Source organism: Spermophilus citellus (assembly GCF_964194105.1).
Source record: "Spermophilus citellus genome assembly, chromosome: 5".
Lineage (NCBI taxonomy): Eukaryota > Metazoa > Chordata > Mammalia > Rodentia > Sciuridae > Spermophilus > Spermophilus citellus.
In genome coordinates, this window is record NC_138186.1 from 49,079,970 (window position 1) to 49,152,058 (window position 72,089).

Sequence of the window (72,089 nt, forward strand, 5' to 3'; positions counted from 1 at the left end):
CACATCTGTAATTGGGAGGTTGAGGCAGGAGGATAACAAGTTCAAAGCCAGCCTCAGCATCTTAGCAAGGCCCTAAGCAATTTAGTGAGAATCTGTCTTTAAATAAAAAATTAATAAAAAGGGCTGGGGATGTTGCTCAGTGATTAAGTCCCCCAGGATTTAATCCCTGCTAGCAAAGAAAAAAAAAGCAGGTTTCCTCCCTCTGCGGCCACAGTTGCCCTACCCATGCTGCTCCTTGAACTCCAGAACCTCATCAATTGTCCCAAAGATTTGGAAATGTGTGGACATATACAAGTACCTCTTCATTTTCTCTGTGGCCAACATGAGGAACAGTAAGCTTAAGGACATCAGGAATACCTGGAAACATAGCCGATGTTTTTTGGAGAAAACAAAGTGATGAGGTGGGTCTTGGGTAGAAACTTGTCTGATAAGGATAGAGACAGCCTGCACCAGATGAGCAAGAAGTTGAGGGGGGAAGTTAGTCTTTTTTTACTGACCATACAAAGGAGGAGATGAATGAGTGGTTCACAAAGTACACAGAAATGGACTTGCCTCTGCTGGCAATAAAGCAACTTTCACCCTGAGTCTGGATCCAGGGCCCCAGGAGCAGTTCCCCCACTCCATGGAGCCACAGCTGAGGTAGCGGGGCCTGCCCATTTCACTCAAGAGAGGTGTGGTGACCCTGCTCTCTGACTACCAGGTGTGCACAAAGGGTGATGTGCTGACCCTGGAGCAGGCTTGTGTCCTAAAGCTTTTTGGATATGAGATGGCTGAATTCAAGGTGACCGCCAAATACCCATGGGATGTACAGTCAGGAAGTTTCCAGCAGATGGGAGATGACTTATCAGAATGCGCATCTGAGTCCTCAGAAGAATCAGAGGACAATGAGGATGACTTACTCAGGGACTCGGGACTGGAGGCCTTCTAGCACATTCTTTGTCTCCTTCAGACCATGCAGAATTGCTACTGCCCCTCGAGGGGGAATAGTTATTTATTTTTGCTGTTGATGAAGATAAGTATGGGTGATGGAAACTGACTGTTCTATAAAGAAGAAAACTGGGTCTGTAGGGTGTCACTCTGGAGATAGCAGGAGAACTTTTCATAGAAAAGAGGCCTTGGGGTGTATGCCTCTGGATCCCCAGGGTTCCTCTGTTGACCTAGTCAGCCAGACAACAATGGGGACAGCTGAGAACAGTCCCCAGAGCTGGGACTTCTCCTCCTTTCCAGACCTTGATAACCTATGCTTGGAATTGAGAGTTGCTAAAGAAAATTAGGTACTCTGCTGGTCCTTCCCAGCCCTGAATATACACCCCCAAACCAGGGCCTACTGGTGACTGCCAAGAAGCCAGGGACTTTGAGAGGAAAGCCTTTGCTGGGAGGTGGGAGTGAGTCTTTAGTGTCTCTCAGCATCCTGGAGGTTTAATTCTTGGAAGCTACTGTGGTAGGTTTTTGTCCATATTATTTCATATACAGGTGTTTAGTGAAAGCACCAAAGGAAAGAACATCTGTTTCATGAGCATCCATGAGACATATATATCTTCCTACCACCTTTGGTTTATGTCTACTCTTCATGGCTTCTAACTCCCTTCAGTCTTCCTCTGCCTTTAGCAAGTATTCTCTGGGGCCTGAGTGTGTAGGTCAGTGGTAAAGCGTTTGTCTAGCACTAGCATGCTTGAGGTTTTGGGATCAATTCCCAGCATCACAAAGAAAAAGAAATTCTCTGACCTACCTGTTGGAAGAGTAGGTCTTAAACCCTCATTCTAGAGGGATCCTTACTCATATCCTCAAGGGAGAAAAGCTGCTGAACAGACCAGCCTGGCTGGGTTTCCCCACCCAGTCTGTTAGTAATCATGTCTACGCAAAGAAGTCTCCATAAAAATCCACAGGGAACTTGATGTGGTACACCCCTCAATTCTTGCTTCTCAGAGGCTAAGGCAGGAGAAGAGGTAGATTTGAAACTATCGTGGGCCACTTAGTGAGAACCTGTGTCAAAAATTATTTATAAAGGGCTGGGAATGTAGTTCAGTGTGGAGTACTTGCCTGACATAGGTTCAGTCACCAGTAACGTCAAAACTAGCCAAGTGCAGTGTTATACACCTTAATCCCAGCTCATGAAGGCTGAGGCAGGAGGATTGCAAGATTGAGGCCAGCCTGGGCAATTTAGCAAGACTCTGTTTCAAGATAAAAAAAATTAAAAGGGAGGTAGCTTAGTGGTAGAGTACCCCAGGGTTCAATCCATAGAATTAAAAAAAAGAGACTATGTTCAGAGAGCTTCCAGGGTATGTGAATATGGCAGTTCCCTACAGAGCAGAGGCCAGCACACCCAGAGAGGGCTGGAAACTACAACTCCCTCCCCACCAAAGTCTCTCACCCTATCACTTTTCCTTTGTAATATACTTCATAATAAAACTGTAAACAATGAAAAAAAGATTTATATTAAATCAAGTTGGAACTTCTGATTCTTACATAGTACTAACAATCTAATTGCTGAATTGAGGTTTATTTGTGCAACTTAAGGAAGTAATAGGATAGTATGTTATTTAAAATTGAACAAATTGTTCATATAGTATGCTATAATTCCTATCTAGTGGCAAGGGAAATAGTTCTTTTAAACAAGAATTTGTAAAGGGACAATAACAGGCAAAATACCAATTTAATTAAGAATATTATGTAGTGTTTATCCAATATAGCAGTTATATCAGTTTGCTTCAGATATCCTCAGAACACAAATATTAAACATAAACTATGACCAACCAATATTAAAGGATTAGTGAGTAAATTTAAAATTATATAAATCAGATTGATTAGGACAGGAGATGTTTAAGCTCTTTTTCCTACACATACACACAGAGGCATATGCACTCGAACACATCTGAACTCCATTCAGGCCTCGATGAGGTTACGACATTTAGAATTTGTGCAGTAGGACATAATACTTCAGGTCTCTGTCTCATTTGAATGGTTGCATAAAATCTTTCCCTATTTCTGGGAGAGAGGCCATAAGATGAGTCAAGGTGAAAGCACTTTTTTGGAAAATGAAAACAGTTTTGCATTGGAAATTTCTGCATCTTAACTGTCTACGCTGGCTTTGGAATGGAAAGATAACAGACACAGTGGAAGCAACTCTGAAAACAAGTTGCAGAACATCTGCAGAATAGGAGGAGGTGCTGGGTGAGAGGATCGAGAGGTTGAAGGGACGCACGGGGGCAGCTGTTGGAGGCAATTACTCTAAGGCTTCTAGGGGATAGGAAAGGTAGCAGAATACAACAATTACTAATAGGGCATTATGTAAAATTGTGGATGTGTAACCGATGTGATTCTGCAATCTGCATTTGGGGTAAAATTGGGAGTTCATAACCTACTTCAATCTAATGTATGAAATATGATATGTCAAGAGCTTTGTAATGTGGTGAACAACCAAAAAAAAAAAAAAAGAAAAAAAAATAAAGTGAATCTTTTCCTTCACAGTCTCTCAGTTACAAGGTTCAGCTTGTGCATTTTAGAATAGACAAGAACATTGGGAATTTCTGTAGGGAAATATCCTGAGATGTTCAGAGTGTTTCTCTCTCTCTCTCTCTCTCTCTCTCTCTCTCTCTCTCTCTCTCTCTCTCTCTCCCTCTCTTTCCTGCATTTCCTTATTTACAGAGGCTACTCAAGTAAAGAAGTGTCACTTCACACCTCTGAAAGGCTGTGTGAATAGAACTTGAATCTTTAAAACATTGTTTCAGGTAGAGGTGAACAGAGAATGAATCAGTTTTTTAACCTGTTATCCTCCCAGGTTCAAGATGAACCAAGTCACTATGGAGCTCTTTGTTCATACAGGTCACACTAGGAAGTCCCATCATCCAGCCACCCTAGCATATTTGCTTATACCATCAGTTCCTGGTTTCCATTCTGATGGATAATTTATTTCAGCAGATTAGCTTCTACCACCTTTTAGGAAGTGGAGAAGTGACACAGAATTTCTTGAGTAGTGAGTTGGGAATGAAATGCTTACGTAACATAACCTCTGCACTTCTCTGGGGAAGTCCTCAGTAGGGAAAAACACCATGAAGCACCCGAGTACCAAGGGAAAGGGGTCAGGAAAGGGAAGCTGTAAGGGGAAATGAAGGTTCTCAGAATTTAGACTACACAAGTATATAAAGTACTGAGGTCCCAGACTTGATCTGGGCTCAATGTGGAAGATCCTTCATTCCCAAGTTCTAACCGATTACTCTGCAAGAATATTTCCTCTGGTCTTAAGTATTTGATACTATGGGAGGGTCAGAGTGAGATAGTGAAGAGATGATAGATGGATAGAAGATATACAGATATTATATGCATTGACATTTAGTAATTTTTAATAAAATTTCCATTTATTTCTATGGTCATGTTTGTATCTTAAGGAACAAAAGAAGGATATTACATCTCCCTGCTTCAGCTCAACCCAAATTTTCTGAACATACACTTTTCCAGTGAGACTCCGCATTGTGTGGTGCCACGTCACACAGAGGACCCAGGGTTTCAAGGACATGAATTTTGGCAGCAGCAGACATGAGTGACAACCACAGCAGACATTCCACTCCCTGAGAGCTCTAGAGGAACCGAGATGGTAGGGGGGCTTCCCACAGGTTCCTAACCTCTTTTAGTTTTTTATTATTTTTTTTCAAATGAGGGCATTTTTTTATTTTTTATTTTTATTTTTTTTTATGTGGTGCTGAGGATTAAACCCAGGGCCTCACATGCATGAGGCAAGTGCTCAGTCACTGAGCCACAATCACAGCCCCCCTAACCTCTTTTAAAGCTGAAAGTGCACTCACTGTTGCTCTTCCAGACTCCCCAACAGTTTCAAGGTGTACTTCTTTATAATAGATTCAATTCTGTTTGGAGTGTCTATGGGTACAGCAGGACAATCCTGAATGACAGTGTTCCTCACCACTTACCGTCACCACAAAGAGATCACTCAGGTGACCTCAGAAATCCCCTCAAACACACAGGAAACTAGAATTTGGGAGAACAGGAAACCATGAGTAGCGTCCATATAGGAACTTCTCTTGAATCACAGAGGAGGGGAACTGAAAGTTGTTTTTGAAGTCTCTCAAATTTGGTAATCTCATGAGCAGAACCAATCAGTGGATTAGGACTAAACAAAATCATAAGTTGCTAAGTAATACCTTGGGATGAAGGGGCTTTATGACATGTAAAGTGTCTTTGAATCTACCATGTATTTATTAAGCACCTTTTAAGGACAAGGCATGATGGCAGCCAGCACAGGGTACACAGAAAAATTATACAAGTTAGCTTTGCTCTCTGAAAGAGGAAACAACAAGCCTAAATCATAGAACCAGATTCTCAGCAGAGACTGACACTGCAGAACTCTCATCTAGTGAGAGATGGATACCCGAACTATTTTAGGGCAGGACTGTGCTATGGGTCTCCTCTTAGTGATCTAGGAGTCAATAATACAGGATGTTGAAAGCCCTTGGGTGTGATCAGAAAATCAGTGATGCCCTCCTGATGTGTGAGGGAAGCTGCAGGTCAGGATAAGATCTCAGCACAGCATCTACCCTAAACAAACATGTCATGACTGAGGTTAAATGAAAGACTCACCACCTGATGGGATGTCACTGCCAGCCTGTTCTTCCTTGGAAATATTGGAATTTCAGTCCTTTCTAGGTGTAACTTAACATTTTCTTTCCATTGCACTATATTTTCAGAAACAGGAGATTCAGAGTCATTTAACTTTCAGTATTCTCTATGGAGAACATCAAAATATATTCTTTGCATCAGAAGTTTAATAGTCATATGACAGGAGAAGAGCTTTCATAATCTTAAGACATGGCAATATCTCCTCTGGGCTGTTACCCTGAGTGCCTAGTAGAATAAACTGCCCAATTCATTCATTGACCTGTGTCTCCCAGGTCAGATTCTCTCTACAGAATCTCTCCAGTCTGGCAGAAACTGGGAGAAGTTCCTCTCTTCACAGCCCATTGTCTCTGTTAACCACTACTAAAGGTGTAGCTTTCTTTTCCTCTCAATCTTTGGAAGTGTTGAAACTCAAGAATTTCTTTTCCAATGTCCTCTAAATATAACATAATGCCAGTGACCTCAAGATCTCGGTCTGAGTTGGTCATTCTGTGATCTAGGACATTGAAAAGAGAAGCATGAAGCCATAAGGAGCTTCTTAAGTAAAGCTCGGTCACCCTGTACTGCCCAAATCCAGGCATTCTCTATTTAGATGATTCATTGTGAGGTTGGGGCTGGGGTAGTGGCTCAGTGGTAAAGCACTTGCCTAGCATGTGTGAGGCACTGGGTTTGATTCTCAGCACCACAGATAAATAAATACAGGTCCATTGACAATTAAAAACATATTAAAAAAACTCCCCTGTTGTCACAGCCTAGAGTTTTTAGCTTATTTCTATTGATTCTTTTCTTCAGGTAAAACCCTTTTCTAAAACTTGGGTTAGGATGGAAGAGTGTGTGGGTGATTGACCAACATTCTCAAAAACTTGGATATTTTTGTTGCTTGTTTAAGAAGTGTCTTATCCCCCCCCCCCCCAATGAACTACTATCTCTTGTCCTGGACCCTTTACAAGAGTCTTCTCCTAGCAACAGATGTGTCATCACAAAATATTTTTCTGATTGGCTAAAGCTCAACTAATTTGAATTTTAATCTTGTGTTCTTTTATTCTTGTCTCTTCTGCCTCACTTGTGAGCTCTATTGACCCCCAATCAAAGCACTCTAAAAGAAAATGGCCAGAAACGAAGTCATGGTGTTAGGATTTTTCTTCATGGCTGTCCTGATGAGCCCTCAGGAATCATGGGCTATCAAAGGTAGGTGCTAAGAAAAATCAAAACTGAGGATAGCAGACAGTGAAGCTTTGGAGAAATGAACTGTGGGTATTTGCAAGGCAATCTTTGGAGTGAAAGAGAAGTGTGACAGGTATATGAGGGTCTGAATCTCAAAGCATAAAATATAGTTTGGTTGAACTCTTCCCTCATCATAAATTGAAGTAAGTCAAATTTAGTTTGTAGGATCAAAACAGTTGCACATTAATTAATACCACTAATATGATAAAAGCCAAACTTATAGGGGGTGCGGGGGAGATATTTTTCTGATAGGCATTAACATTTAACATTTCTGGGCTTTAATTTTTCTTTGGGGAATCTTGGTAAAATTCAAATATTGGAAACATCACATAATTTTGTTAGAATTAAATGAGAAAAAAATGAGAGATTATTAGCACAGTTCTTAGCTGAATACATCATAATTTTTGGCAGGTAAATCCTGTCACCATATTTTGAGCACAGGCATTGTACTGAAGATCACTAAAAAGAAAAGTCACCAAAATACATCTATCCAAGAAAGGGGACAGATGTGCTGATATATATTGCATTTAATTTACTGTTTCTTGGGACAGTGACAGCTACCCACCTCCTTCTGTGCTATAGTACATCCTTACATTGTCTGTGGTCACTGTTACTTAGTAATATTTCCAAGAGCATAGACAAATGAACAAGTAGAGAGTCTGATATTATTTTCTGCCATATCCAGAACAAATATTTGTATTATTGTAAATATATGTTGTGGGAAAGTATTCTTCTTCACCCAGAGTGGCCGTATGGAGGGTTGCACTTGGAATGGAAATGAGCAAAGGAATAACCCAGATACCAGAGACATAATGGCATTGTAGGTTTCTACTGCCCAGAAAGAGCCCTATATTGTCATGCTTACCTGGAAAAGTAGAGACTTCTTCTGGGTTGGAAAATGGTAGTCAGAATATAGTTGTTGGTGCATAGATACAAATGCTAAATAGATTCCTAGGTTTATTAATATACAGCCAAACATTAAAATTTCCCTTTCTCTGAACCTGAATACAGAAACACTTTCCTTTCAGTTTCACATATTTTGGAGGCTGCATACTCTCCAACTATAGCTTTTCTTTTTATTCCCTTGGTGTTGGTTATTCTTAATATCAATCATAATAATGACCCATAATGACCATTCCAATATAAGGAATATTAAGATAAAGGTCAGATTACTAAGTTCAATTCAGATCATTATCCTTCCCAAAGAGCTATTCATGGTGTGGGTTTGCAGTCAGGGAGGTAGGTGCTGTACAATAGTGCAAGATCTAAATCTTAATTTTATGGGTGCCTCAGGCCCTAGTTGTATTTTCCATGGGTCTGGTCCTTAAATACAGAGAAGTTTCTGACCTTAAAATGTGAAGCATGCTTGTTAGAGGTTTGAAGACACTCTAAGAAATTACTTAAGCTCCTCTTATTTAATCTTAAAAATACTCACAGTAGAATCAAAATCACAGCAGAAGTGTAATTGAATAATTACACATAATTTGATAGAAAAATCTGTTGTAGATCACTAGGTAAGTAATTGAACAATATTTCAGGGGTTCTTGGTTTTTGTTTCCCCCCTATTTTGCAGTGCTGAGTTTTGAACCCAGGGCCTTGCATGTGCTAGGCAAACACTCCTACCACTGAACTATATTCCCCAACCCACTAATTCAAGATTTTGTTTGATTTCGTATTTCAGAACTTAACCTTTCAAACAATATTTCTTAGTACAGTGTTGGGAGAAAAAGATGCTCTGGAATTCTGGCCCAAGAATATTTGATACCTGGGTAAACTGTAGCAGCTCCTCTCTTAGGAGCTGATGCTGTATTTCTGAAAAGAAAATATTTCCCAGCTAGTCAAGTGGAGTCAATTAATAGCTTCATAAGAGGCTGGACTTTCAGCTGTCATCTCCTTCAGTCCACCTCTCTAACAGTGTCTCCTCATCTCTTCCCTCCCAGCTTTGTTCAGTTTGGCTGTCTGTCACCTCGTCCTTACCTTGTCACTCATTCTGTCTTCCTCTATTCCATTTAGCTCAGTCTGTCTCCATCACCTCCTGCTCACATGCATATATCTTCTTCATCTCCCCATCCTGATTCCCTCCTTAACTCTCTTTTCTGCATTTCAGAGGACCATACCATCATCCAGGCAGAATTTTATCTGCACCCTGATGAATTAGGAGAGTTTATGTTTGACTTTGACGGTGATGAGATTTTCCATGTGGATTCGAAAATTAAGGAGACGGTCTGGAGGCTTAAAGAATTCGGACAATTTGCCAGCTTTGAGGCTCAGGGTGCATTGGCCAATCTAGCTGTGGACAAAGCCAATCTAGACATCATGATGAAGCGCTCCAACAACACTTGGGACTCCAATGGTACCACTCCCTTCTCTTCTCTCTGCTGCGCTCCTGGGTGTAGGGATCCATAGCTTTAACATAGATACTTCAAGTGATTTGTCATGTATTGTGACTTTCCCTCCCAGAGGCCTTACCCTAACCATAAGCAAACCCCAAATTCTCTTGCCATGGACCCCAAAATTTTGAGTTTGTGCCTTTCTTGATGTGCTCAAATCTTGTCTCTATTATCCATGGCCACTCATGAACTCACTGTCCATTGTGGGGGAGCCAGGGATGATATCCTTGAAGATCTTATCTTATGCCTGAATGTTGGCTCCAGAGCATCAGAGCCAGGTTTCTTGAGATTGTGGCCCAGACTTCTCAGGGCACAATTTCAACTGATTGGGTTTAGAGTCATTAGGTAAATTTGTACCATTGGGGGAGAGAGAGGAGCAAGCCTAAGGAATAAAGGCTAATTTCTGTTCTGTGTCCCCCCAGTGCCTCCAGAAGTGACGGTGCTCTCCAGTGGCCCTGTAGAACTGGGAGAGCCCAATGTCCTGATTTGTTTCATCGACAAGTTCTCCCCTCCAGTGGTCAATGTCAGATGGCTTAAAAATGGACAGCCTGTCACCACAGGAGTATCAGAGACAGTCTTCCTACCCAGAAAAGACCAACTTTTCCGCAAATTCCACTATCTCCCTTTCTTGCCCTCCAATGAAGACTTCTATGACTGCGAGGTGGACCACTTGGGTTTGGAGAGACCTCTTCTCAAACATTGGGGTATGGAATGTCCTTCAGTCCTCTTTAAGTTTCCCCCTATGATGCTTACGTCTGGACATTTAGAACTCAGAGCGTATCATAATATCTGCTACTCTTCACACCCTTGTGTTCTTCTATTACCCAACTTCCTCAACTTTTTAATCTGCAATTCCACCAACACCTCATTCTTTCTCTTCTTTAAACTATTCATAACTATTCTATTGACTACATTTAACCCTAAATGCTGTTCCCTACCACATGCATTACCATTTACTCTGTTTTATTTTGCCCCAGCGTTTGAAGAGCAAACTCCACTACCAGAAACTAAAGAGAATGTGGTGTGTGCCCTGGGCCTGGTTGTGGGTCTAGTGGGCATCATCATGGGGACCATCTTCATCATCAAGGGCACGCAAAAAAGCCATACAGGAGAACGCCGAGGGCCCCTGTGAGACAAGTGGAGGTAGGTCAGGCATGGTCAGAAGGACATCTTTGGAGACTTGGGAAAGAAGAAAACAGGGAAAAGCATGAGTGATACCTTAGGAAGGAGGATCAGAGAAGCTGTATCTCTTGGTTTCTCTTTGCTAGAACAAACCAGACATAGGCATCATCTAGTATCCCAAAGCTTCAGGACCTGTCATCTCTTTTCATAAATTTGCTCCTAGGTCATACCCACAGTCTTAAAAATAATTTTCAGCACCTCAGGTCATTGTTTTGCATTATAATACAACATCCTGGTATTTAGGAGAGTAAGCTTCAATATTTAGGAACCTTCTGGATTATTTTTCTTAAGGTAGGGCTTCAGTACAGGAGCATTTTCCAAAGCCTGGCACCCTTGGGCTTAGGTAGAATCACTGAAAGAAATGGAACTGTCTCAGAAGCCAATGCCTGTTTTTGATCCTCCTGTCTTAAAAGTGCTATCAGAACATCGAAAATAAGGTGAAGCATGGTTGGTACTTCATGCTCAAAGTGGTGTTGACAGCTGGCATTGGAAATGTCATATCTACTAGAGGCTAGAAGAATATCAAAGGACTTTCCCAAAGTCAAATGATAAAGAGGGAAGATGAAGAAATCCAAAGGAAAGAGCTCAAATTTACCCATCTTAAGCTCCTTAATAACTATTTGTGTCCTCCTCTAGGTGATGACCCTTCTTAGAAGATCAGTGAAGAAGTTTCTGCTTTACTAGCTTTTCAAAGCTGATGATACCAGTGTTCACCTCTGTGAAAAGAGCCATAATCAGCCCTAAATTTCAAGACTGTGATGGCTTTCCTCCACCTCTCTGTATTCTAACAGCCTGCTGGGCTTCCTTGTCTACTGCCCCTTCCCTCTATTTCCTATTTTTACATTGGCACAATGCAATTCCTCTGGAATGAATCCCATAGGATTCTATCTCTGCAATGGAACATTCTGAACATTGCATAGAGACACCATCCTGTGTACTAATTGCTTAGAGTTTCTCCAAACTGTTTTTTTAAACATACAATAAAATATTTTGAATGATTGTAGTGGAATTTTCAGTGTCTGAACCAGTTCTTTGTGGGGAGAGGGAAGTTCCAGGGAATATGTTCAGTTCTTCCATCCTGAAGTGTCTTAATGTTGAGTGTATCTTATAAGCTTTAGAATTAATCAGAAAAGCCCAGTCTCCCTAGGGCTTGGTCTCATTTCAAGCATCTGTGGTCATTCCTGTTGCTGGGCCTAGTCCTCTTCTGGTAAACCTAGAGAAGGTTGGTTTTCTGGGAGTTCTCTATTGAACAACAGGTTCAGAATCTGTTTTGGTTCTTGGGCCTCCAAGTCACTGACATAATGTATGTTCAGTGTAATGAATCTCAAACCTTGGGGTTTTACATATGATAATGAGTCCAACAGACAGAAGGGAACAGAAGGGAGTAGAGTGGGGATAAGATGAGAGGAGGATCCACAGACATTACAGGATTCATATGCTTATCAACATCAACCATTCCAGACTCAATGAGGAATGAGATGGGGCACTGAAGATTGGCATTACCCATTCTATTAGACCATGGTCTCAGACGCCTGTTTCATTACTGGAAGAATAGTCTAACTCATTCTTGGAAGTCTCATTCCTAGAGATGTATCCTTGAGTGGAAAAACTGAGTGAAGAGAGAGGGGGCTGGATATGGAGTTAAAATGAAGAAAAGAAGGTTTGAAACATAGTGAATTGTCATTTGTGAAACTAGGTGAAGTAGAGTTGTGTTTCATGTTGGCTTATCATTTACTAGTTATGTATTCACTGGTATCGTACTTAACTTTGCCTCAAATTCCTCATGAAAACATGAATGTTAGTTTTTACTGCATTGAGTCTTTTATGACTTAAAGGAAAAATATAAAGCAAGTAATTAGGAACCATGGTTAAGATGCCAATTATTGCAAAAATTCCACTGTTTTCCTTAAAATTTCTATGGCCTGATAAAAATCCAAGAGGAAGAGGCTGGGGATAAACAATCACAAATCAACAATTACTAATACATTTATTAAATTTCTCTACCTATGGCAAGAGAATTAAAGCATAATTTTGAGAATATTGAGGATAGACTAGGCACAAGTGTTTCTATTACATATGTATGATTTTTTATTATAAAACACAGATTTACAAAAGAGAATACAATAAAATTTAGATAGGTATGTAATAAAAAAAGAAAAAAATAAATCCATATTCCCCCATGTAAAAAGAAATAGACTTCAGTTTTAGAACATTTTAACTTTACAAAAAAAATGCAGAGAAAGTACAGAGAGTTCCCCCACAGCCTCTTCCCTCCATCCCCTGATCCAGTTTCTTCTATAATTAACATCTTGCATTAGTTTGGTACACTTGTTATAATACTGATAATATTTGTTATAATACTTATTATAATACTGACATTTATTCTTAGCTAAAGTCCATAGTTATACTAGGGTTCACACTGTATCACATAGTTCTATGGGTTCTGATAAATATGTTAATCCATATATTCACAATTACCATGTCATACAGCATAGTTCTATAGACCTAAACAAATGCACTGTGTTCCAACTAATAATCTCTCCTCTCCTGCTCATGAACCCCTGGAAAATACTGATCTATTTAATGCCTCTATAGTTTTACCCATCCTATAATGTTATATAATTGCAAATATATATAGTTTTTTTTTTCAGACCAGCTTCTTTCACTTAGTAAGAGGCCCTTAAGTTTCCTCCATGTCTTTTCATAGCTTGATATCTTGAATGCTGAATTAACACTCCATTTTATGGATATACTATGGTTTATCTATTACTTATTGAAGGATATCTCGGTTGCTTCCCATTTGGGACAATTATGAATAATGCTACTGTAAATATCCATACAGGTTTTTGTGTGGATATAAGTTATCCACTAATTTGGGTCAACACTTAGGAATACATTTTCTGAATCATAGTGTGAGAGTATTTTTAGCTTTGTAAAAAACTGCTCCAAAACTTAGAAAGTGGTCTTAATTTTAAAAAAATCTATTATCTAACTTGTAATAAAAAGAAACTTCCTCAATGTGAGAAAAGATAGCTATCCTATTGCACACATCAGAACCAGGAGCAGATTTTTAAAAAATCTCTCTTTGATATCTAGAGTATTAGAGGTATTAGGCAATGAAAGCTGGCAATAAAAGTTAATAAAATGTGTAAGGATTACAAAGAAGGTAAAATTGCCATTATTTACTCTTGACAAGAGAAGACACTTAGAAAACAAACATAATAGAAAAGTTCACAGACTAATAAGCACATTTAATAAAGTCAGCATAACCAAAACCAATTATATTGTGTTCTACCAGAAACAGAAAACAAAATCAAGAAAATGATAACTTTCACAACAGTATCAAACTTATCAAATGCCTATGAATAAAGCTTACAAAATATTGGAAAAAAATTATATTGAAAATTATAAAACATCATTGGGAGAAATAATAGATATAAGCAAATTGAGAAAAATACCCAGTTTAGAGATTATAACACTAAATATTTTTAAAATGTCAATTCTCTCCAAAGTACAGATGTATTCAATAAAATCTCATTAAAAATCATGCCACGGCTTTTTATTTGCTTGCTGTTTTGTTTCTTTTTCTTTCATTTTTTTCTTTTTAAGGTATGGAGGAATCATCAAGATGAATTTAAAATTCATATGCATTTGCTAAGTTCTTAGGTTAGCCAAGGAAATTTTTGAAAATTATAACACAACTGGAAAAACATAACATATCAAGGCCTACTATCTGATTGTTAGTTAGCAAAGTGTTTAGTCAAGAGCAGACAAATAAGACAACAGAATAGAATAGAAATTTAGAAACAGACCCACCCTAAAACATGTTTCTATGGTAGCATGACAGAAAACAGTCTTTCAATAAACACTGCTGGGTTGTTTGAACCCTTTATAAAGTTTATGATGACACTTAGATCACCAGTAACAAACAATTCCAGACGAATTGAAGTTATTTAGTGGAATTTAACACTGAAGCAAAGTGGGTCTTTAATTGCTTTTGGAAGATGATTTGAGAAAATTAAATTTATTTATTGCACAATTTCTCTCTCTCTCTTTTAGTGAGTTTAAAAAAATTATTTGGAGTAGGTTAAAGAAGGGTGCACATTATCTGTTACTCAAAAGAGCATTGTTGTTCTATATCTCATCCCCTTCAATCTGGGCTGATTCTGTTGACAAATAGCATGTGGGACAATGCATGGGCTCTCTCTCATCCATCGAGGAGGTCCACAGAACAGGGTAGAGGAGAGTGTGGCTACAGAGTTGCTAATCAAGACCTCTGGAGACCAAGCAGGAAGCAGGTCTGATTTTATTGTGCAGTTACCATGTATATATACTCAGGCAGTAGCTAGACAGATTATAGGCAGCCACTAATACACTTTCTTGCTAACTATCCTTGCAGTGACCAATTGAGGACCCATCCAGAGCAAGCAGATTACAGGCAGTCACCAGTACAATTTCTGGCCAACTGTCCTTATAGTGACCAATTGAGGAGTGGGCCCTGGAGCAAGTGTCAGGACTGCAACACATGGCCTCACACCCAGGGCTGTGCCTACGGGGTAAGCGGCCTGCTGCTCACACTCCTAGCATGATGGGAGTGGCCTGCCACTCAGAAGCCCTTAATGTATGCCATGTATGCAGAACTAAGTATGCAGAACTAATTCCATGCACCTGTCCCCCCACCCCACAACTCTGAGGTTGGGTCTAAAGAAGTCTTACAACTGTTACTTTCCTCTCTTGAAAAACATATTTTTGGGATGCTGTGCCCTTAGCCTAAGAGCCCTGTCTTCATTCTTGGGGAACTACATAAGCCACATTTGAGGCCCTGGAACTATAAGCAGAGGGTGTCCCAGTATCCAAATTGAGCCTGTTAAGGACCTGGGCCGGCTTCCCTCTGGTTGCAACCACATAGGAGACCCCAGTGAGAGCCCCCCAGCTGAACTTGGTCAATTCCCAGAACTATGAGAAATTATTATGTGGCTGTAGTTTTTAAATCACTAGGTTTAAAAAAAATATGAAGTAGATAGTGTAATTCTGCTTTTTCAAAGACAATATTTCGAAGAATATATTTTTACACAAAAGCAGGCAGTGAAATATTGTGTTTTTCAGATTTTCATTGAAGATGTTAAATCTAATGACAAAAAAATTCTTTTGGTGTCCTTTACTTTCTTTTTAATATCCGTAGGAGCTGTAGGAATGTCATCTATTTCATTCAGATGGTTACAATTCATTTTTCAGATTTTTTTTGTTTTTCTTCCTTATTGGTTTTGAAGGTTGTTTATCAAAAACAAAAACAAAACCCCCAAAACCTTCTGTTTCTGTTCATTTTCTCTGATATACATCCATTTTCAATTTTATTAATTTTCTTTTTCCTTTTTGTGGACTTTTAAGTTAAATTTATTTTGTTTTCCTAGATTTTTGTTAAAAATTTAGATGTCTGATTTTAATAAATTTATAATTTTATAATATAAGATTTAAACTCTTAAGTTTCTAACAACTGTTTTACTTGAACATCAAAAATTTTGGAAATCTGGGCTGGGGTTTTGGCTCAGTGGCAGAATGCTTGCCTTGCACATATGAGGCCTTGGGTTCGACCCTCAGTACCACATAAAAATAAATAAACAAAATAAAGATACTGTGTCCATGTATAACTAAAAAAATATATTTTTTAAAAAAATCCATTTTAATACACCTCTATTTTAAAATATTTTCTAATTTCTCTCCTGAGTTGTTCTGTGTCAATCCATCCATGTATTGTTTAGAAGTATATTGCTTCATTTCGAAAGATACTGGGAATTTTATCAGTCTTATTAATTTGTAATTTGATAAAATTGTGGTCAGAGAATATATACTGTATCACTTTAATTTTTTAAATTTATCAAGACTAGTTTTATGGCCACAATAGAAATTCTATGTTAAATATATTATTATTACAATGTTAAGAAATATATTTTGTATTTATTAGATGTTAACAGTGTGTGTATATGTGTGTGTGTATATGTGTACACATATATACATAAAATGTGTATATATGTGTATACATATATACATAAAATCAATTATAAATACTAATTAAGACAAGATGCATTCATATCTTGACTTTCTTAGTGATTTTTTGTTTGTACAAAACTATAAAGATGTTTTTCTGCCTTCTGTCTACCTCCAAAGTTCCTACACCCCCACCATGAACTCAGCAAATGTTGTGAAAAGGGACTCCACTGACAGGAAAAATTAGACACATGTTATATTTGGAAAACTCTGTAGATTTCAATCTATCTCCCAAACCCCATGGGACATTTAAGAGTTTTCTGGTTTCTCTGCCCTGTCACAGTCTCCCCTTCTGTGGTAGGTCTCTTTTCCCACTCATGTAAAGATTTAGAAATGACCCAAAGGATCAGAGTGGACACTTGTCCCCAGCTCAATTAAGCAGAACTTCTCTCTCTCTAGGTTTTAAAAACTCTTTGCATCTATAGCTCTTTGGAGTACTTAAAAATAACATTTTTTCCAGTTGATTCTTTTAGTTTAATTTACATGTTGTTGTTACAGTAACAAAGATGGCCTTTGCCTTGTTCCATGTGCTAACTGGAACTATAGTTTGTGATTTTTTTTGTTCTAATCCTTGTTACAAACTATAGTCCTAGTTCATTCATTTAAAGCCCATACATTATCCCCCAAAATGACTATACCATAATATATCTGTCATCTATCTAAAAAGTCAGAATTTTCTTTCTTCTTACCTCTTTTATCTGTCATCTTGGCTAAAAATATGATAATTTAGACTGTAAACTCCTAGGGTAAAAATACTGAATTATCCAAACCACCCAGTTGGGCATGTCAATTCATGCTCATATTGCCATGCATAATATCTAAATGTTATCTTGTAGTATATTGTCACCTCACATACTTTGTAATATAGAATTTTTATAAGCATGACAAATTTGTCATTTTTTTTGTTTCAGAATTTGCAAGATGTTTTTATTTTTTTTTCAGTCCTAGTAGAATAAATAGCCAATTTAAAGTATGCTTGGGCTCATGTAGGATTCATTCTTTAAGATAGATTACAAGAAATGAATTTTTGTTGTTATCAATCATTTAAGATTTGCATTTTAAAAGCTAGTAGATACTATCCAGCTGCTGCCCATACACACTCCTGTTAATAGTATAGATATTATACAGATTATTATGTAGATATTAATAGTATATACATTATGGATAATCCCTCTCCATAGATCTTCTAAGTTCTTGATTCAAAAATAAGCTATTATATTTGCCAGTTTGGGAGGAGAAATATCTCATCATATCATTATGTGAATTTGCATTTTTTTGTAATTATTGGTGAGTTTAAATATTTTATGTTTAGTTGATATTCATATATTCTCTTCTGTACACAGTCATATATCCTTTGTCCAATTTATTATTGAATTTTTGTTCATTGATTTGTTGGTTTGTTGACAATTTTATATAATAAGAATGTTAGCCCATTGTCTGAATTGTGTTCCTCAAAGTTTTTCCTGAGATCATAGCTTTCTTTTTTCTCTTTTTCTTTCTTTTGTTATTTTTTCAATTCAAAGGAATTTATAATTTTATTCAAAATATTTTCTTTTTATCTTCTGGGTTTTCTGTTTTGCTTAGGAAGATTCACTTTACAAATATCTTAAAAGTTTTAGTAGATAAAATTTACACATCACAAAATCTATTCATTGTACAGGCAAAATTAAATGACTCTAGTAAATCAATAATTTGTGTAACTATCACAACACAGTCTTATAATGTATCTATCTCTACAAAAGTTTTCCTGTTTATTCATAATCCCTACCCCCCATTCTAAGCCTATACCCACTGATCATATTTGTCTTTTGTATTTCATGTGAATGGAATCATATACTCTTGTGCTGTTTCTTCCAGTTGGTACAATGCTTTTAAATTCCATCAGTTTTGTTGCATATATCATCATTTTGTTTCCTTTCATCGTCAAATGGTATTGCATTGTATGGGTGCAGTGTATTTTATTTATCCATTTACTAGTTGATGGATATTTGGATTGTTTCCAGCATGGGGCTATTGTGGCTAATGCTGCTTTGAACATGTATACACATATCTTGGTGAGGACACATTTTGATTTTGCTTAGGTAGATTTTAAGGAATAAAGTTGCTGGGTCATATGACAAATATGTATTTAACTCTTTAAGAAAGTGACTATTTTCCAAAGTAGTTGCAACATTAACACTCCAGCAAAGTATAAGGTTTATAAAGCCTCTTTGTTCTTAAATGTAATTAAATAATGGTGATGATAGTAATAGAAATAATAACAAATGCACTATTCATTTTATACTTTCTTTATATTTTCAAGTTTTATTCATCACAGATCTATTTTCTTAAAATGAATGTGTTTTTAATACATTTTGTCAACAAATTGAAACCACTCATATATCTTAATACATGATCAGGGTTTTGATTCTGGTCTCAGGAACAAAAACGTATCTATTAAAATAGGTGTATGAAATGTATTAACATCCAATAGCTTTTCATTTTTATTATGCCTCTTTTTAAACATAAACCGAGAATATAACTTCCTCAAAAAAACCCCACATTTCAGAGTATTAAGTTAAAAAATGCAATCTTTTTGCTTTTTGTTTTGTTGTAATTAGTTTAAAGGGAGGAATTTAATATTTAATATTTTTTAAATACTCAAAACCTTGAATCGATGATGCTTATTAAGAATCTATAGGCCTTCATGAGGAATTAACTTAAAACATTAACAACCTAATGGTGTCTGGAACTACCTCTCCCTACCCCAAATCATTCTCTCCTACTCCATCCATCATTTCTTTCCTTCAACACAGGCAAGATTTTGCTCTTTTTCTTCCCACATGCAACAGGTCCACTCCACAAAAGTTGAATCATAGTTTACTGAGCCCATGACTGTAATCTGTGGTCCTCTGGGAACTCTGGAAGTTGTTTACTTAGGCCTTACAAAAGCAAGCCAGAAGAAGTTTCCTTTTCCTGCCTTTAGAAGCTGTTGTGAGAGAACATGAAAGCTAAAGGTGCAGGAGGTGCCCTACCATCTCAGCACGTTGTGAATGATGAAGATCATTGGAGAGGCCACTGGCCCATTGACTCAAGCCTCCCTGGAGATGTCCCACCTTGGATCCCCCTGCTGTGTATCACAGCAAGTTATGGAAAAATAGAACTAATTAGATTGGATTTCCTGCTATTCTTACCAGAAAACACCTTCACTGAAATAAGAGAGCCATAGATTTTAGTTCTACCTTTCAATTAATTTCACACAGTGGATCTAAAATAAAATGAGACAAGTCATTTGATCATTGGTGGGAATAAAACCAGAGTAAGGTTACAACCCTGGGATCTAAGAGACAGATATCAACCAATATCTACTCATAAAATTCCTACAGGAGAATCTGCTTTATACAAATAATTAATAATGTGACTTAAAATATAATTTTTTATAAATATATAAATTTTAATAATTTTTAATAGGCATAAAAATAAAATAAAAGTGGTATCTAACAGTGGAGAAATTGTGTCCAAATGGTTATCACTTTGAGATAAACTTTGGAACTGATTATTTGCTCTTTGATTTGACTTATATTGGAAAATGACTCTTCAGATGGAACACAAGAGCAGAACCCTCCACCTTCTCATCCAATTTAAGTGCCTTTCCCAGAAACTGCTTCATAATAGTATATTAGTAGAGTCTGTGAATTTTGATCCATAGATTGATTTGCAAGTTACACAATGTTTTAGGCAAGCACTGTCACCCCCAAAAAGTTTTGATTTATTTTTCTAGCTTGTTTTCTATTAAGTACTTTTTATCAAGTTTGCTTTATTTGTTACACTCTGTGCTTTTGGGCATTGTCTTTTAAAATTCTGAACCAATTTTTAAATTGACAAGTAAAAATCATTTGCCCCATGGTGTAGTCATCTATCTGTTTGATATATCTGTATGCAGGGAAAGGATAACTCCACCTATTTAACAAGTGGAATATCTCATGCACTTATATGTAAATGAAAGGAATTGTTATATTGTGATGCAGTCCTTCATTTCTCTTTTCTTTCTTTTCCTTAAAACTCTGAAGCAGATGATTTTTCACTCCATGTTTATTTGAGGAAAATGGAATAAAATAATGTGGCACAAAGTGAGTTCAGACCCTCTGGAGGCAGTCAAGGTTGAATATTCAGGGTCCAGAAGAAAATGGAGAGAAGGTCCCCCTGGGGCTGTACTGGAGCTTCCAGGTCAGGGGCAGGGGCTCAGGAAGCAGCAAGAAGGACATGTTCTGCGGGGTCACTGAACTACAGGGAACCAAGTCCTGAGAATGCACTGTCTATGTGGAAGAAGGGGAGCCAAGCACGAAGCCTTTTTATGACTTGGGGAGGTTCCGTCAGTGTTGTCACCTTCTATTCAGCTCAGGAATCCTGCAGAAGGCAGAGGACAGCGGTATTTCAGTCCTGATTTTGCAAATGGCTTCCTTTCCCCTCTCATGATAGCATTGTAGTACAAAGAGAAAAAAAAATCCTTAAGTCTCCTAATCCAATGCTACTTGCATAGACCTTTTATTATGTGGAAAGAAGATTTAGTGCATACTGCTGATCAGAAATTTGGACTCAAAGCCTTTCCCCTTATTTCTGTCTCAGGTCCGGTCACCCTACCTTCTGTTGTAGGGAAAACAAATCTGTCTCTAAGAGAGGATTAAAGGACATTACTTGTTGGCTGAATTTTTTGGCATCCTAGGAAGATAATACTTAAAGATATGGAGGCAAATCTTCCCCCAGCCTCAATATCCTGAGTCTTAGATATGCCCTCTGAGATTTCTCAACACCACAACCCAAACCAGCCGGGGCAGAGGGTAGAGAACAAACTGAGAGTGTGTGACTAGGAAACTCTTGTCACACAAATAGAATACCTAGCAACTCTTCCTTCATTTTCCCCAGGTTGTTGACCCAGTATCTCTAGTTGTTAAACTTTCTTTTATCTCTATAAGCCACAAACCCTTAGGTTTTGATATAGTTACTATAGACTGTTGATTTACAGTTTTCTAGGAGATTTGAAGTCACCTGGGGAAAGAAAAAACTTTATACAAGGTATCCTGAGGACTAACCTCAGCAAAGCCCTATTTCTTACCCCAGAAAAGTCTATAGAAAGTCTCAGCTACCAACTGGTTCCTTACCGTCCTAATTCCTGTAGTAGATGAACATCCCCACCCCAAGGAAGAGCAGACCCAGAGCAAAGATCCCAACTCCACTCAGCATCTTGTTCCATGCAGACTCAGACTGTGGCCCTGAAAGAAGAAGCCAGGTTTAGTGATTTTTGCCCCTAATATATCTCTCAGAGACCATGAGAGACAGAGCTTTGAGACTGGAGGAAGAAGGCTTGACTACATTCTTGGAAATACAGATTTAAAAATCACATTGAACAGCTACAAGATTCATGCACTGAATTCATTAAAATGTCATCACCTTGAAATATTGCCTGATGTAGGAAGAGTCTGGGACCCACGGAGGTTACATAGCTAGTCTAGGTTGACAGAGATAATGAAAGGAAAACCTGATATTGGTTCTTCTGGATGCCAGCAAGGCCCCTGCATTTCTTCACTTCTAAGATCTCAATGAAAAACTCAAAGCAGGGGCACCAGAAACATGAACCCAGTCCAGAGTCAGGGTCTGGAGTCAGGATAAGAAAGTGACTGTTTTGAAACAACCTGGTCCCATTGTATGAAAATGAAATCCAAGGTGCCATGAGATCAAAGAAACAGATATAGGATCTCACAGAGTGCAATTTATGTGAGACATAATGATGAAAGTGTGGTCCTTGGCAGCAGCAAGACCAAGTGGATCCCACAGTTTGAGGAAGAAGGAGGGGCATATATCTAAGTTAAGACAAAAGTGACTTCATTCAAGCCAGAATACCTGGTTGGTTTTAAGGTAATATTAGGAACATTCTCATCCAGGGACCAGTTATAAAGCTCCGTATACCATTCTAGCAGTTGTTATTTATTCATTGTTTGCTGGGAAATGAAGCAGGAAAAGCCATCTAGTGCTACTTTGGGTGATCATGACCGTTTAATCAAGATGGCTGCAGTCATGCCAAGCTAAGTCTACACTTTCACCTCTTATAACCAGCTCTTACAATCTCTCACACACTCTCTTCTTGAGACATGTCCTCATCTGTGAGGGGTTTAATTTTGTGTAGTCAGCACACTTTGAAACTACTTGTCTGCTTATAAGAAGAATCCACAGTAATAACAGAAGCATTTGGGGGGAGGATTATGCAAATAATAATAACACTCATTTTTTTTTTTCACCAGGAGTCCCTGAAACCAAACCAACAATTTAGTTTGTCTAAAGGGAGAAGATAAAATTGTTTGGTATGTGTTGGGTTAAGTGCTAATCAGTGCTTAGGAAAGCTTGCAGTTAGATAAGGACTCTAAAAGAATGTGATAATGAGAAAAATGGAAAGCGGGGGTGGTGGGGGGAAAGCTGGCCACTTCCTTTATCTCCAATCTGCAGGAGAAAATCTAAATAGAGTGATCCTGGTTGAAGAGGATTGTACTCATAAAACATCTGAAAAAATCCTTCTGTGAGTGGCATGCAATCTGTCATATATATATTCCTCTGCTTGTAGGCATGGCATGTCTCTCCATTGAATCCTAGACCCCCATCTCCAAGGAATGAGTAATTAATAAAATGTCCAAAGCCTCTCTGATGAGTTCTCCAAATTTCTTTCTCTGGAATTGGTAAACAGTATGTGTGGGGCCTTTGCAGCCTTGGGATTGAACAATGTATGATATGAGGTATGTGATATGAGAGATGTACACACAATGTTTTGTCTTGATAACTGCACAGCTTCCAGGAAAAACAGAAAAAGACTGCAATTTCAGCTATGGATGGAAAAATAGATGCTTCATAGGGGCTTATAAAGCTAAATATGTGTCATCCAACAAGACAATACCGTTGGCATCATCTCTCTTAGATAACACAGCAGTGGCAGCTGATGGCTGGTGTAGTGGAGCAGAGCACACACAGTTGGCTAACTGGATGGGGTCTGTAAGTGATTCCTGAAACTAACAGTGAGATGGCATGTCAGACTGGGAGCGGCCTGAGGTATTTCCTTTAGCCCACTAAGCGCATAAGCCATGACCTGTGGAGGTCTAGAGTCCAAAATCAAAAGGGATAGTTACCTATGACCAAAAACCTATAGGTACCTTTTGTACTCATGTTATCCATTGGCTGCTCCAAGTATACCAATAATTTTCAGATATGAGGGTCACTCCGTCTTGTACTTATGAGATCATAGGCACTGGGCTGCCCATCTGCTTCTGTCACCATGTTTTCTAAAAGGCAGGTGATGAAGCAATTTCATAGGTAAAGGGGCCCAACATTTTCCACTATAAGTTGTTGAAAAGGTCACAACATTGTTATAAATATGCATGCCAATTTTTTAGAGTAAGGGCCTGCATTATAGTGGATTGCGGCTGGTGAAATAGTCTCAGCTACCTTCTAGAGATGAAATAGGCCATCTGCCTATTTTTTTTTTTTTTGGTGGACCAGTTCATTGTGACCAATAAAGTCTTTTTTTTAATTTTAAATATTTTTTTAGTTATAGATGAATACAATACCTTTATTTTGTCTATTTATTTTTATGTGGTGCTGAGGATCAAACCCAATGTTCCACACATGCTAGACAAATGCTCTATTACTGAGCCACAGTCCCAGCCCAACCAGTAAAGTCTTGATCAGTGACTCCAACTATAATAGGGTATCGCCATCTATCCTAGTTAGTGATTTATGCTGGTTTCACAAATATGACTATTACAATAACTTAAAATGGCAAAGAAAGCATGCAAACACACAAAAGTAACCTTTCAAAATCTGAGACAGCTCTCCAATCTTTGAGGTCCATGGAAAAAGAGAGAGAAAGCCACTGTAATTCTTTATTCTTATATTGGGGACACAAAAGAGGAGGTTCCATGGAACATTCTATCCCCAAAAGGACAAAGGGGTCAGGTTTCAGGGGCTGAGTCTAACTTAGTGATATCTTTCTGTCAGCAGATTGACTGACATCTAGGAAAGCCACACCCATTTCATGTGCTGTGTGGGGATCATAGAGCAAGGGAAAAGGACACACACATTGCCTGCCCAAACAGAGGGACAATGTCTGTTCAGTCCACTTCGTGCACTCAGTGCTCATAGTTCACACACATGCGGTCCATGGGGCGCTCAGTTCCTAGTGGCAGCTCCCGACAATAGAGCATTGTAGAAACTCTATTCTACAGGACTGTGTCTAGTTTCAGCTTCCTTCTAGAGCTGTGACCAAAAACCTAGAGGTACCTTTTGTCTTTGTTGACCAGAGGGCCCAACTTATGCCATCTTCCATACTGTGACATCTAACTGTATTGGCATGATAATACAGAGCATGCACCTGGTCTACCAAATCCTTGCTTTTTCAATTGCTTACTACTGGGGAACATCTACGTCCTTGTGGCTTCCTTCAATATCGTGGGTCCAAGCATTGAACTAGATGATAAATGAACAACATGGTCTAGGTAAGATAACTGGCCCCATGGTGCCAAGAGATAGAAGGAAAAGAAGACAGACTAGAATTTCACAGAGCACAATCTCTTAGCAGAAGCAGTGTCAAGTAGATCTTATGATTTGTATCAGAAGGAGGGTGTCCATAATGCTCAGGGTGAAAGTAATTTCATTGAAACTGGAATGCACCTGGTTTATCTTCAGTTAATATCAAAGAGAAAGGGCATATTTCTGGTTCCAGTGTCTGGTTGTAAACCTGCACCTACCACTCTAATGGTTTGTCTAATTATAGTTTGCTAGAAAATTATGCAGGTAAAACCAACTAGGATTACTCTGGGGCTATCATGGTGGTACATTCAAGATGGCTGTGGTCATGTCAAGCTGAATCCACATAGTGACAATAACCTATGATATTATGGAAAGGTTCAAAATACTGACAACATCTCTTTGAAATACTGGGCATAATTGTTTCCCTAGGGCATATATGTGTTTGTAGAAACTATCACAGGACTACTCCCCATGACCTATGTTACCAGAAAGGAGAACATGCAGCAAATGAAATTATGGTATAGGGAGAAGAGAAACCTTATACTCAGAGGTTAGCCAAGTCTCATTCTTGGTGGGTAAGGATTTATAAGTTCAGGAGGCTTCTCACTCACTCCATTCCACTGTGACAGGGCCCGTCAGGCTTGGGTGCTCCACCTGGCAGGTGTAGACCTCTCCACTCTGAGGAACTGTTTCCAGCATCACCAGGGTCTGGAAGGTCCAGTCTCCATTCTGGATCAGGCCTGTGGAAACGACCCCAGACTGCTCCTCCTGGCCATTCCGGAACCACCTGACTTCAATGTGGCCTGGATAGAAGCCACTCACTGCGCAGACCAGGAGATTGTGGTGCTGTAGGGGCAGTGTCTTTGTGGGATACACAGTCACCTTCGGCTTAACTGAGGGAGAAAATGTGGAGAGAATATGTCAGGAAGGCAGAGTCATTCTCCTTGGTTGGCTGCCTTTCTGTCTCCCTTCAACTCCAGGCTCAAGTATGGCAGGTCTCCATGGGTCTAACAGTGTCATGTGCCTTGAATTTTTTTTTTAAAGAGAGAGAGAGAGAGAGAGAGAGAGAGAGAGAGAGAGAGAGAATTTTAATATTTTTTATTTTTTAGTTTTCGGTGGACACAACATCTTTGTTTGTATGTGGTGCTGAGGATCGAACCCGGGCCGCACGCATGCCAGGTGAGCGCGCTATCACTTGAGCCACATCCCCAGTCCATGTGCCTTGAATTTAATCCTTATAGCAAGAGCCCATTAGTTTGAGAGATTTGGGGAAAATATGCATAGTTTTGTCATAGCTTGAAAAAATATTCATTATTGAATTAAATGTTTACCAGATATATAGGGCATTAATTAAAAGTGTGATTTCTGAACTGCTTGGGTTTAAATCCAGATTTTGTCTCTTTTTTTTTGTACCAGGGATTGAACCCAGGGACACTTAACCACTGAGCCACATCCCCAGACCCCCACCCCCTTTTATATTCTATTTAGAGACAGGGTCTCACTAAGTTGCTTAGGTCTTTACTAAACTGCTAAGGCTGGCTTTGAGCTCACAATCCTCCTGCCTCAGCCTCCCGAGCTTCTGGGATTACAAGCGTATACCACCACACCTGGGTTGGATTTTGCCTCTTACTGGTTGATTTGGGGGGGGTACATTTCCTTGTGCCTCAGTTCTCCCCTTAAAAGAGGATATTGACACTTTAAACATTAATGTATCTAAAATATGTAAAATACCTTCAATATATTAGGTGTTTATTATCCTTGTTTACTTTGAAAAAAATATGACAAAGGTATTTGGATGGAGCCTATCCATGCTACCTTGATGGACTCAACTCTTAAAATACCTCAGATAGGGCTCCACCCTGAGAAGCAGGGACAGACAAAAGTGTTTCTCTTGAGTCCCAAGGAGAGGAAAAACAGCAGGGAAAGTCATTTCTTTTAAAATTGATATATTGACACTCTGAGGATGAACTTCTCTCTTTTGCAAATCAAGCACACCTACTATTAGAATTGTTATTATTTTATTATATGTGGGAACAGAGTGTCTTTTGGGTAGATGCCCAGCACCAAGGAGAGGCAGTATAGATGGCATGGGATTAGATTATTTATAATCTCTCTTTCTAGCTGATGTTTGGGGCCTAGACATTAACATGTGTTAAGTGCCTGAGATAATCCCTGACATAACCAATCTCAATCATGCATTTTTATAAAAGAAGACACCTTGTGTAAATATTTCTCAATACTACAAAATGATAGATTTAAGAATGGTTGGCTAATAATAACATTGGTGCAGAAAAATTCATTAAATAAAAATGTTTAAATTATTAGCATAGAAAACAATAAAAAGAATCAAAATATAAGGCCAGAAATTGAAACAAATGCTAAAGCAAATATCAATGAAGTGTTAATAATCTTCTTACATACAGACCCCATCAAACACTGAGAAAAACAATAGGACCCCAGAGGTAATAAACATTAGATAATTATCAGAGCAGACAACAATGGGCCAATAAATGTGAAAAAATGTCCAAGAATTTAGAAATAAAAAATTGAAATTAAAAATATGAAGGTATACATTTTAAACTAAGTATTTGGCAATATGGAAAAAATCTAATGGAGAATGAGAGGTAAATTGCTCTATTATACAAAGAAAACTGTCACTACTTAAGTGCTATTAGCATTACATAAAAATAGTTAACATCAATATGTTAAGGAACCAAATTATAACCTAAAAGCCTATTTCATAATCACTTCAATTATGTAAAAATATCTGTGCTAATAAACAAACAAGTCAAAAATAGGAAGTTTTGACCAAATGGAAACCTCAGAAAGACCAGAGGTGCTTCGGAGGTCTCCAACCCTCTCTCCCCACACACCCTTCCTCCACCTGTCTGGTGGATCCAGCCCATTACTCACCTCTCCGCTGTGACATTAGGATAACAAGTGCGTAGTTGTTTCTGCACCTGTCCACAGCGGCGCGGTAATTGTCCAAGATGTCCTTCTGGCTGTTCAAGTACTCAGCTATGGGCCGCCCCAGCTCGCTAACTGCCCGGAATTCCCCCACATCGCTGTCAAAGAGCAGGATTTCCTCCTGGTTAAAGATGTATCTGGTCACATGCCACACCCGCTCTGTCCCATTGAAAAAATGACACTCAGCTTTCATCTGCTGCAGGAATCGTGCTGTGAGGATAGGAAAAATCAGTCTGAGGACTTGCTGGAAGGACACTGACATTAAAGGCAAAAGCAATGTGCTGGGTGGGGAGGAAGATGGTTGAGGGCACCAGGAGACCCCTAATTGACTCGCACCTGTCCCCAACCCCCAAGTATCAGCACCCAGGGGTTCATCTTTCATCTGAGACAGAGAACCAGAAGTGGTGGGGTCACACCTCTAATCCCATGCCATCTATAATGCCTCTCCTTGGTGCTGGGCATCCACCTAAAGACACTCTGTTCCCATCTCTCATGCCCATAGCTTTTTACCCTCTGTTTATGAAATACCATCTCTGACATTTTATAAACCCAGATGGTCTGCTGCACCTGGGACTCCAAAGACAGAAAAACAGACAAAGCCCCTCCACCCCTGGAGATTAATTCAGCAGCAGCTTTTCAGATATTAGAAATGTCAGAAGAAAATTATAAATTTCTTTTATCAGAGATTAGCAAAAAGATCTAAATGACAATAGGGTTCTGGAAAAGAAATTCTTTTCAAGTAAAAAAAAAATAGATGTGATTTGAACCAGATGAAGAATGTGGCATATGTGTATGTTCTGGGGAAAAGGGAAAGTACCTGTCAGGTAAAGGTAATAATCATGTGAGAAAGCTTGAAAGAACAGATGAGCTTCAGGAAACTGGAAGACACAAGGCACCGAAGCACATAGAGGGAGACCAGGAAGGTAGAAGACAGACTGGAGAAATCATGGGGAACTGCACACTTAAGAGCCTATAGTGGATGTCAGGATTTTAAATTTATGCTAAGCAAAGGCAAAACACTAAAGAGGCTTAAGGAGACTAAAATCAGACTCTAATACAGGTCCACAATCTCTTTTCTGAATTTCCAGATGCAGGGAGCTCAGAAAACAAGATTTTTTTTTAACGTGATGCAAAATTCACTTGTGAAATCTGACCTGATGAAGTAAAGGTAAAGATGTGTCTCAGAGCTTTAAGAGTCAATCAATCACATGTACTTCTGTAGTTTCAATACATAGAAACACAAATGTAGTATGTATGTACATATGTATACATACAAATGTATATATAATCTTTTGTTTTTTTATATTTAATTGAACTCAGAAAACATTTTAAAACTGTAGTTAAAAGTAAGACAAATGAATGCAATAATCTGATATCATTTATAGTACAGAATATGGATTAACTGGTTAATTTTGATGAATTTTACTGAAAAATATTTGTAGCAGTCATCAGTATTTATGCCTTATAAAGGAGAGTTGCTGAAAGTTAACAGAGATCAGGAGGACAAAGAACTGATGAAATATTGAAAAACATTGTATAAAGAAAAAATGAAAAAATAAAGATCTTGAACTTATATTGACCAAATGGATTCAAGAAGAAAGTGGTGAATTGATGCAACTGTGAAGCTTTGGTTTGTTTGCTTTGTAATGAAACAAGCTAAAACAAACCACAAAGAACTGAATTGGAAGAGGAATGTTTAAGTGTCACATAAACAGAATTCTTAGAAATAGCACAATGTAAACTAATGTTTTCGACCTTAACACCATTTATATTTTTTGGCGGGGGGTGGGGGGTGCAGTTTTACCCGAGATTGAACTCAAGGGCACTCGACCCTGAGCCACATCCCCAGCACTGTTTTGTACTTTATTTAGAGACAGGGTCTCACTGAGTTGCTTAGCATCCTCTTTTGCTGATGCTGGCTTTGAACTTGTGTGTATCTTGCCATCCTTGAGCTGTGTGTGTGAGTTATGGGCATTTGAGCAATATGAGGGGACTGGTCTGGCATTGCACTGATTGGGCTGTGCACAGTAAATGTGCCTTTTCTCTCCCACAGTACCTGAGATGGATGTGACTTGCCAAGATGTCAATCAGATAATCTACTGACCCAAGACATCACAAAGCAAGACTCCACCTTTTGAAACCCTACTATCTCTTGTCTTATTTGGGTGGAATACTCTATTGAATGTTTTTTCCCTAATAAATAGATAGGTTCAGGGTATGCTCTCTCTCTTGCTCTCTTTCCAGTGCTGTCCAGACGGGGAGCTGATTCTTAAGATCGCAGAACCCTCCTTCTTAGAAACTCACATTCATGTGTTTCCTGGTTTCCTTGCTGTTTTCTTAGTTTAGTGTAGCAGCCAGCTCTTTTGAACCCAGCTCCTCTCATCAGTTCAGGCAGCTGCTGAGACTTGTGGTCCTCTTTCCTTTTCCTCCTGAGCCGCTGGGATTATAGGTATGTACCACCATCCCAGCACCACTGACATTTTGAGTCAGGTAATTTCTCACATGTCTCCTGGTGGGGCCTGGCAGTGAGGTGTTGGATGTAAAACTGTCCCTACGTGAACATTAGTGGTGTAAAGCATCTGAAAATCCCCTAGTTGAAAAGCTAATGGACATTATGAAGCAGCTTTGAACTAAATTGAAAAAATGTCCGATTAAACATAAGCCTTGGCAATGAACAAATTTGTTTGGCTGGAAAAATAACCAAATACTAGAATCACATTCCTAAAACCATTCATAATGCCCAACAAGAGAGTGTTAAAGCTATTACAGATTCTAACCAAACTATCCTTGCATGTGATAATGCTTACCTCAAGCAAAATGGGTAGTGACTGAAAAAAGCCCTAATCCAGGAAGTTTGAAAGGCATATTTTATTTCTGCATTATTAGAAGAAAAGAAAACAGACAACCAGAGAGAAATTTTCTAAGTGGTTCAACAGCCACTTTGTATCCATGGCTTAAACTTTTTTTTTTATAGACTGTTGGGCTATGAGAAAATTGTAAAGCACTATTATCTGCAAAACTGCAGTAAATACTACATTCCTAAACTTCTTGCAAATATTGAAGTTAGGATTTTTAATCTTCCAAGTATTATACCTGTATTGAAATATTATGACTAAGATACCTTTTTTAAAAAAGTAGGGTGGCATCCCATGTAAAGGGAGAGCAGTAGAGCAAGCTGAGGAAAGGGACTGACAGGGAGGGAGAGAGGGATGGCAAAAGGGAGGAATGCAGCAGAACAAAACTGACTGAACTATGCTATGTACACATATGACTATACCACAGTGAATTTCACCTCTATGTATGTCTATAAAGTACTAATTTTTTTAAAAAAATGTAAATAAATAGAAGGAAAATCAGTAGAGTAGAGGATCAGGGGAGGGAGGAGAGGACTTAAAGGGGAAGTACTGGGGACTGCAGTGGAGCAAAGTATATTCCATGTACGTATGATTATGTCAAAACTAACCCCATTATTATATATAACTATAATGTGCTACTAAAAATTTAAAATGATACATTTATGCTTTAATGATACTTATTTAGTATTTTAAAAAGAGGAGGCAGGAATAGTTTTTGAACTCTGTGTTTAATGCAGCTTAAAGAGGCTTAGAATCCACAGCTTTCTGAAAGAAGACAGTTACTAAGAGTTTATTAAGAAGTTAATAAATGAAAAATCAACTTTAACAAATGTTTGTCACAGACTAAGGACTGTGCCTATGATTGCAAATGAACTAGCAGATGAAGATTTTGTCAACTATAATGCCATTTTGAGATATGAGTTTAAGAATACAGACAGAAAACTGAATATCTAGAGGAGAAACATTCCTGTTGAAATGTGGAATGGGCAACTTGTGAATGATTCATGAACAGGACAAAAGGAATCTAAGAATAGAAAGGGTCAAAATGTATGAGCCTATTCAACATCCTATAAATTAATTTGTAATATCTCAGTTCCCCAAAATTTTCTGAAATATAGTGGAACAGGAACATGACCTCAATAAAAAAATATTCTATTAATCTCATGAGGATTGGGGCTAAGGTTTGACTGATCACCTGAGTGACCAGGAGACATGGCCATCAGCTGAAACCTACATACCGGACCAGAACCCTAATAGGGAAGCACGATCTTGCTCAGTATTCCCCAGCCATGAGGGAAATCCAGCACCATTGGGTCATACATATTCTACCTAATTTTGTACCCTAATAAAAACAAACCCTACCTTAAGCTCTGGCTATGTATCTTGCTCTTGAGATTGCCCATATCCTTCTCTGGGAATGCATACTTTCACCTTTGATTTTCTAATAAAGTTCTTCCTCTCCTTGCTGAAACCTGTTATGTTATTAAGTTCTTTTCTGTGATGTTGTCAAGAGCCTGAAAGGCCTGGGTAAAGGTCTCTTCTACCTCTGGAAAGACCCCCTTCTACTCCCATATATTAATATTTAAATGGGAAGGAAATCATATGAATCTCATGTATGATAAAAGTCTACAAGATAAAAATCCAAATAAACCAAAGTAAGCTGACGCAAAAAGAAAAAAAAAACTGAGCATTTTGGGGCATAACCTAAGTGGTGGAAGCATGGTAGTGGAGACAGTGAGAGCCACAGGTGGAGTTTCCCAAAAGTGATATGATGAGAATAGGGGACCAGTTAGCTAGTAGCCCCAAACATCTACCATGAAACCAGAGATAATTGTGGTTTCATGGAGAGTTTCCTTATAGACACAAGTGAATCACTGGAAAGAGTCTTCAAATGGTAACCTGAAGAGTGCTGCTTTCTCGCTTGTGAATCGTTTTCACTGAAATCATAAAATGATTTCATTTCTAGGTTTCTGAGCCTAGACATAACATCAGATATAACAGGCATGGTTATTTATTAACTTATATTTAGCTTAATGTGAATCATAAGTTTGAAGATTGCTTCACATTTTCTTAAGAAAAAGTAACTAGAATAGTATTTATCATCTTTATGCCATAATCATTGTTGTATATAGATTGGGATGTGGAAATATTGGTGTGTTTAATTACAGGTCATTGCCCTTTGTCCCTCAGAGAGTGTTCTTTAATTAATTGGAAATGGATTGGTTAACATTCTAAAATCCCAAACCCCAATTTCAGAAATGGAAATGTGGCTCTGTATATGCTTTGAGACGCTGCTGATTGATGACAGAATAAAGGATGATTTTGATACAGAAAAAGGGCAAAGGGGAAGTGAAGAGATGAGTTTGGAGGCTTCTACTTGAATAATCCAAGTAGAAGATGACAGTATCTAGGACAAGGGCAGTAACCTGGTACACAGATGGGATTTAAGAACTGCTTTGGACACAATGTCCCTGAGACCTATGGATGGATAGAATGATAATAACTGGCATGGACGTAAGTGCAGTGTGGCAGGCACTGTTCCTAATGCTTTACACATATCATCTCTGTTAATCCTCAAAACAGCTCTGTAAACAAGATATTATCATCCTTATTTTACAATTGAAGTTACTAAAACATAGACAAGTTATGTCACTTTTCCATAGTCATATATTTAATGACAGGCCAAGAGCAAGTTTTAGAAATTTGAAAATCTACACATTTTAGTGTTCAACCACTATCTACACTTCATTTTAAAAACCCTGGATAGATAATAGCCAAGATATCAGAATACAGTTGACCTGTGTGTGTGCCTCTGCTACAGATAATCCAGTTCAATAAAGAAAAAAATTGTATTTCAAGGAGAGTGATTGAGAGAGAACCATAGAAATCAGCGATGGGAAACTTAAGCACCATGGAGAGTCAGAAAGGCAATCTAATAAAAAGAACAAAACAAATGGCAATTTTAAACTCAGCTCTCTGACAGAGAGGGAGGATTATGGCTGGTGTGTACATCCCTAGAAAGAAGGCAACATTCTAAGTAAGAAAGTCTATGAGAATTATGTGACACCATAAAGCAAAGAAATATTTGCACTATGGGAATTATAAAAAATGAAAACAGATTTTGAAAATCTTTTTCATAAAATAATAGCCCCAAACTTTCAAAATATGAACATCCAGCTAAAACCTCAATGGACCCCAACTAGATTAAACCAGACTAGATCTTCACCAGGGCATATTATAGTAAAAGTATGAGGCACTGCTAGATAAGCTGGCACATGCCTGTAATACCAGTAGTTTAGGAGGTTGAGGAAAGAAGATGGTGAGTTCAAGGCTAGCCTCAGCAATTTAGTGAGGCACTAGGCAACTTAGTGAGATTCTGTCTCTAAATAAAATACAAAAAGAGCTAGAGATGTGGCTCAGTTGATAAGCACCCCTAGATTCAACCCTTAGTACTGCCCCTGACCATCAAAAATATATACGGTAAAGAGAGAATCTTAAAAATGATAAGAGCAAAGCATCAAATTACATATAAGATAATGCCTATTAGACTTATAGAAGATTTCTCAACAGAAACTTTATCGGCCAGAATAGAATAAGATGGAATATTCAAAGTACTGAAAGAAACAAAGCAAAACAAACCTGTCGACCCATATTACTACACCAAACAAAATTATCCTTCAAAAATGAAGAAATATAATCTTTCTCAAATAAGTAGAAACTGAGGGAACTCATCACCACCAGACCAGTCCTTCAAGGAATATCTAAGGGAGTGCTATAAAAAAAACTAAAGAATGCTAACTTCCATTAGGAAAACATAAATATAAAAAACTCACTAGTAAAACAGATCCATGAAAGTTAAAGAGAATCAAACATTAGTAAGACAGAGAATCACCAAATCACAAAATAAATAAGATATGTGAAAGAGAAAACAACAACAAAAATACAAAACAAACAAAATGCAATTAATGAGGTAACATCAAGAAGTCCGTACCTATCAACAATAACTGGGAGTGTAAATGGATTAAATCCTTCAATCAAAAGACATAGACTGGCTGAATCAATTTAGAGGAAGGCCCAATTATATGCTACCTACAAGAAACTCTCTTCACCGGTGAAGATGCACATGGATTAAAATTGAAGGGTTATCAAAAGATATATCAAGATATATCACAGAAATGAAAACCAATAGTGAATAAGTAAAGCAGACTTTAAGCCAAAAGCTGTAAAACTAGACAAAGAAAGTCTTTATGCATTAATAACAAGATCGATTTGGCAAGAAGATTGCAAATGTATGTGCATCTAACATGGGATCCCACATGGGATCTAAATGGAGATACTGATTCTAATATAATAACAGTTGGGGTATTCAACATCCCCATTCTCCTCAATCATCCAGACAGAAAATAAACAATGAAACCTCTGATTTGAACCATACTATAGGGCAAATGGACCTACAAATCATTTACAGAACATTTCATCCAATAGTACTAGAGTATGGATTATTCTCATCAGCCTTTGGAACAATCTCCAGGATAGATTCTTTGCTAGTCTATGAATCAAGCCTCAATAAATTTAGAAGAATTGAAATCATGTCATGTATCTTCTCAGACCATAATAGAGTAAATCTACAATCAATAACAAGAAGAAAAATGAAAATTATAAAAATACATGGAAATTGAATAGCATGCTCCTAAATGATCAATGGGAAACTGAAGAAATTAAAAGGAAAGTAAAAAATTTCTAGAAACAAATAAAATGATAATGTAATCTATGGGATGCAGCAAAAGCAGTACTGAGAGGGAAGATTATTGCACAACATGCATACATAAGAAAAAAAGAAAGATCTCAAATAACCTAACAATGAAGCTCATGAACTTAGAAAACCAAGAACAAACCAAACCACAAATCAATAGAAGAAAAGAAATAAAATTAAATCAGAGCATAAGTAAATATGATCAAAACTAAAATAATAATACAAAAGATCAAAGAAACAAAGAGCTGGTGTTTTGAAAGGATAAATAAAATTGATAAACCTCCAACTAGACAAAACAAGAAAAATCAGGAAATTATCAAATAAATAAATAAAATCAGAAATAAAAAGGCAGAATTATAAAGTATCTACAAAAACTACTATGAAGAATTATAAATAGAAAACCTAGAAGAAATGCTTAAATTCATGAACATATACAATCTATTAAAATTGAATCAGAATACATGGAAAATCTAAACAGACCAATACTGAGTAATAAGATTTAATGAGATAAAAATCTCCCATCTAAAAAAAGTGCAGGATTTAATAGTTTTACTGTTTAATCCTGCAAAACTTTTGAAAAAACTAATTCCAATTCTTAAACTATTACAAAAAGTGTAAATGTAAGAAAATGTCAAACATTTTTTATGAGGCCAGCATTATCCTGATACCAAAAGCAGACAATGGTATGAGAGAGAGAAACTATAGACTTGGATATCTAATGAACATAAATGCAATAAAATACTAGCACACTGCATGCCTTGTGGCCTGTACCTGGTCCCTCTGCCATCCTGTACCTCAGCTGCTTTGGAGCAAGCCCTCCTGCCAGGCCACTCTCCCATTCTGCTGTTCCTGGGGTGCTCTGGTTCTCTGCCTGGGGCTGTTCCTGCCTCTAGCTCCTTCCAGGGGAGGTGGGGGAACTTGAGCTGGCTGCTGGTGTCTTGTGCCCAGGAGTTTAATATTTCGAGCCCCAGCAGGGCTGTTCCCATCTGCTCAGGCTGGTAGCTGCTCATATTCATTACGGTCCAGTCGGGCTCAGGCCAAGCTCAGCTGAGCAGGTCTGGGGAGACTGAGTTGCCCCCAGCAGAGCCTGACCTGGTTGAACAAGGGGAGGATCCTAACCAAGAGTGCCCATGGCCCTCTGCCCCCCCCCCCCGCCCGAAGCCCACTTTGGGCTCTGAGACTACCAGAAGTGGGAATTTGCTCAGGTGTGAAATTCCGGAGCCTGTGGCATGGGCAGTAGGGTGGGAGTTGGAGGTCACTGGCACCCCAGGTTTACAGAAGCAGACCCACCACTTGGCCTGTAAAATGGGTGAGGGAGGGCTGAGGCCCTTACAGGTGTTGGCCTTTAATGCAGGCCCTGGGTATTATGGTGGTCAGTGCTATCCAGGATTGTCCAGGTGCCCAGATGGCCAGGATATAAACTTGGTTTTAGGAGTTGCTGGAGGACAAGGGTTGAGGGGCTGCATGAGGCCTTCGGCTCCAGGTAAAGGGTGCTTTCCACCTGCTTAAAGCCTCCAAAGGGCTGATGGGCCCTTACTAGACATGTTCCTCACTCCCAGATGAAGATTTCCTTTAATGACAAGAGTCTACAGACAACATTCGAGTACCCCTCCGAGAGCTCCCTAGTGCAGGAGGAAGAGGTGGAGGCTGAAGAGGAGGAGGAGGAAGAAGGAGAGGAGGGGGAAGAGGAAGACGAGAAACTTGGTTCAGAGGAGAAACCCTTTACCCTCTTCCTGCCCCGTGCCACGTTTGTGAGCGGCGTGGGGCCCGAGAGCCCCTGGCTGCCAGAGGGCAGCTCAGGTGAGTGTCCTATGATGGGCAGCTGGAGGGGGTGGTGCCTGGGCCACACGTTCACGTATCTGTGTGTCCATGCACGTGCTCCTTGGCCCACAGGCCTGTCCAGCTATACTCCAAAGCACTCCATGGCCTTCAGCAAGTGGCAGGAGCAGACACTGGTGCAGGCTCCAAGGGAGGCAGAGCCCCCACCCAAGGAGGTCATGGTGAGTTAGCACAACAGGAGTACATACCCACAGTGCCAAGGGCTATCTGGTGGGGGACAGGGGGCAGGTTGGTGCCTAGACAAATCCCAGTGGCTTCGTTTTGTCCTTCCTCTTCAGCTCACACCTGCCAGTCAGAATGACCTCTCCGACTTCCACAGTGAGGCTGCCCTCTATTTCTGACCCCTGTGCTGCCAGGATGGCCAAGGCTGAGCCCCAGATGTGGTGACCCTGGGAGCCAGACAGTGCCCAAGAGCCCTACCCTTACTTTGCACCTATGCCTCTTGGCCCTGCTCACCAGCCCTTCCTTCCTATGGCCTCATACCCACGCTGGCCCCAGAAGCAACTGGGTTCCTCCCACTGTCAGGTCAAGTCTTTCTGGGTTTCATCCTGGATTTGGGGACTTCAAGGAAGAGCACAAGTGGGGGACTTCTTGTGGGGAGGGCTGGGGTACTGCTGGACAGTGTCTGTCTATGATCAGGTAGGGACTTGGGCAGATTCCAACCCAGGCTGCCCTCTGTCCTGCCTCCAAGGCTACCTCCGAGCCCTGCTGCTGTGCCTGGCAACTAGCGGGCATGTGGGGGTCAGAGGCTGTCCCAGCTGCTGTCCTTTGCAGGATTCCTAGCCCCCTGTCCTCAGCTCACATTCCTACCACGGTGGAGCTCAGCCTACCCTCTGACAGATGGCAAGTGTTTTCTTGCTTCTGATGTTGGACTCAATAAACAACACTGGACAAGGAAAAAAATACTAGCAAACTAAATTTAACAGCATGTAAAAATATCAAACATCTTTATTAAGCAAATTCATCCCAGATGTTTTTGTCAACTTTTTCACCACTGTGAGCAAAGGACCTAACAAGAATAACTTTATAGGAGGAAAGGCTTATTTGATGCTCTTGGTTTCAGAAGAATCAGTCTACAGATGGGTGATTTCATTGCTCTGATCCCTAGGTGAGGCAGAACATCATGGCAGAAGGGCATGGTGGAGGAAATCAGCTTGAAATATGCCAATCAGGAAACCAAGAGAGTCCTTCTCACCAGAGACAAAATATATACCCCAAAAGTAGCCCCAGTATCCTATCTCCTCCAGCCATACTCGACCTGCCTAGAGTTACCACCCAGTTAATCCATTCAAGTGGATTAATGCACCAATTAGGTTAGGGCTTACATAACCCAATCATTTCACCTCTGAATATTCTAGTATTGTCTCACTCATGAGCTTTGAGAGACATCTCATATCTAAACTATAACACTAGGGTTCAATATTCACAAATTAATAATTATGATAAAACATATGAACAGAATGAAGGGAAGAATCCACATAATCATTTGAATAGATGGAAAGAGAATTTTATAAGATTCAGCATCCCTTCCTGAGGAAAACTCTCAACAAATTAGGTAGAGAAGAAACAAACCTCAAAATACTAAAGGCTATATTTGGAGAACCCATAGCAAAATCATACCAAATGAGGAAAAGTTGAAACCATTTCTTCTAAGATCAGGAACAAGACAAGGATGTCCAGATCAACCACTCTTATTTAATATATTATTGCAAAAGCAATTTAGCAATAGAAATTTTTTTAAAGAGGACATTCAAATTGGAAAGAAAGAAGTTAAGTGATAAATGTTTGCAAATGACATGATTTTATACATAGAAAAACCTAAATAATCCATGACAAAATTGTTAGAACCGATAAATGAATTCAGTCAAGTTGCAGGATACAAAATCCATATGTAAGAAACAGTAGATTGATTGAATGATTCATTGATTGACTGATTGATTGATTTTAGTACTGGAGATTAAAACAAGGGCCTTTCACATGCTAGGCAAGCACTGTACACTGAAGTATAATCCCAGCACTTTCTGTTTTGAGAGTGGCCTAGACTGCCCTCAAACTTGCAATTCTCCTGCCTCAGTCTTCTTGGTAGATGGGATTGCAGGCATACACTACTGTGTCCAGCTAAACATTAGCATTTTATATACCAATAATAAGCTTGATTAAGCAAACCCACTCGAAATAGCTACAAAGACTAATATTTAGGAATAAATATAATCAAGGAAGAAAAGGGGTTCTATGACAATTATAAAACTAATGAAAGAAATTATAGAGAGCATACAAAAAAGTAAAGCTAACCTTGTTCATGGATCAGAAGAATCTGTATCATTAAATTGATACTACCCAAAGCAATCTATAGATTCAAGGTACTTTCCATCAAATACCAAAGACTCTCTTCATGGAGTTTTTTTTAAAGCCCTAGAATTTATAAGGAACCACAAAAGACCCAGAATACTCAAAGTGATCCTGAGCAACAATAACAACCAAAACCAAAGCTACAGGCATTCACCAACCCTGACTTCAAAACACATATATGAATTTATTGTAACCCCCATTGAAAAAAAAAACAAGAAAACAAAACAAAACAAACAAACCAACAAAAAGCTACTGGCATAATAATAGATGCATTAACTAATGGAACAGAGTAGAGAGCACAGATATTAATCCACATTCAGAGAACCAACTAATGTTTTTTTGACAAGACACCAAGAATGTATAGTGGGTTAAATACTTTGTCTTCAGAAAACAGTGCTGGCAAAATTACATACATACACATATATATGTAGAAGAATGAAAATAGATTCCTTCTTCTCACTGTACACAGAAATCATCTCAAGATGGGTCCAAAACCTAAATGTAATGCCTGAAACTATGGCATTGCTACAAGAAAACATAGAGGAAATACTTCAGGACATTGGTGTAGCATAGGATATCAAAGGCAAAAGAAACAAGAATAAAAATAGAGAAATGGGATTATATCAAACTAAGAAGCTTCTGCACAGTAAAGGAAATAATCAATAAAACTAAGAGACAACCAATAAAAGGGGAGAAAACATTTGCAAACTATTTATCTGATAAAGGATTAATATCTAGAATACATAAGGAATTAAAAAAACTGAAGACCAAAAAGAAAAGAAAAAGAAAAACCCAAAACCATAAAACCCTAATAATCCAACTTTAAAATGGGCTAAACAACTAAATAGACACTTCTCAAAAGAAGACATTGAAATGGCCAATAAGTATATAAAAAAATCTCAGTGTCACTAATCATCAGGGAAATGCATATGGAAACCACGATTGCCCCAGTAAGACTGGCTACAATCAAAAGGACAAAAGATAACAAATGCTGGAGAGAATGTGGACAAAGGGAAACCCGTAGACTGTGTTGGTGGGAAAGTAAATCAGTACAGCCATTATGGAAACCAGAGTGAAGATTCCTCAAGAAACTGAAATTAGTACTACTGTATGATCCAGAAACCCCACTAATGTATATACACATTTAAAGGGGATGAAATTACTTTATCAAAAAGATCCTTGCACTCTTAGAGCAGTACTATTCACAGTAGCCAAAATATGGAATCAACCTAGATGCTCACCAGTGAATGAAAAGATAAAGAAAATATAGAATATATACACAATGGAATATTACTCAATCTTTAAAAAGAATGAAATCCTATCATTTTCAGTAACCTGCATGGAACCAGAGGTCATTGTGTGAAGGGAAATAAGCCATACACAGAGAAACAAATACCACATGTTCTACCTATTGGTGGAAACTAATAAGTCAAGAAGAGTGAAATTGAAAAGTGGTCAAAAAAGCATGTAGAAAGAAGTTCAGCAAGGGGCCCCAAAACAATTGGAGTGGATGAGTTAATTCTGGTTTTCCTATAGTACAGTAGAGTAACTACTGATTAAAAGAATCTATGACATATTTAGGAATTAGTTCTGGTTTTTCTATAGCACCGTAGGGTCAAAACAATTTATGATATATTTCAAAATGACTAGAAAAGTATAAAATTGCCAACACATAAGAATAATTAGTGCTTCAAGAGAAAGAAATGTTTTACACTGATTTGATCATAAATATATGTCAATAAAAGATCTTAAATAATTTCTTTGAATACAATTAAGTTCATATTTTCTGCTTTCTGTCAAACTTCCCTGTAACTCTCCATCTTATTTAAGGATTAATAGTAACCTCAAATTCATAAATACAGTCTATTGTTTTCAGTCAACCTTTCAATAATAGCTTTCAATGTAGCTTTCAACCATATTAATCAGCCTTCTTGTAAACTTCCTCTTCCTCATTGTAATGATTAAAGTTGTTGTCTCTCACTGTAACACATTATCATCACAGGGTAGTTAGTGCACATGTTTTATGTAGAAACTGCTAATTTAACTCAAGTTTATACCTGAATTTTTAGTCCTTTCATTTCTTTACTTTTGAGTATAGAAGTTGTGTGTGTATAAAAATTACACATTTATATATGTAAAATTTATATGTAGATACATATAACTGAAACTGATACATATATATATATATATATATATATATATATATACATACATATATAAATTGAAAAATATTTTGGTTTACAAATACAATACTGTAGTTACTCAGAAATTAAACTTGCAATCATTTAGCAGATTTCTTTGCCTTGTGAGCCAGTCACAAGTCATATTAACTTATACTTCATATCATCTTCTCACCTATTGCCTCTGCCACTGGTCCACTACTTGCCCACAGTAGACAAGACATTTCATTCCTATTAATGGTTTCAATGGCTTGTGTTCTAACTTTCAATCTCCATATGCCAATACTCCTACAATTACCAGGTTTGGCCAGGCATAGTACTCTTAGGTTTATAATCAAGTCTTCATGAAGGAGAGAAACTGAGAAGTTGCTAAGCTCATGTAAACAGTTTACAAGAAATGAGTAGATTTCTAGACTTGGAGTAGTGACCTTCACAGAGCTTCTTTTGCTCTGGAGAATGAAGGTATTCAGGAGTGAATTCAGGATCACACAGGTCTATGCAACAAATTCTCTATACTCACAAATTCTCTAAGTACCTTCTTGACAGATGATAAAGGTAAAAGAGTGAAATTCTGTTCATTGTTACCTGTCCATATCACTGTTAACTGTGGTTAACACTATTAGTTCATGTTCTCATTATGTCTGTATGATCATGTGCCCAACTTAGGGTTGGCAAGGTTAGCTAATACAAATGGTCAGTTTACATTTGCTCAGTTTAATTATTATTATTTATCAGAAATACATACTTAACTGAGCATCCTGTATTTTATCTGGAAACCTTAGCCAAAGAAGAAGAAATGGAATTAAAAATTCTTTGTTTTCATCAACACATGCTCATGAGTGCCTGCACATAATATGAACCCATGTCGAACTTTTAAATTACAAATGCAAAATGAATTAAAATTTCTTGTAAATATGAGAGCTTTCAGGGATTGAATTTTCTCCCATCCTAAGACATATTTAGGTCCATACAAACATGAGAAACTTTATCAATAATCCAGATCCCACTTAGGTACTGTTCACTAATGGTGATTAAAATCTCAGTCTCTAGAATCAGAAAATGTGAATCTCAAAATGCACTTTTCCACTTGGGTCAATTTTTAACATCTATTATCCTTTTTATTTACCTCTAAAATGGATTTAATAATGGCATGTTCCTTACAGAAACATTGTTAAGTGTTACATTAATTACAAACTCTCCCTAGTGCTGTTCATGTGATAAAATATTTATTACCACTTTATTTTTATAGCCCCCATGAAAACAAACTCATAGACTTTTGTATTCTTAACTTTGTAGAACAACCAATACCTCAACATGATTTGGCAATTGTTTTTCATCAATTTTATCACTAATCACCACTTTGAGCATGTAAGGGCAGAAACTTTGGTGTATTTATAGTCATGCACCATATATGAATCCAACACATGATAAATGTGCTGAGACAGAAGAGAGGGGTCTTTTGCATAGACTGATCTGCAATGTAATCTGGGTTCTAGCACTAACTATGTGATACTGGTCAAGTTACTTATACATGTGAGTTTTAGATTCCATAGATAAACTCCATATTATATATTCCAGAGTTTTAATTGCTGTATATATGATGGAATAGCTACTGGAATGACATGCTAAAATGTATAATAGGCCTGCAAAATGCTACAAGACTCCATAATGACAGAGACCAGATTATGTTGTTCATCAATCCATTCTTATTGATAGTGTGATAACTAGCAATTTCTAAATTGCTAACAAAAATTGCCGTGCAAATATTTTATTTTTTTTTTATAACCAGTCAGTGCTGCCAAGAGACCTTCAGTGCTCCTTGCTAAGGAATCACCATCTCTGTCTGGTTCTCAAGTCCTCTCACTTCCATTTGGAATCTTTACTCTGTTTCTTTAGGTCTAGCTGACTCTAAGGTGCCAGGGCACAATCCTTCCCTGAGACCATCCATTGGGAACAGTCATCTCTACTCCAGCCTCATGTGTTCAGCTCCAACTCTCTCTTCAAAAGGTTAAATCCAGTTTCCACCTTGGATTCTCTACTGACTGCAAAGGTCAAGTCCAACCCATCCAAAGCTTGCTTCTCTGTCATGTTGTCCCTTTACTTCCTCTGGTGTCTCACCCACACTGGCCACACTCTCCCCTTGAGAAAAGTCTACTTTCCTTGGCTTCCATGTGTCACATTCCCTACAACACCACTGGTCCTCTTTTTGGTACCAGTTGCTAGCCCTGTCTTCTTGTTTTCTACTGACAGTCTCTCTCCCCGTGTAACCTCTTCCACGTTTCTGGAATTTTAACAGAGAACATGTGTTGATGACACTAAAAAGTATCCCTGTAGCCTAGGTCTCATCCTGAACTGCAGTGTCTTACCTTCTACTAACTTCTTGGTAGCTGCACATAAAATCCAAAAAAATCATGGCAGGCTTAACTTGAATGAAACCTTTATTCTAACCCCGCACTTGAAATCCCATCTTCTTTCAGTCTTCCCTATCTCAGTAGGTAGCACCGCCATTAAGACAAAATCCTAGGGACAAGCTTGATTTCCTACCCTGTGGTTTTTGCTTAAACCATTAACACTTATGCTACAATTTACCCAGACTGTCCACTTGACCTTCATCACAGTCTTCACCACAACTGCACTCCATGAAGCCACAAGCTTGCTTTCCCTGGAGAATTCCACTGTGCTCCTAAGCAGTTTCCCTGCCTCCATGTGTGAGCCCCAACAATATCATCTCTTCATGGGAGCTGCAATTATTTTTAAAAAGAAATTTAAATTAAATCTCCTCAAACCTCTCTGTGGCTTTTCATATCTGTTTAAATAAACTGGAATTTCTCGCTGGCCATCAGGATGTAACATGAAAGGTCTGCTCACTTCCTGTCCCATCCTCCCCATCCTGTGCCTCCTGCTTTCCCCAAGGGCACACCTTGCTCACCATACTTCAGCAATTCTAGCCTTCTTTTTGTCCCTCAAACACAGCATATGTCTTCCCACAATTCAGCCTTTTCCCTGTTCCCTCTCCCTGGAATACTGGTCCTATAGGTAATCACTTGACAGGCTTCTTCTCTTCTCAGCTAAATGCCCCCTTCTTTGGGAGGGCCCCCTAGACACTTGAGCTGAAGTGGATGAATCCTGTTTCTCTGCCCCATCACCCTGATGTCTTTTTTTTTCCAGAGCACTTATTACTCTGTGAAGTTTTCTTCTTTATTAAGCTTCTCCTCTATCATTAGATGAGATCAAGAGAGTCAGGGCCTTTCCATGTTATTGAAATAGAATTCTCTGAGTCCTAAGGAGAGCCCAGTACATAAAAGATGCTTGGAAAAGTAATTTGGTCTAAAAGAACAAACTCAAGTTTTCAGGAATTGATCATTGTGGAGATTCTGGAAAGTAAGAAGGGGTTCAAGTGCCAACATTCTTTTATTTTGATGACACACTGTATCTCTTCCACACCTAATTAGATAGTAAGATGCATTTATTCTTTTTCCTGCTTTGAGTTGGAAGAACTACATAGTGAAAAGAGGATTTGAAGTACAAGGAATAATTTCATTAAGTTTAATTTCATCTGATAGGCCTCATTAGGTGAGTACAAATAAGAAACCCACGTTCTTACCTTTTTCTGTTGATAAGATCACTCCTGGTTTTCCATCTGGCTTTTTAACTAATATTTATGGTTCAGGAAATTGTAGCTGGCTAAATCTCTGGAACCAGAAAACTCAAGATAACACAAACTTTGCCTGGGACTTTCACAACTCTAAAATGTGTCTATATTCTGATTTAAGTACAACAGAGACAATACCGAGCCTTTCAGAGGAAGCATGTTCTTTGATTGGTATTTCAAAATTTCTAAATGAGCCAAATAATCTTTTGCTACCTTTCTCAAGGTTAATAATTACAAATTAAAGGAAGAGATCAGTAAATTAGAGTAAGTAACTAGCACTTGCAATAACAGAAATCACATTAAGGGTGCTTCCATGGCAAATGCTGCCACCACTGTCTCTTCCTGTTGATCATCTGCCTCTTTCCCTCCATCTACCACTCCCCTCACTCCCCCTTCCATACTCTCTGAACCTCCCTTCTTCACCTCCCCATGCTTCCCACTTCTATTCCTCTAGTTCTTACCTAGGAGCCCCCTTTAACATTTAAAAGACAGGAAATTGAAGCAGACATGTTGCCTGCATTCCTCAGACTAAAGTAGAAATTTTAGCCAGAGTCAAAGATTTTCTAAACCCCCAAACCATTCTCTTGACCTTGACTGATGTTTTAGCCTGATCACTAGCACTTACTAACCTGGATTTTTAGATCTTTACCAATTTATCCACATGGCCAGGCATGTGTGTCAGCTGTGGATGGGAAAGTCCCCTTAGTGTTTCTTAAGTAGCTGACAGACTACGTAGGAACTGACAAGACACAAAGAACAGCAACAGCCTAATAAGGGCCACTCCTTTGATTTTGCCCCCACCAGGTGCATTACAAAACCATTAGATTTGCACTCAAAAAAGAACAAGTCAGTTCTTGATTATTGTGGTAGATTTGATAAACTGTTTTAGTCAGATTTTTTTTCTTTTTATGCTACTGTCATGAGAAGACCTGACAAAAACAACTATAGAGGAGGAAAAGTTTATTTGTTTACTTTTTATTTGTATCTCATGGTTTCAGAGGTCTCAGTCCATAGAAGGCTGATGCCATTTCTCAGGGCTTGAGGTGAGGCAGAATTTCATGGCAGAAGGATGTGGCAGAGGAAAGCAACTAGGGACTTTGCACCAGGAAGTTGAGAGAGCTTTGCTCAGCAAGGACAAAATATATACCCAAAGGTGTGACCCAGGGACCCACCTCCTTCAGCCACAACCTACCTGCCTACAGTTACCATCTAATTAATCCCTATCAAGGGATTATTTATTTATGCACTGATTAGGTAGAAACCCAATCATTTCATCTTTATATTTTCTTGCATTGTCTCACAGATATGAGATAACACAAACCTTTCAACAAACTTATTTAACTTGATCTTTGTAGATAAACTTTCTTGAGACTCTCAGCACCTGAATCAAACATTATCTCAGTTGGGCAGCAGACTGTACCCATGAAATAGCTTCCCTAGCCACCTAGCTGTCAAAGAACCTAGAAAAAGAATCTAGAGTTACAGAGCCTTAGATTTCATGGAGATAACCATCCAGCTAAAGGCTCTCTAATGACCACAAGCATAGAGGGCCACCCAAACACCCCTGCATCTCAGATCAATGCTGCCTTTTTTGGTGCTTACAGGTAATTTTTAATAGGACTGTCTTAAATACAAACAGTGGTTACAAAACTCTGTTTGTATTTAAGAATACAAACTTATTAAACTTTCATAAAGCTACATCCCCCTTCTGTTCAACAAAACTAGTGCTGTTCCAGGGACATTCAGAGAATATTCCCCCTACTTAAAACCAAAAAACTAATGGAATTAGATATTAAACTTGGGGATAAGTTAGTCAGAGCTCTAGTTGACATTGGGGCTGAATCTATCCATCCTTAATTCCAACACACTTTTACCTTCCCATTCTCGAGTTTCTGAATTTATCCAGTTGGTGGGGAGTGCTAACAAATGTATAGAAGTTCCAAATTCCTACTCACTTCCATCAACTTAGGTTCTTTCTTGTGCACTTACTGTTCCTTACTCTTCCTATCCACACCCATATGTGGTTTGGAGATGGATTTTCTGGAAATACATCAGGCCCATATCTCTTTCTCCCAAAAGGGAAAATGACACTAGAATTCATCTCATGATAAGACTCCGGCCTTATAAAACTAGCCCCTACCCAGATGTTCAGCTACCCTGTAATCTTTTAACTGTACTCATCCTATCCTCAAGGAATTGCCTGAAAGCCTCTGGCCACATAACAATCTTAATGTTGGGCATACTCTTTTAGCATCGACAACTAAAATACAGATGGATCATAATAAGCTCTTCCCCAGACAAGCAATGCTTATTAAATCCTGAGTCCTTGGCTGACATACAATCCTTGGTGGATAACTTTATACATAAGAAACTTGTCATTTCCTGCACCAACCCTTGCAATTCTCCATCCAACATATTTGCAAATCTAATGGAAAGGATGGATATTTGTGCAGGATATCAACACTATTAAGAACATAGTTATTTTCCCTCAATACTAAGTGGTTCCTGACCCTCATAGCTTGCTGTTCAATATTTCCCCTAAGAGCAAATATTTTGAAGATATTAATTTCTGCAATGCTTTCTTCAGTGTATCAATACAGCTTGACAGTAGCTGCCTCTTTGCCTTCATCTGGAAGGGCCCACAATATTCTTGGATAGTCCTTCCCTCTTTACCCAAGGGTATACTGAAAGCCTCACTTACCTATTTTTCATGCTGGTTTAGCTGATGTCTCCTTCCTCTATCCTTTGACCCTACCCCAATTTATGGATTATCTGGTTTTTAAGAATCCTTTTATTATGTTATACATAATAGTGTCATTCATTTGGACATAATCACACATGCATGGATGTAATTTACTTCATTTCAGTCCCCAGTAATTCCCTTCCCCTTCCTTCCTCCAACCTCCTGTTTCCCTTCTTCTACTCTACTAGGCTTATTTTTATTTATGTATCATTTTAATTGGTGCTTTGTAGATAAGCATAACAGTGGCATTCACTGTTATATGCATATATGTACACAGCATAATTTGATTTTATTCTTAATTTCTTCCCTTTTCCTGTCCCTCTTCCCTCTCCTCCAATCTCCATCCTCTACTCCGCTGATCTCCCTTTCATTTCATCTCCCCACCCCATTATTTGCTTTTATATTCTTCCTTCTAAGAAACTTACCTGACTGACACATTCACTTACTTCATAATCTGATTTAGAGGGCTTAAAGTTTCAAAGGAAAAATAACAATTCTGCTAGACTTCTGTCAAAGGTTTGGGTTGCCTCTTGACATCCAAGGAGTGAATTGACCTGTCATGCTTTCTAGTCATTTTAGCTTTCCCTTTGTTCCTACAATAAAATTCAACTCCAAGAATACTATGGTTTGGATAAATGTCCCACACAGGCCCATAAGTTAAGGGATTGGTCACCAGCTGTAGTGCTATTGGGAGATGTAAAACTTATAGGAAGTGGAGGCAAATCAGAAGAAGTAAGGTCACTGGGAACATTCCCATGATAGGGTTCCCAGCCCTTTCCTCTATGTCTTTACTTCACAACTGCTATGAGGTAAGCAGCTTCCTCTCACGGTGCTCTCACCACGATGGAATGCCTCATGCAGGTCCAAAAGAAATGGACCAACTAAACATGGACTAAAATCTCCAAAATTATGAGCCCAAACAATTTTTTCCTCTTTTTGAATTGCTTTATCTCAGGTATTTGTTACAACAAAGGGAACCTGACTAACATAGAGGAATTTTAGGATTTGCAGGTATCTTAGAGAGCTGGCTGCCAAACTTCTTTTTGTGGTCCTGAGCCCTTCATAATTTATTGGAAAAATTTCTCTCCTGGACCCTCTAATGAACCCTTGATGGAAAAACATCCATCAAGGATAGAAAAACAAAAACCAGTTGAACTTAGATGACACTTGGAACAATCCAATTACCATCTCCCTTTTCATGTGTTCATTTACAATTGGAAAGGAAATGCCCTAAGGATCCTTACTCAACCCCATGGAGGACAGAACAGGTCACTAGGGCATGATAGTCAGTAACTAAGGCGAGTGAGCCAGTGATTCTCTCCCTTTCTAAAGGTGATTGCTACCAACTTCATTCTCACTAAAGCCACAGAGAAGAATGTCATGGGATCTTCCCTCACCATCTATATTCTTCACTGTGAGAGCCCTCCTGAACTCTCACTATGCCCAGCCCTCTCTGCTTATCACCTTCTCTGAGATCCTCTTCCTCTCCTCATCTGAATTTACCATCACCCAATTTAATCTGATCAACCCTGCTATTTTCTTTTCTTCCCTGGAAAATGACATTTCTTATGACATAACTAGACCACAAATTCTCAACCAATAAATAGATCTACAAGAAACCCACTCATATAATACAAACTATAACTGTTTGCAAATAGTTCTGATCTCAGAGGACCAATGAGTCACCACCAAGTTGGATATGCCAGTCTCCCTTGATGATATTATCACCTGAGTCCTTTTGAGGCCTTAACTGCATGAGACAAACTCTACCATCTCACCAAAGCATAACTCCTAGCTAAAAAGACTGTGAATGTTTATCCACAGAGGACTTGCCTTTGTGGTAGGGCATGACTGCTACATTCTGGAAGTTGAGAGAATTTTTAACACATATAAATGGTTTAGTTGTAGATGTGGTGCTAAGGATCAAACCCAGTGCCTCACACATGCAAGGCAAGTGCTTTAAAACTGAGCTACAGACCCAGCCCCAGAATTTTTAACTTTTATTTTTCAACAAATAAAAGATAAAATGCTTGTTTTTTACCTTTTGGATGGTGGTAAGGCTCCAGGAGCTCTACCTTTCATTAAAGTACAGGGTCACTCATTGGCCCAGAAAGAAGAAAGTAAAAGAAATAAGATAATTGAAGCCACTAACCAAGCAACTATCTCGCAAGAGGCCCTACATGTTATGGCCTCTAAAAGTTCTCCAATTTTTAGCCCCTGTGCAAACCAAATCTATGGCATAGGCCAATAAAGCCCCAAGATATTTCCTCCGTGGTTGAAAGGAAAATGAGAAACACACAACTGTTTAAATTGATGGCAATTGCTGGAAAAGTAACCACTCTCCCACTGGATCTTTCAGCAAATGTAATGAGCCAAAATCTATACTCACTTACAATTTCTCAAATGCTCACACTTACACATTTATTTGAAAAAAAAGTCAATTGCTATTCATGTAGAAATATATTCTCCTAATTTTATACTCCTGCAGTTTCAAATGATTCACAAAGTGAGTTAGAAATGATCCAATCCTGAAAGGATACCTGCTTGGAATAGTTGAAACAATTTGTTCCTGTCTCCTCTGCCCAACTGTCACCCTTATTTTATCTTATAAAAATCTGTAACAATACCTCCACTGTTTGGTGTAACCAAAACTCATGTTGGGCTTTTTATAGAAAAATACTGAACAGGAAGATCAGTATTAAGAGTTGTAAACACAATGTTACTAAACTATGGTATAATTCCATATTTTCCTCTCTTCCAAACAATTCTTATCATTTATTTATTTATTTATTTATATTGGTTCCTTTTAGTTAACCATGACAGTAGAACCTATTTCAATATCAATTTTTCTTAATTTAAATAATTTAAATGGCATTGTGTGTACCCTCAAAGGATCTTTTTGTTCCTGGGCAAAAAGATGCTTCTTGGATCTAAAAGTATCCCAGGACTTGGAAAACAGGAGGAACTTTTCTTCTATGACAACTTATTACCCCATTCACAATACTTAAGGTCTTTATCCTGGAGTAAAGAGAACTTCCATTATTACAGGTGATCACCATGATGACAACCTATTGGATTATGAGTTTGACAGCAGTGAAAATTTCAAGGGTGTGGTTTACCAGGTGGGTTTCATCACAGGAGATTGGCAAGAAGAATACTGGGATCCTGGCCAGGAGTTGTCACTATCATCAAAAACTTTTCCTGCACTCAGGAGAACCACCTATTCTACCGCTCAGCTCAGTAAGCCCAATGGAGATAGTTGGATTCCCCTACGTAGATCTGGGTAACCACGTTGCATTAAATTACCTCTTTGCTGCAAAGAGGGGTGTCTGTGCTATATCACATATCTTATGCTGTACTTGTATAAATACTTCTAGACAGGTTGATTTGGAACCTTCCAAACATTACAATTGGCTAAGTCCCTAAAAGGAATACCTTCAAAAGTCCCCTTAGCTGGTTAAACTTCTAATTCTCAGATATTTTCGTTCAGTATCATTTGACATTGATTCCCTCTTGGGTTCTACTCTATAGTTTTAAATTATTCTCTTCATATTGGAGTCAAATATTTGTTTCCCCTCTGTCAAAATTATTCAGCCTATTTTAACAGATGAATATAAGAGAATCCCACCAGAATCCTATTAAGTCAACCTAAACATTCTGGGCTCTCTCCAGCTAGAAAATGGAACCAACTCTAACCAAGAGACTTTAGATGTGATGTGACAGATATCTATCAGGATGCCCCTCATTAGTATATGGCTCCAATTGTTCAGTTGGTCACTTCCCATCCATCTGGATATAGAAGTGGGGCAGGCTTCATCCAGAGAAGGTAACAAATGACTCTGGTACCATGGTGGGACATAAATGCTTTATTCAATCAAAATGCTGCCCGATGACAAGTTTCCATCAAAAGGGAGGAAGGTTTCCTTTAAGAAAGGCTGAATTTCCAAGGAGGATCTCAGATGAATAATTGGGCTTGAATTCAGAAAGAAATCTTGCAGTCATTTGTTGACTGGGTGTCATACACATGGTCTGTGTTCTGGGGAGAACCACAACCTGAACATTATGGACCTACTGCTCTTGTTTCAATTGCCAAGACAAACATATTTTAGGAATTCTCATTTTGCTGCCTGAATTTTACCAGTGAACTAGGCCCTACAGCTATATGTAAATATGAACCAATCAGGAATGGGCACAGTTGCAACCCTCATTTACATAAAGTGGACCACAGTAAGAATTTGGGCTGGAAATTCCTCTATAAGTTAATCCCTCCCTCTCTTTGTTACTTTGCAGTACATGTTCATTTTGACTCCCTGGTTTGCAAACTTGCTATTTTTTGTTTACTTAGATAAAGCCTCTTCTTTTCTCTTGAGCCTGTTTTAAATGAATTTTGATTGACAGGGATTACTAGACTTATTGTGATTAGAATGTTGTTAGAAATACAAATTAGGACCATGCTGATGAGGTCTCAGATGGACATGAGGAACAAGGTGTTGGAAACTGGAGTATAATACAGTGGCAAGGAACTTGATGGGATGATGTTCATATCCTAGACTCTGTGGAAAGCAGGACTTTAGATGAATGAATTAGGATGTCAAAAGCAATATTCAAGCAATAAATTCTTTTGGCTGTTTATACTAAAGTGAGAGAAGACAAATGATTTAAAACGACAATTGATAATTAAATGAGAAACAAAATGGAAATATTTGGAAAATTCCCAGTAAGGCTATGTAGATAATAAAAAGCATGTTCAAGAGAGAATACAAAGGTGTGGCCAAGCCACTCTTTTCTAAAGAGATTAATATGGATAAAAGGAAACCAGGTTTGAGTCATTGAGACCATAGCAGAATGGCCCTGAATCATTTCAGAACTTTTCTAGTCCAGCTAAGACCTGAAGGCAAGGTTTTCAGAGAAGTGCCCATGGGACCTCAGATTTTACTTCTTTGGGTCTCTGCTCTGTGAGTTCCAGCAGAGTGCCCCTTATTCTCCCAATCCAAGGTTCAAGTGAATTTGGATGTGGTTTCACCTACCACTCCAGAAAGTGCAAGCTTTAATTGGCCTGCATCATGATAATTCTGCGGGTGCCCTGAGTGCAAGAACTGCAGAGCCATGATGGTCTTCAACTAGATTTCAAAGGATTCACTGGACAGCTTGGGGACCCAGGAAGAGGCATGTTGCATGAACAGAACTAAAACAGAGATCCCCCACTACAGTACAAACCAGAGGAATCATAGAGCAGAGGTCACCACAGAGTCCTCATTAAAGTAATGTAGTGTAGCCCTTGAGACCACAGAAATGTGGGAAATTCAATCCTGGAAAGGCTTAAGCACTAGACTTCATCATAAGAGCTGCTGGACACATTAAGCCTAGTAAAGCCAAGGGGGCATGGCTGCCCGAGGCCCTGGGGGACCACTCCACTCAGGGTGTCAAGTGGGACATGGAGTCAAAGATTTTTCTCCATAATTAAGAATTAATGTTGTTTTCCACATTGGGACCAGTTAACACCTTCATCTTGCCTACTTCTCCTTTTGGAATGAGAACACCTATTCCAGGCCTGTTTCATGATTATCTTTTGGAAAGAAGCTTCAGAGGCTTCAGAGCTGGAGGGAAATTTTCTCAGTATGAATCCTGGCATGAATCTGGCTCATATCTGATCTAATGAGACTCTGGACTTTGGACTTTTGAGTTGATAGTGCAATAAATTAAGTGTTTGGGGGTAATGGGTATGGTATAAATAAATTTTATATGGGAGAAGAAGATGAATTTGAGGGACCAGGGATGAATGTTATGGTATGAATATATCTCTTAAAAAGTTCATGCACGATAACACTATGCACAAATGAAAAGTGTTGAGAGATGGAACATTTAAGAAGTAATTAGGTCACGAGGCAATTGTCCTAAAGAATGGATTAATGAACTTTTTCATGTGAGTGGATTTATTATCATGAATTTGCATTTGTTATAAAAAGAAATCTCTCTCACATGCTCTCACGCACATTTGTTTTCCTCTTTGCTCCTTGGGATGATATAGAAAGCAGGCATACCTCAGCTAAAACCCCTTGACATTAGACTTCCTAGTCTCCAGATCTATAAGTAATAAATCCCTGCCTTCATCAAATAGACATTCTTAGGTTTTCTGTCATAGAAGTACAAAGCAGACTAAGATAATGACATGACTGGGGAAAGAATAGGGTAACCAGACATGGATAATTAAGGATAATAGAGGGTACAAGGTAGGTAACAATTTGGGGAAAAACTCCAGTGATCAATGAGTTCCCTTTACTTACTGACTCTCATCCCATGAGACGATAACAACCTTCACACTCTCTGTACCCCTGGACAGAATTATAATTTGAACCATATGAAATTTATGATTTTGAGTACTCTTGACTTTCAAAAATAGAATGTCATATACTTTATATTATACTGTTGAATTCCTACCTGTAGGCTCAATTCAGAGACATGGGAGGTGTAGGGGAAACTGATGGTATAGAAAGATTCAAAACAGACTCATAAACCAGTCATGGAGGCCCTCGCCTGTAATCCTAGCGACTTGGGAGGTTGAGGAAGGAGGATAGTCTCAGCCCATGTGTTCAGCCAGCCTGTGCAACATAGTGAAAACTTGTCTAAGGAAAGAAGGAAGGGAAGAAGAAAAAAAAAGTTAAAAGAATCTTAAAGAGTACTAACCTATTTTTTTCAGAAGATGCTCATTAACTACAGGTTTATTCCAAGGTCTAAGTGCTCTGCTTGAGTTTCAGGGTGCTTTCCACAGGAGAAAGAGAGAGAATTAACCCTAAATTTCCTTGGAGCATCTGCAGTACAGGGATTCAGTACTGAATGTTTATACTTCATAAACACTGAAGTTTGGGAAGAAAGAGAAGATAATGGAGGATACCTCTTGTTATATCCTCACACTTGAGACAGAGGTGGCAACCTCATGGATGCTGGTGAGGACATAACACAGGATCTTCCAAAAGAAACCCTTCCAATTCCCTTAGACTCCCATAAAAATTTTCAGAGAATTCTTTCTTCCTTGTTTCTGGCATAATTGAACACAATAAAGGGAAGTGTTATAGGGGAATTTTTAAAACATCATTATTTCTAAGTCTCCTCAAGTCTCTGAGGAAATATGATGTGATGCTAGAGAGGTTCCACTTCAGGGAGCTGGGAAGAAATGGTGTATATAGAGGTCCTCTGCACAGGTCTCCTAGAGAGGACAGCATCTGGGCTTGTGTACGTGTGTGTGTGTGTGTGTGTGTATGTGTGTGTAAGTGTGTAATTTGAGACTCATGTGATAAAGATAAGCAGTTACAAAGAAAACTCACACATTTTTTAAGGATTTTGCCTGGACAAAGTGTGAAAGTTAACTCCCATCCTTCCCCCTTCCCCCAATATCAGCTCATCACCCAAGGTGTGCACTTACGGCGGGTGTCCCTGGCCAAACCCACAGGAGGGCTCAGCAGCATCAGTATCACAGTCAGAGCTGCCATACAGGAGCATCTGGGAAGCCACAGACACACCATGCTGAAGAGCAGGAGAGGATGGATGACAGAGGATCAGGCAAGTGCCACTCAGTGAGAACAATGGCCCTTATCACCTACATCCCAAATAATAACAACCAAGGTGTTCATTTGTGTGATGTTAGATTTGGTAATCTTAGTGTTGAAGAACCAATCAGCATCAGAGATGAAAATCATCATCAGTTGGTAGTCAGAGACTCAGTATGAGGGCCCTGTTCTGCAACTTACGATTTCCTCTATGAAAATGACTGCTTTAATTTAGTCTTTTAAAGATTTGATCCAGTTGCATCTGAAATATTAATTAGACTATCTGTGAACTGTCTCTGTTGGCCTCTGACACAATAACTCTGGCTTTATAAGAATTAATATCTTATATGAAAAATCGTTCAATTCCTTAATCATAGTTCCCATTATGATTTCCTCATTTTATTGAGGATATATTTCTTTATCATTCCCCTTCTTCTACCTTATACTAAGAAAAGAGGCAAGGAATTTGCTAATGAATACATTATAGAAAATTCAGAACATGATAAAAAATATGACTTACATCATTTAATGTAATCATATAAATTGAAGCATAATTTTATCATTCAATAATTATGCATTATATTAATATGAATGTAATGTCTTATAATGGACTAGAAAGGACAAATATACATATAAAATTCATCATTACTTCGCATTCTGCCATGGTTCTAATAAGCAGTCTTTCCCTATGTGCCCTAGCATTTCTAAAGGTAGAAGTCTCCATGAAGCAATAAAAATCATGAAAATTAACTTAGTGATTTTTTTGTATTTTTACTTTGTCCTCAGAATTGTTCTGAGGGATTTTTATACATTCAATTTTAAATCAACTCTCATATCAGCACAACAAGATAAGTAACCATTCCACTCCCAGAGATAGGGAGAATAAAGTGGTGGTGAATAAGCAACTTGCAAGGATACATGTTGTCCTTTTTGTGCAACAAAGTTTGAATGACTGGTACATGACCCAGTTTCTAAAGAGAATAATGTCTCTGATATGAAAATTACTTTATCACTTAAGTCATGAATATGCATATCAATAAGGCTACTTTTAAATGAATTACAGCATTTTATTTTACATAATGTGAGTCAACCACTGTGCTGAAATTATAGCTACCTCAAAAGATTCTCTTCATCTTCATAGCTATTCTACTCTGGAGAGGATAAAATTTGGATTTATCCTTTGTAATGACATTTATGGCTCCACACAGTTCCTAAATCCAGTTTATCACTCTTGATCATTATTTCAGCTTTCTTAGCTTAATGTAGGGGAAGTTTGATGAACTCAGAGCAAAACAGAAATAGTATCTCAACTTCATCGAAAAAATATATTTCTATTAATGTGGAAATTTTGAAATTTCTTAAAGAAATTGAAAAAATTTCACTATCATTCCTGAATTTCAGAAGAAACACTTTGTTCCTAAATCTGAATGATAATTCATAACTATGGCTAGACATGCGGTTGCAACCAGAACATTACATTTAATGTGACCAGCAGAAAAAAATTATAACTTAGAAACTAACTGCAATAAGTGGTATTATAAGAAAGTGAAGCTAAGCTTTTCCTGGAAATTACAGAATAAAATGGAGAGCAAAGAAAAGAAATTTTAGATACTCCATTTGCCATCTTTATTTGGGGTCACTCCTATCTTGGGACACAGGCCCAACACCCCAACCCTCCCCAACCCCAGGCCACCAACCCAGCCCAGTGCTTGCAGCTACTTGGCTGGCCCCCAGCTCTCAATGCTAAGTCCTAAAGTGCCCTATACAAAACATCTCTCCACAACAGTCATGCAGATCCCTGTGCTCAGCCCCCAGGACCTCTGGAGAGAGATATTCCTGAATGAAAAGTAGAAAGGGCAGGGGTGAGAGAGATACAGTTTAGAGACTAAATTAGAGAACAGGAACTGTGGGGACCACAAGCAATGTAAGGAACTAAGATCAGGTGCCCACATCACATGAGTGGACCCCAAAGGAGATTCCTGGGGATCTTCCAATGGGGACTGGCAAGTGCTATACCCCACCTCCAGGAGTTCTACCACTAAGACCACCCATCCCACCCTAATAACCTTCACCATCCTGAAGGTGGAAATACCAGCCCACTCCAGACAACCCCAACAATTGAATGAGAAAGGAAGCAGGGAAGATATTGATCTCCAACAGACATAATTGTTCAATTTTCCTTTGAGATTTTTTCCCCTTTTTTCCCCACCCTTACATCCCCAGTATTTGTGAAACCAAGCACTTTTCATGCATTGGGCTACTGAGGACTGGGATGTCTGAATAGTATAATATGGTTTTGTTGTATATCCTTTATTTTTACACTTTTTTTCTTTTTAATATTTTACTCACTCTCTATATTTTCCTCCCACTTATCTGTCTCCCCAGTCTCTTTCTCTCTTTTCTCCTGCTAACAGCCAACTTCTTTTGATTCCTCATTCATGCTTCCTATGATCTAATACCTCTATATTCTCACTTTCTACCTCATTAACATCTCAACCTACATCTCCCATCTTCCTTTGTCCACCATTAGAAACTGTAGACCCTTTTGAAAACTTACTGCTTATATTGTAGATAATAACCAAACACACCCTTTCTGTTTACTGTGACAAACCTGTAAATGTCTAATAGACTATTTGGTTTAAGGCTGAATATTGTTTCACTGAGTGCTGTTAATAGTGATCTCCCTCTTCAAGGCAAGGAATTGGAAACCTGCAGGAATACTATAAGTCTAAAGGATAAAAACTGTAACACCTTGGATCTGCATTGCTAGAGGGAAATACACACAAACAACATTACAAAACAAGGGAAGAAAGTGCCCCCAAACAAACCAAGATACTACAATAATAGAATCTTTTGCCAGCACAGGAAAACAAATGTCAGAGAAGGAGTTCAGAATTAAAATGATCTGTGAAGTAAAAGATGATATAAGAGAAAACTCAGGCAATAAAAGATCACTTCAATAAGCAAAAGACTACTTCAATAAAGAGATAGAGATTCTAAAAAAAAATCAGAAATCCTTAAAATGAAGGAAACAATAAACCAAATTAAAAAGTCAAATAAAGTGTCACAAACAGACTGGATCACCTAGAAGACATAACCTCAGGCAATGAAGACAAAATATATAATCTCAAAAATAAAGTTGACCATAGAGTGAAGATGATAAGAAATCATGAACAGAACTTCCAAGAATTATGGGATAACATTAAAAGACCAAATTTAAAAATTATCAGGATAGAGGAAGGCACAGAAGTACAAACCAAAGGAATGAGTAATCTGTTCAATAAAATAATATCAAAATATGTTTTTCAAACCTGAAGAATAAAATGGAAAATCAAATACAAGAAACTTACAGGATAAAAAATGTACAAAACTAAAATAGATCCACACCAAGGCACATTATAATGAAAATGCCTAGCATACATAACAAGGATAAAATTTTAAAGGCCACAAGATAAAAGTATCAGATTATATATAGGAGGAATCCAATTTGAACTCAGCAGATTTCTCAACCCAGTCCTCAAAGCCAAGACATCTCAGAAAAACATATACCAGCTATGAAAGAAAATGGATGCCAAAAGAATCATATATCCAGAAAAATTAAGCTTCAGATTTGATGAGAAAATAAAAATCTTCCATGATTAACAAAAGTTAAAAGTATTTTACAGCTAGAAAGCCCACACTACAGAACATCCTCAGCAAAATATTCCAAGAAGAGGAAATGAAAACAGCAATGAAAATCAGCAAAGGGAGGAATGACACTAAAAGAAAAGCCAATCAAAGTATAAGTCAAGTCAAGTTAAAAACAAAAAATAAACCAAAATGACTGAGAATACAAATCATGTCTCAATAATAACCCTGAATGTTATTGGCCAAACACATAATCAAAAGACATAGACTGGCAGATTGGATCAAGGAAAAAAAAACAAAAATACACAGACTTCAAGAGACTCATCTCATAGGAAAAGACATCCACGGACTGAAGGTGAAAAAAACATACTACTCACATGGACTGTATAAACAAGCAGGGGTTTCCATCCTCATGTAAGATAAAGTGGACTTCAAGCCAAAATTTTTCAGAAGGGATAAGGAAGGACATTTCATGCTGCTTAAGGGAACTATACATCAACAAGACATAACAATTATAAATATATATGCCCCAAACAATGGAGCATCTATGTACATCAAACAAACTCATCTCAATTTCAAAAATCAAATAGACTGCAACACAATAATACTTTAACACACCTCACTCACCAATGCATGAATCTTCCAAACAAAAACTAAACAGGGAAAATACAGAACTCAAAAATACAATCAATAATTTAGACTTAACAGACATATGTAGAGTATTTCATCCATCAATGAATGAATACACTTACTTCTTAGTAGCACATGGATCCTTCTCTAAAATAGACTATATACTATGCCACAAAGCAAGTCTTAGCAAATACAAAAAAAAAAATACAGACACTACCCTGCATTATGTCAGATCATAATGAAATGAAATTAGAAACCATTGATAAAATAAATAATAGAAGCTACTCCAACATCTTCAGACTAAATAATATGCTATTGAATGAACTATGAATAGCAGAAAAAATCAGGGGGGAGATAAAAAAAATCTTAGAGAAAAATGAGAACACCAATACAACATGTCAAAATCTCTGAGACACTATGAAGGCAGTGCTAAGAGGAAAGTTCATTGCATTTAGCTCATTCATTAAAAGAATAAAAAGCCAACAAATAAATGACCTAACATTACATCTCAAAGCCCTAGAAAAAGAAGAACAAATAAACACTAAAAGTAGTAGATGACAAGAAATACTTAAATTTAGAGCTGATATCAATGAAATTTTAACATAAAAAATTCAAAAAATTGACGAAACAAAAAGTTGATTCTTTGAAAAACATGAAAAAGGAAATATCACAGTGGTTAAAATTGAAATACAAAAGATAATTAGAAATTATTTTGAAAATTTATACTTCAAAAAAATAGAAAATCTCAAAGGCATTGACAAATTTCTAGATATATATGATGTACCAAAACTGAATCAGACATACACAATTTAAACATATCAATTTCAAGCAATGAAATAAAAGATCATCAAAAGCCTACCAACAAAGAAATCCCAGGACCAGATGAATTCTCAGACAACTTCTATATGACCTTCAAAGAAGTATTAATACCAATATTCCTCAAATTATTCCATGAATAGAAAATGGGGGAACTCTTCCAAACTCATTCTATGAGGCCAGTATCATCTAGATTACCAAAACCAGACAAAGACACATGAAGGAAAGAAAACTTGAAACCAACATTACTGATGAACAAAGAAGCAAAAACTCTCAATCAAATTCTGGAAAATTACATACAAAACATATTAAAAAGATAATGCACCATGACCAAGTGGAGTTCATCCCAAAGATGTAAGGTTGGTTCAACTTATAGAAGTCAATAAATGTAATTCATCTCTTCAAGAATGAAAAATAAAAACCATATGATCATCTTAATATATGCAGAAAAATCATTTGACAAAACATGGCACCCTTTCAAGTTCAAAACACTAGAAAAACTTGGGATAGTATGAACATAACTCAACATTGTAAATGCTAACTATGCTAAGGCCAAGGCCAACATCATTCTAAATGGAGAAAAATTGAAAGCATTCCCTCTAAAAACTGGAACAAGACAGGGATGCCTTCTTTCACCACTTCTATTCAACATAGTCCTGGAAACTCTAGCCAAAGCAATGAGAGAGATGAAAAAAATTAAAGGGATATGAATAGTAAAAGAAGAACTCAAACTGTCACTATTTGCTGACAATGTGATTCTATAATTAGAAGATCCAAAAGATTCCACCAGAAAAATTCTAGAGCTAATAAATGAATTCAACAAAGTAGCACGACATAAAATCAACACCTGCAAATCAAATGCATTTAAGTATATCAATGATGAATTCTCTTAAACATAAATTAGGAAAGCTACCCCATTCACAATATCCTAAACAACAACAAAAACCACTTGGCAAATCAACCTAACAAAATATTTGAAAGACTCTACAATGGAAAGTACAGAACACTAAAGAAACAAGTTGAAGAAGACCTTAGAAGATAGAAAGATCTCCCTTGGCCTTGGATAGGCAGAATTAATATTGTTAAAATGGCCATACTACCAAAAGTATTATACAGATTTAATGCGATTCCAATCAAAATCCCAATGACATTTCTCATAGAAATTGAAAAGGCAATCATAAAATTCATTTGGAAAAATAAGAGATCCATAACAGCAAAAGCAATTTTTTTTATTTTTATTTTTTATTTTATTTTATTTTATTTTATTGTTGGTCGTTCAAAACATTACAAAGTTCTTAATATATCATATTTCACAATTTGATTCAAGTGGGTTATGAACACCCATTTTCACCCCGTATACCGATTGCTGTATCACATCAGTTACACTTCCATTGATTTACATATTGCCATTCTAGTGACTGATGTATTCTGCTGTTTATCCTATTCTCTACTATCCCCCTTCCCCTCCCCTCCCCTCCCCTCCCCTTTTCTCTCTCTACCCCCTCTACTGTAAATCATTTCTTCACTTGTATTATTTTTCTCTTACCCCTCCTTTCCTCTTATATGTAATTGTGTATGACCCTGAGGCTCACCTTCCAATTCCATGCGATTTCCCTTCTCTTTCCCTTTCCCTCCCACCTATCATCCCTGTTTAATGTTAATCTTCTTCTCAAGCTCTTTGTTCCTACCCTGTCCTTGGTTACTCCCCTTATATCAAAGAAGTCATTTGGCATGTGTTTTTTAAGGATTGGCTAGCTTCGATTAGCATAATCTGCTCTAATGCCATCCATTTCCCTCCAAATTCTATGATTTTGTCATTTCTTAATTCAGAGTAATACTCCATTGTGTATAAATGCCACATTTTTTTAACCATTCATCTATTGAAGGGCATCTAGGTTGGTTCCACAATCTTGCTATCCTGAATTGTGCTGCTATGAACATCGATGTAGCAGTGTCCCTGTAGCATGCTCTTATTAGGTCTTTAGGGAATAGACCCAGAAGGGGAATAGCTGGGTCAAATGGTGGTTCCATTCCCAGCTTTCCAAGAAATCTCCATACTGCTTTCCAAATTGGCTGCACCAATTTGCAGTCCCACCAATAATGAACAAGTGTACCCTTTTCCCCGCATCCTTGCCAGCACTTGTTGTTGTTGGACTTCATAATGGCTGCCAATCTTACTGGAGTGAGATGGTATCTTAGGGTGGTTTTTATTTGCATTTCTCTGACTGCTAGCGATGGTGAGCATTTTTTCATGTACTTCTTAATTGATTGTATGTCCTCCTCTGAGAAGTGTCTGTTCAGGTCCTTGGCCCATTTGTTGATTGGGTTGTTTGTTATCTTATTATCTAATTTTTTGAGTTCTTTGTATACTCTGGATATTAGGGCTCTATCTGAAGTGTGTGGAGTAAAGATTTGTTCCCAGGATGTAGGCTCCCTGTTTATCTCTCTTATTGTTTCTTTTGCTGAGAAAAAGCTTTTTAGTTTGAGTAAGTCCCATTTGTTGATTCTAGTTGTTAACTCTTGCGCTATGGATGTCCTATTGAGGAATTTGGAGCCCGACCCCACAGTATGTAGATCATAGACAACTTTTTCTTCTATCAGACGCCGTGTCTCTGATTTAATATCGAGCTCCTTAATCCATTTTGAGTTAACTTTTGTGCATGGCGAGAGAAGGGGATTCAGTTTGATTTTGATGCAAATGGATTTCCAGTTTTCCCAGCACCATTTGTTGAAGATGCTATCCTTCCTCCATTGCATGCTTTTAGCCCCTTTATCAAATATAAGATAGTTGTAGTTTTGTGGATTGGTTACTGTGTCCTCTATTCTGTACCATTGGTCCACCCACCTGTTTTGGTACCAGTACCATGCTGTTTTTGTTACTATTGCTCTGTAGTATAGTTTGAAGTCTAGTATCGCTATACCGCCTGGTTCACACTTCCTGATTAGCATTGTTTTTGCTATTCTGGGTCTTTTATTATTCCATATGAATTACATGATTGTTTTATCTATTTCTACAAGAAATGCTGTTGGGATTTTGATTGGGATAGCATTGAACTTATAGAGAACTGTTGGTAATATCGCCATTTTGATGATGTTAGTTCTGCCTATCCATGAACAGGGAATATTTTTCCATCTTCTGAGGTCTTCTTCTATATCTCTCTTTAGTGTTCTGTAGTTTTCATTGTATAGGTCTTTCACCTCTTTTGTTAGGTTGATTCCAAAGTATTTTATTTTTTGGGGGGGATATTGTGAATGGAGTAGTTGTCCTCATTTCTGTTTCAGAGGATTTGTCGCTGATATACAAGAATGCATTTGATTTATGTGTGTTGATTTTATATCCTGCCACTTTGCTGAATTCATTTATTAGCTCTAATAGTTTCTTTGTAGACCCTTTTGGGTCTGTTAGGTATAGAATCATATCATCTGCAAATAGTGATAATTTAAGTTCTTCTTTTCCTATTTTTATGCCTTTAATTTCTTTTGTCTGTCTAATTGCTCTGGCCAGTGTTTCGAGGACTATGTTGAACAGAAGTGGTGAGAGAGGGCATCCCTGTCTTGTACCAGATCTTAGGGGGAATGCCTTCAATTTTTCTCCATTCAGAATGATGCTGGCCTATGGCTTATCATAGATTGCTTTTACAATGTTGAGGTATGATCCTGTTATCCCTAATTTTTCTAGAGTTTTGAACATAAAGGGATGCTGTACTTTGTCGAAAGCTTTTTCTGCATCAATCGAGATGATCATATGGTTCTTATTTTTAAGTCTATTGATGTGGTGAATAACATTTATTGATTTCCGTATATTGAACCAGCCTTGCATCCCAGGGATGAATCCTACTTGATCATGGTGTATAATTTTTTTGATATGATTTTAAATCCGATTCGCCAGAATTTTATTGAGGATTTTTGTATCTAGGTTCATTAGAGATATTGGTCTGTAGTTTTCTTTTTTGAAGTGTCTCTGTCTGGTTTAGGCATCAGGGTGATGTTGGCCTCGTAGAATGTATTTGGAAGTTCTCCCTCTTTTTCTATTTCCTGAAATAGCTTGAAAAGTATTGGTGTTAGTTCCTCTTTAAAGGTTTTGTAAAACTCTGCTGTATACCCATCCGGTCCTGGGCTTTTCTTAGTTGGTAATCTTTTGATGGTTTCTTCTATTTCCTCTATTGTTATTGGTCTGTTTAGGTCGTCTATATCTTCCTGACTCAATCTGGGCAGATCATATGACTTAAGAAATTTATCGATGCCTTCACTATCTTCTATTTTATTGGAGTATATGGATTCAAAATAATTTCTGATTACCTTCTGTATTTCTGAAGTGTCTGTTGTAATATTGCCTTTTTCATCCCGTATGCTAGTAATTTGGGTTCTCTCTCTTCTTCTCTTCGTTAGCATGGCTAAGGGTCTGTCGATTTTATTTATTTTTTCAAAGAACCAACTTTTGGTTTTGTCAATTTTTTCAATTATTTCTTTTGTTTTGATTTCATTAATTTCCGCTCTGATTTTAATTATTTCTTGCCTTCTACTTCTTTTGCTATTGTTTTGCTCTTCTTTTTCTAGGATTTTGAGATGAAATATGAGATCATTTATTTGTTGGTTTTTTCTTTTTTTAAGGAATGAGCTCCAAGCAATGAATTTTCCTCTTAGAACTGCTTTCAATGTGTCCCATAGATTCTGATATGTTGTGTCTGTGTTTTTATTTAACTCTAAGAAGTTTTTAATTTCCTCCTTAATGTCTTCTATAACCCATTGATCATTCAGTAACCTATTGTTCATTCTCCAAGTGATGCATGATTTTTCCTTCCTTCTTTTATCGTTGATTTTCAGTTTCAATCCATTATGATCAGATAAGATGCATGGTATTATCTCTACTCCTTTATATTGTCTAAGAGTTGCCCTGTGACATAATATATGATCTATTTTTGAGAAGGATCCATGTGCTGCTGAGAAAAAAGTGTAACTACTTGATGTTGGGTGGTATATTCTATATATGTCAATTAAGTCTAGGTTGTTAATTGTGTTATTGAGTTCTATAGTTTCCTTATTTAACTTTTGTTTGAAAGATCTGTCCAGTGGTGAGAGAGGTGTGTTGAAGTCTCCCATGATTATTGTATGGTGGTCTATTAGACTCTTGAACTTGAGAAGAGTTTGCTTGATGAACGTGGCCGCACCATTGTTTGGGGCATATATATTTATGATTGTTATGTCTTGTTGGTGTATGGTTCCCTTGAGCAGTATGCAGTGTCCCTCTTTATCCCTTTTGATTAACTTTGGCTTGAAATCTATTTTGTTTGATATGAGTATGGACACTCCTGCTTGTTTCCGCAGTCCATATGAGTGGAATGATTTTTCCCAGCCTTTCACCTTCAGTCTATGTATATCTTTTCCTATCAAATGTGTCTCCTGTAGGCAACATATTGTTGGGTCTTGTTTTGTGATCCATTCAACTAGCCTGTGTCTCTTAATTGGTGAGTTTAAGCCATTAACATTTAGGGTTATTATTGAGATATGGTTTGTTCCTCCAGCCATATTTGTTTATTAATGTTACTAAACCTGATTTGTTTTCCTCTTTGATTACTTTCCCCCCTTTACTGTCCTACCTCCCACTGATGGTTTTCAATGTCGTTTTCGATTTCCTCTTCCTGTAATGTTTTGCCAAGGATTTTTTGAAGAGATGGTTTTCTAGCTGCAAATTCTTTTAACTTTTGTTTATCGTGGAAGGTTTTAATTTCATCTTCCATCCTGAAGCTTAATTTCGCCGGATACACGATTCTTGGTTGGCACCCATTTTCTTTCAGTGTTTGAAATATGTTATTCCAGGATCTTCTAGCTTTCAGATTCTGTGTTGAGAGATCAGCTGTTATCCTGATTGGTTTACCCCTAAATGTAATCTGCTTTCTTTCTCTTGTAGCTTTTAAAATTCTCTCCTTATTCTGTATGTTGGGCATCTTCATTATAATGTGTCTAGGTGTGGATCTCTTATGATTTTGCACTTTCGGCGTCCTGTAGGCTTCTAGGATTTGGGATTCTGTTTCATTCTTCAAGTCTGGGAAGTTTTCTCGTATTATTTCATTGAATAGATTGTTTATTCCTTTGGTTTGGAGCTCTGTGCCTTCCTGTATCCCAATGACTGGTCTTTTAATGTTATCCCATATTTCTTGGATGTTCTGTTCATGGTTTCTTAGCAGACTTGCTGAGCTGTCTATGTTCTTTTCAAGTTGAAATACTTTGTCTTCATTGTCTGATGTTCTATCTTCTAAGTGATCTACTCTGCTGGTAGTATTGTCAATTGAGGTTTTAAGTTGGTTTATTGCTTCCTGCATTTCTAGGATTTCTATTTGTTTGTTTTTTATTACCTCTATCTCCCTGTGAAATTGGTCTTTTACTTCCTGGATTTGTTTATGTAGTTCCTTGTCAAAGTGATCTTGCATTGTCTGGTTTTGCTGTCTCATTTCTTCCTTGAGACTCCAGATCATCTGAAGCATGTATATCCCGAACTCTTTATCAGACATTCCATCTGTTGCAGCTATTACCTCTTCTAGAGTTGAGTTGACCTGCATTGCTTGTGGTCCTTTCTTTCCTTGTCGTTTCATATTGCTCGCGTTTCTTTCTGCTTGGTGAAACTGTTGTGTTTTTGAAATTTTCCCCCTATTTATTTATATTGCTCTTGTATAGTTGGGAGATCTCTCTTGCAGGGCGGGTAGTGGCTGTGCTCCTCCTCTAATTAGGGTGATCTATCTACCACGCTGGTTGGTCGCAGGTCTGCCCACCCTGCAGGCGCGGGTGTCAGCTCTACTCTGCCCCCACTCCAATTGTGGTGATGTAACTACCACGCCCTCGGGTCGTTGGACCTGATCCGGATGTGGGCGGCAGCTCTGCTCCGCCCCTACTCCAATTGGTGTGATGTGTCTACCACGCTGGTCGGCCTCTAAGCCTGTTCCGCCGGTGGGTCGCAGATCTGCCTACCTTGCGGCTCGGGCGGCAGTTCTGCTCAACCCCCACTCCCAGTGGGGGTACCTAACTGCCTCTCCAACGGGTCGCTGGGCCTTTTCCGGACACGGGCGGCAGCTCTGCTCAACTCCCACTCCAACCAGTGTGACGTGACTGCCTCGATGCTACTTGTCCACCACGCTGGCAGTGACTTCATAATGGCTGCCAATCTTACTGGAGTGAGATGGTATCTTAGGGTGGTTTTAATTTGCATTTCTCTGACTGCTAGAGATGGTGAGCATTTTTTCATGTACTTGTTGATTGATTGTATATCCTCCTCTGAGAAGTGTCTGTTCAGGTCCTTGGTCCATTTGTTGATTGGGTTGTTTTCTTACTGCTTAATTTTTTGAGTTCTTTACTATAAAGATTTAATGCAATTCCAATCAAAATCCCAATGGCATTCCCCATAGAAATAGAAAAAGGAGTCATGAAACTCATCTGGAAAAATAGGAGACCCGAAGTACCTAAAGCAATCCTTAGCAGGAAGAGTGAAGCAGGTGGCATCACTATACCAGACCTTGAACTATACTACAGAGAAATAGTAACAAAAACAGCCTGATATTGGCATCAAAACAGGCTGGTAAACCAATGGTTCAGAATAGAGGACACAGAGACTAACCCAGAAAATTACAATTATCTCATATTAGACAAAGGTGCCAAAAACATGCATTGGAGAAAAGATAGACTCTTCAACAAATGGTGCTGAGAAAACTGGGAATCCACATGCAACAAAATAAAATTGAGCCCCTATTTCTCAACATGCAAAAAACTTAACTCAAAGTGGATCAAGGACCTAGCAATTAAACCAGAGACTCTGCATCTAATAGGAGAAAAGGTAGGCCCTAATCTTCATCATGTGGGATTAGGCCCCAACTTTCTTAAGAAGACTTCTATTGCACAAGAATTAAAACCAAGAATCAATAAATGGGATGGAATCCAACTAAAAATTTTCTTCTCAGCAAAATAAACAATCTGTGAGGTGAATAGAAAGCCTACATCCTGGGAGCAAATTTTTACCCCTCACACATTAGATAGAGCACTATTCTCTTGGGTATATAAAGAACACAAAAAGCTAAACACCAAAAACACAAAGAATCCAATCAATAAATGGGCCAAGGACCTGCACAGACACTTCTCAGAAGAGAATATATACAGTTAATCAATAAATATATGAAAAAATATTTAGCATCTCTAGCAATTAGAGAAATGAAAATCAAAACTAAGATTTCATCTCACTCAAGTCAGAACAGCAACAGATGGTGTTGGAGAAGATAATGCTAAGTGAAGTTAGCCAATACCAGAAAAACAAATGCTGAATGTTTTCTCTGAAATAAGGTGAATGACTCATAATGGGGTAGGGAGGGGGAGCACAGGAGCAATAGACAAACTCTAGATAGGGCACAGGGTTGGGAGGGGAAGGGAGGGAGCAGAAGGTTAGCAAGGATGGTGGAATGTGATGGACATCATTATCCAAAGTACATGTATGAAGACATGAGTTGGTGTGAACATACTTTATGTACAAATAGAGATATGAAAAAATGTGTTCTATATGTGTAATCAGAATTGTGATACATTCTGCTGTTATGTGTTTAAAAAATGAAATCAAATTTTTTAAAAAGACCCCCAAGGGGCTGGGGATGTGGCTCAAGCAGTAGCACACTCGCCTGGCATGTGTGCTGGGTTCAATTCTCAGCACCACATACAAATAAACATGTTATGTCCATGCATAGTGAGAACTAGCTGATTATTAAATGGTGGGCTTCTTGGCTTTTCCTCTTTTAATCCTTCTAATACTCATTTTTCTCATAATATCCTTTCCCCCCCACTTTGTAACTTTATACAGGAGCAACTTCTTGACAACATGACCCATTGAGCCCAGACCACCTCCAAAGAACACGCAAAAGCCATTCTCCTCCTTCACTCACAACATGACTCTCCTCAGCCCCATAAGGAAGGAATGACCCATACTGATGTCAAAATTTCCTCCCTCTACGCCCCACTCAAGCCTCAACCACCAGAAACATGTAGGAGCCTAACATACTTTCCATGTCCTTATTCTCTTGCAGATCTCAGCCAGGGATCCCCTACTCTCCCCCTTCTCAGAAGGAAGTAGCCAGATATGATAAAATCACCAAACTCATTCTATCCCTTTCAGAGTCTGGAATGATGGATATTGTTACTTACCTGCCCTCCTTCCCCACCCTAAATTAAATCTACCAACAAAACTCCTCTCATAATCTGGCCCTGCCCATCAAGAGGGCCTACAAAATGTAACTAACTCCTCCCATGACATGGCTTTGCTAAGACCTTATAAAAGCCAGACCCTTGTGGTGGCCTGCCACCATTTTGCCCTCAACCATGTGCCCCTCCAGTGCTGAATACATCTTCTCAGATCCATGAGGTCTGCCTTCATTTTTCTTTTTCTTTTTGTATTCTCTTTCATGTGCTTTCAAATGTGACTTGATGGTTCTCTTTTCCAGCTTTTGACATTCATCTTTTTATTGTCTATATTAGGCCTTTTGATTAAGGTTTGTCATGAGGAGCTTCTTTTCTGATTTTGTATATTTAGGATTATAAATGCCTTTTGTATGTGGCTATCTAATTTCTGATATAGGGGAAGTTCACTCTTACTATCTCATTAAAAGTGTTCTTAAAGTGTTTATCCTGTATCTCTATGTTCTCATCTATCAAAATGATTCTCAGGTATAGTCTCTCAAAGATTTCCCAGAGTTCTTATAAATTCTGTTCATGTTTTGTCGTTTTTTCCCTTTATTGCATACTGTGTACTCAAGTTCATGTACCCTATTTTCAAAGCCTGAAGCTCTTTTCTATGCAATCTAATATCTTGATTATGACTTCAAGTGATTTTGTAATGTGATTAATACTGTCTTTCATGTCAAGGAGTTTTGATTGGTTTTCTTTAAATTTTTTAATTTCTTTATTGAAATTATCTTTCATTATATCAAAGAAGACATTTGGTATTTGTTTTTTAGGGATTGGCTAGCTTCACTAAGCATAATCTGCTCTAGTGCCATCCATTTCCCTGCAAATTCCATGATTTTGTCATTTTTTAGTGCTGTGTAATACTCCATGGTGTATAAATGCCACATTTTTTTTATTCATTCATCTATTGAAGGGCATCTGGGTTGGTTCCACAGTCTAGCTATTGTGAATTGTGCTGCTATGAACATCGATGTGGCAGTATCCCTGTAGCATGCTTTTTTAAGGTCTTCAGGGAATAGTCCGAGAAGGGCAATAGCTGGGTCAAATGGTGGTTCCATTCCCAGCTTTCCTAGGAATCTCCATACTGCTTTCCAAATTGGCCACACCAGTTTGCAGTCCCACCAGCAATGTACAAGAGTACCCTTTTCCCCACATCCTCACCAGCACTTGTTGTTGTTTGACTTCGTAATGGCTGCCAATCTTACTGGAGTGAGATGGTATCTTAAGGTGGTTTTGATTTGCATTTCTCTGACTGCTAGAGATGGTGAGCATTTTTTCATGTACTTGTTGATTGATTGTATATCCTCCTCTGAGAAGTGTCTGTTCAGGTCCTTGGCCCATTTGTTGATTGGGTTATTTGTTATCTTATTGTCTAATTTTTTGAGTTTTTTGTATACTCTGGATATTAGGGCTCTAAATGTCTTCTTTGATATAATGAGAGCAACTATGAACAGAGCAGGGAGGAAGAGCGGGAAGAAAAGATTAACATTAAACAGAGACATGAGATGTGAGGGAAAGGGAGAGAAAAGGGACATTGCATGGAAATGAAGGGAGACCCTCATTGCTATACAAAATTACATCTAAAAGGTTGTGAGGGGAATGGGAAAATAAACAAGGAGAGAAATGAATTACAGTAGATGGGGTAGAGAGAGAAGATGTGAGGGAAGGGGAGTGGGGATAGTAGGGGATAGGAAAGGTAGCAGAATACAACAATTACTAATAGGGTATTATGTAAAATTGTGGATGTGTAACCGATGTGATTCTGCAATCTGCATTTGGGGTAAAATTGGGAGTTCATAACCCACTTCAATCTAATGTATGAAATATGATATGTCAAGAGCTTTGTAATGTTGTGAACAACCAATAAAAAAAAATAAATGATCTTTCATCTCCATTTGCTATCTTAATTAA

At 38.1% G+C, this 72,089-nt stretch overlaps 3 protein-coding genes and 1 pseudogene across 4 annotated transcripts in view; 3 read left to right on the plus strand and 1 right to left on the minus strand.

The window, feature by feature from the left end:
• The window catches only part of LOC308650388 (mRNA turnover protein 4 homolog), a 1,963-nt pseudogene extending 1,035 nt beyond the window's left edge, over positions 1–928 (plus strand). Inside the window, exon 2 of the transcript in view lies at positions 269–928. The product of the transcript in view is annotated as an mRNA turnover protein 4 homolog (transcript). The remainder of the gene's footprint in view (positions 1–268) is intronic.
• A 5,764-nt stretch (positions 929–6,692) lies between these two features.
• Positions 6,693–11,424, plus strand: LOC308650348 (mamu class II histocompatibility antigen, DR alpha chain). The gene is made up of 5 exons (XM_081296410.1): positions 6,693–6,813; positions 8,957–9,202; positions 9,662–9,943; positions 10,217–10,382; positions 11,058–11,424. Exons 1-4 carry the CDS (start codon positions 6,732–6,734, stop codon positions 10,369–10,371), a joined length of 765 nt encoding a protein of 254 aa, XP_081152536.1. The 5' UTR covers positions 6,693–6,731; the 3' UTR covers positions 10,372–10,382; positions 11,058–11,424.
• A 9,158-nt stretch (positions 11,425–20,582) lies between these two features.
• LOC308650349 (HLA class II histocompatibility antigen, DRB1 beta chain-like) lies at positions 20,583–55,931 on the minus strand. The gene is made up of 5 exons (XM_081296411.1): positions 55,772–55,931; positions 27,927–28,190; positions 25,625–25,906; positions 21,605–21,715; positions 20,583–20,852 (listed from the first exon to the last, which is right to left on the minus strand). The coding sequence occupies exons 1-4, from the start codon at positions 55,869–55,871 to the stop codon at positions 21,609–21,611; spliced, it is 753 nt and encodes a 250-aa protein (XP_081152537.1). The 5' UTR covers positions 55,872–55,931; the 3' UTR covers positions 20,583–20,852; positions 21,605–21,608.
• Positions 37,148–38,330, plus strand: LOC308650389 (taperin-like; the record flags this gene model as incomplete). Its single annotated transcript, XM_081296425.1, has 3 exons — positions 37,148–37,388; positions 37,482–37,588; positions 37,706–38,330. 3 exons carry the CDS (start codon positions 37,148–37,150, stop codon positions 37,766–37,768), a joined length of 411 nt encoding a protein of 136 aa, XP_081152551.1. The 3' UTR covers positions 37,769–38,330.
• Positions 55,932–72,089: the final 16,158 nt, after the last annotated feature.

Excerpts from the sequence above, each read along its gene's own strand:
- LOC308650348 (XM_081296410.1), top strand. The coding sequence starts at position 6,732 with ATGGCCAGAAACGAAGTCATGGTGTTAGGATTTTTCTTCATGGCTGTC. Across the intron at positions 6,814-8,956 it reads GGAATCATGGGCTATCAAAG|AGGACCATACCATCATCCAG; the intron begins GTAGGTGCTAAG and ends TCTGCATTTCAG. Across the intron at positions 9,203-9,661 it reads CAACACTTGGGACTCCAATG|TGCCTCCAGAAGTGACGGTG; the intron begins GTACCACTCCCT and ends GTGTCCCCCCAG.
- LOC308650349 (XM_081296411.1), bottom strand. The coding sequence starts at position 55,871 with ATGGTGTGTCTGTGGCTTCCCAGATGCTCCTGTATGGCAGCTCTGACT. Across the intron at positions 28,191-55,771 it reads TTTGGCCAGGGACACCCGCC|CACGATTCCTGCAGCAGATG; the intron begins GTAAGTGCACAC and ends CTATCCTCACAG. Across the intron at positions 25,907-27,926 it reads CCTAATGTCACAGCGGAGAG|TTAAGCCGAAGGTGACTGTG; the intron begins GTGAGTAATGGG and ends TTTCTCCCTCAG.